This window comes from Cyprinodon tularosa, unplaced genomic scaffold (genome assembly GCF_016077235.1).
Source record: "Cyprinodon tularosa strain WSP-4 unplaced genomic scaffold, ASM1607723v1 ctg472, whole genome shotgun sequence".
Taxonomy (NCBI): Eukaryota; Metazoa; Chordata; class Actinopteri; order Cyprinodontiformes; family Cyprinodontidae; genus Cyprinodon; species Cyprinodon tularosa.
Window position 1 is genome coordinate 215,671 of NW_024039199.1, and position 60,948 is coordinate 276,618.

At 40.0% G+C, this 60,948-nt stretch overlaps 3 protein-coding genes and 3 long non-coding RNA genes across 6 annotated transcripts; 5 read left to right on the forward strand and 1 right to left on the reverse strand.

Moving 5' to 3' along the window:
* Positions 1 to 2,716: 2,716 nt before the first annotated feature.
* LOC119794251 lies at positions 2,717 to 23,624 on the forward strand. The gene is made up of 3 exons (XR_005282200.1): positions 2,717 to 2,836; positions 8,703 to 8,707; positions 23,612 to 23,624. It is a non-coding gene; the product is annotated as an uncharacterized LOC119794251 (long non-coding RNA).
* On the forward strand, positions 3,154 to 3,566 carry LOC119794250. The gene is made up of 2 exons (XR_005282199.1): positions 3,154 to 3,292; positions 3,401 to 3,566. It is a non-coding gene; the product is annotated as an uncharacterized LOC119794250 (long non-coding RNA).
* On the reverse strand, positions 12,609 to 16,453 carry LOC119794248. Its single transcript, XM_038301711.1, has 2 exons — positions 16,310 to 16,453; positions 12,609 to 15,157 (listed from the first exon to the last, which is right to left on the reverse strand). Exon 2 carries the CDS (start codon positions 15,131 to 15,133, stop codon positions 13,127 to 13,129), a length of 2,007 nt encoding a protein of 668 aa, XP_038157639.1. The 5' UTR covers positions 15,134 to 15,157; positions 16,310 to 16,453; the 3' UTR covers positions 12,609 to 13,126.
* A 5,620-nt stretch (positions 23,625 to 29,244) lies between the features above and the next one.
* LOC119794247 (NACHT, LRR and PYD domains-containing protein 3-like) lies at positions 29,245 to 40,656 on the forward strand. Its single transcript, XM_038301710.1, has 8 exons — positions 29,245 to 29,390; positions 30,604 to 30,839; positions 32,126 to 33,911; positions 35,933 to 36,109; positions 36,877 to 37,047; positions 39,441 to 39,611; positions 39,991 to 40,161; positions 40,333 to 40,656. Exons 1-8 carry the CDS (start codon positions 29,266 to 29,268, stop codon positions 40,343 to 40,345), a joined length of 2,850 nt encoding a protein of 949 aa, XP_038157638.1. The 5' UTR covers positions 29,245 to 29,265; the 3' UTR covers positions 40,346 to 40,656.
* Positions 40,657 to 47,998: 7,342 nt separating this feature from the next.
* Positions 47,999 to 48,338, forward strand: LOC119794255. Its single transcript, XR_005282202.1, has 2 exons — positions 47,999 to 48,088; positions 48,263 to 48,338. It is a non-coding gene; the product is annotated as an uncharacterized LOC119794255 (long non-coding RNA).
* A 79-nt stretch (positions 48,339 to 48,417) lies between these two features.
* Positions 48,418 to 52,960, forward strand: LOC119794246 (serine/arginine repetitive matrix protein 1-like). The gene is made up of 6 exons (XM_038301709.1): positions 48,418 to 48,426; positions 48,632 to 48,691; positions 49,112 to 49,213; positions 49,629 to 49,895; positions 52,276 to 52,599; positions 52,928 to 52,960. The coding sequence occupies exons 1-6, from the start codon at positions 48,418 to 48,420 to the stop codon at positions 52,958 to 52,960; spliced, it is 795 nt and encodes a 264-aa protein (XP_038157637.1).
* The last annotated feature ends 7,988 nt before the right edge of the window (positions 52,961 to 60,948 follow it).

The following is a 60,948-nucleotide window of genomic DNA, read 5'->3' on the forward strand; positions in this document are numbered from 1 at the left end:
CACAACGAAAACATTTCAGGTTCAATGTGAACTTGGGGATTTAGAGCTCAGGTTCCTGTAAATTAAAAGATGAGCAGATTCACCTCTTCTCACCTGTCCTGTAAAAAGGGGCAGAGCCTCAGGTGAGACAGTTAGGATAAGATCAGGACAAACCGGTCCAGTCAGGTTCAGACTCCAGTTTCCATGGAAATCAGAGCAAAGAGAAGAATCTGGGTGTGAACTCCTCATTCCTCTGGTTTCCTCTTAGAGCCTCTGAGTGGGTTTTCTCCCTCTGTGGACAATCATAGCATCCCTCACAGCTCGATGTTCTGCCCTGTTCTGGTTCAGACAAGGATTTTATAACTAGCTTAAAGCCTGCAAAGAGCCGTGAAGGTCTCTGCATACAGTTAAGTTACAGATGATGGAAGATAACAGTAAAATGCTGAATAAACCTTGAGTCTAAAGAAGTCTGGCCTCTATTTTAAACAGCCCCTAACAGAACTAAACAACCCCTCTCACACACACACTGTAGCCTTGCAGGCGTGAGACGGAATGAAAACTTTTAAAAAGTAAGAAAATAAAAATCACCATTCATGAACCAATATCAGAAGAGATGTGATGGGAAATAGACTTTCTGACTACAGGATCTTCTGAGCTTTAATTCTTTGGCTTGACAGGAAACAAACCATGTTTTATTTTCTACCAGTTTAACTCAGACTGACAGACTGAGAAGCAGAAAGCTAAAGCCTTTGTTTCCTTGGAGGGAACTTTGGACCCAGCCTTTGGTTCTGGTTCTGTAGATGTGAGCTCACAGTCAGAGTTCCTGGTTCCTCTCAGAGCCACAACAGTCAGAAAAAGCTTTACAGCCAAAGAGTGTTTAATGCTGAGAAGATTGCTGGTATCAGTAGGAATTCACCATTCACCGCCAGGTCAGATATGAGGGGGATCTAATAGTTATTAGGAAGGAAAGGAGTATACTTATAATCCTGTATTTTATTTCACCCATATAAACTTTGCTGTAAAATATTCAGCATTAAACAAAAAATGTTTACAATGAATTGACTTGGTTTGAATTTATTATACTCAGTGAAACAGAGACTGTTATAAAGTGTTTTTAATTGATAGTTAATAATTAAAAGCCTAAAAACACATGTATTTATGATATTTAAAATGAGAGCTTTCCAAACGTTTGATTATCCTGATTGTCTAAATATTTTTTCCTCTCATTGAACATGTTCTGCTTTTAAATGCTATAAATTGCACATCCAACTGTACGCAGGTTTTACTTGGATTAAAACTGTACTCTGTGTGTTGCTGTAATGGTTGGATAGAGATGGACTCCACTCATCCACACTGCTCTTTGCCAAACACTTTACAGCCATTTCTCCTCCTGCAGGAATCAGAAGTGATCTAGAATACAGACGTGAGTCTGAAGAGGCAGATCACTGACTGAGCAGCATCAGTGGGGATAAGCAGCCTGCTGGGAAAACTATAAAATATGTTGGGCTGTCTGCGAGTGCAGGAGGATGAAACAATAGAACAGGTTATATAAATTCACCAAGTTATGGATTAGATTTAGTTTATAAACTGCAGACAAATCCCATCTCCCTTTGTAGCTAACATGTAGATAATTATATTTATTGTTTAGAAGCTACAATTAAAGGATTGTTTTAGAAATTGTTCTCTTAAAATCCACCGGTTCACCTGCTGGTGGTTTGATATATTTCCATCTAACAAGTCGGAATGCATGGAAATAATGGTAAGAATTGACCAATAGAGACATGTAAGACATCATTAGAAAGATTAGATTCTCTACAATCCAACCATAGAGTTCATTTTATGGACACAGTGAGCACCAAAGCACAATCAATAAAGATATAGCAGCATATTAAATCTGAATTTATAAATACACCCTCTGAATCCTACATTTAAAGCGATCCTGAGGCGTATTATAAATCCAATCTTAGATTGTTTATATTCCATTTGTCCGTAAGCGTCCACAGATAAAAAGTAATTCAGCATATTTGCAATAAAAACATTCCGTAAAGAGAAAATCGACACATAAAGTCTGTTTTTTACAATCATAAATCATTACAAATCCTACGCCATAGCTTACACTGATATTTCAGGTCAATGTTTGGGATTAAATAGGACCACAAACATCCATGGACCTTTAATCAAAGGCAGATTTGGACCAAACTTTTCTTTAAATTTAGCTGAACTGATTTAGAAGGAAGAAGGAACCAGATCCTGTTTGTTGAGATCAGGAGACATTTGATGCTTTTCTATTAATAAAGTTTATGGAAGATGGGAAAGATTTTGGTAACAAATGGTTCCCTACTGCTGCTATTTACTTTATCATTATTTTACATATTTGTTTTTTGTTGTGTTTAAAAAAAATTTAAATTATTTTTTATTATACAACTTAAAATTTTAACTTGAAATATTCAGATTTATAGTAGAAAAATTGAGCAAAAACTAGAGGATCTGACTATAGATGAAAACGATTTTAATGCAGCTGAATATCTAATAAATCTACAATATATGAAATAGTTTTAATCAACACTCCAAAAAAATATCAGCTGATGAACAAAGTCCATCATTATGTCTCCTTGAAGATAAATATGTCCATTAAATGTGGAGTATGAATATTACTGAATGTCCTTGAACGCTTCATGTACAGTCCCAGTCAGAGATAAACTCACTCGACTTCCTGTAAATGAGGGTGGGAGGGGCTGAGTCTTTCCTGGTTCTCATGTTTACTTGAAGCAGGTAAAGAACAGGGAACAGAAGCTCAGGATCCATTTGGTCTCTGAAGAACAGGAGGATTAAAACAGCTTTCTGTCAGAAATTAAAGGTAAAATCACATTTGATTCTAACTTTCTTGTTTCTTAGTGAGTTTTTTCTCTCTGTGAGGAGAAAGAGACATGAACTGTGATTGGTTCTCTGTTCCCAGAGATGGTTCCTTGATCTCTGCTATGGTCTGCTGCTCTGCTTGCTGTCAGCAGCAATAAATCTCAGTGTTTCTGGTTATTGCTTCTGGTTCTGTAGAGGAACAAAGGTCCTCTGCTCTCCGTTCCCATGAAGGTTTCTGTGGTGCTTTCTGTCAGGGCCGCTGTGACAGATCAACTGGTGACGAGATCAGCTGGTGACAGCAGCTGGAAAACCGCAGATGTGTCTGTGGGCGGGGCTTTTCAGGAGCCCTCTCCTCAAACAGGAAGTAAGCTGCGTGTAGACTCCAAGAACTACAAATTATTTTGTTATCTGATCGATATGAAATACGTTGAGATTTTAAGAAGTCACCATCACAAAGGTATTTAATTGTAGTAAGAAAGCATATAGCATGTTTTAGGGATTTCTCCAAACCCGCACACAGAGATTTGAGGAACTTGTCCTGTTGTTGTTTATCTGTTTGTTTCAGAGCCTCAGCGATGAGAGAAAGAACCGAGTAGAAAAACCACAGAAAGCTGTATGAGAAGGAAAAACAGCCAGTGCAATAAAAGGTCAATGGGAACAACTAACTTCGTATTTTTTCCATTTTTCTGTCATCCTGTATGTCTTGTAAATTAAAATGAGCGAAAATAAAATTTTCCCTTTTTTTTTTTTTCTCAAAAGCGCTTTCTGTTTATATGGAGGGAAACTAATTACTTACAGTCCAACTCGTTTCCAGAGGAGTTATAAATGTCTTTAAAGTTTAAGATGTGTTGCAGGAACAAAGCAAAATAACATACCTGCTGCGGGGAAGAGTGAAATCTCTGAATTCAGTTTATATATTGTGTGAATATATGTGATATTTTGGGCATCGGGGCGAACAAATGCAGAACCTGCTGTACTAAAGCATTAAAAGAAGCAGCAGAGCCTCCATACTAACTGCTGCCAAACAATGAAGAAATAAAATAGGGAGATTTTACGGTAGATATCGGATCGAAAAAAAAAAAAGATCTAGTTATTATTTTCTCTTTTAATAGCTACGCTGCATAACTTACTGTCTAACTATCTCTTTATGGGATGGCCCCATTCAGTTCTAAGAGGAAAGAAGGAAAAAAAATTGTAATTATATCTGATATTCTGGAATTCAAACATGTTTTAGACGATCAGCAGACTCTGAAGCATTAACTGTCACCAGTTGATCTAGACCAGCTGTTCAACAGGCAGAGCAGACACAACCAACAGGTTCATTATCGCAGGTGGGGTCAGATGGAGTGTTTGTATCAATAGCTCGGCAGGTAAAGAGACGCCTTGCAAATAAAAGCAAGTATGGCCGCGGGTTCGTCTCCACAGATATCTTTATGCCCTTGTTTTATTTCAACATATTTTCCACAGATGGGCAATATAATATTATTTCCTAACTCTGAAATGACAAACATTTCCTCGCAATCAGCGTTTTGTGCTGAGTTGCTTTTTTGTCATTCTAATTGTACCAGTGAAGCAAACAATTTAAACTAATAGTAAAAGTAGACAAAACTATACTCTATTGCCAGTAACTTGAAAAGTGTGAATGATTTAAAGTTGTTCTGCATGCAAACCAAATAATGTGGCGTCCTCAAAACAATTGAAGGGAATAAGATAACAGCTGACTGTGTAAACATGGTCACACAACATGACGGGTTCATAATGATTAAAAATAATCAACAATAACAGTTAAACATCAATAACAGTAAAAAATCAACAATAACAGATAAAATTTTAAAGTAGGCTGCTACAACCCTAATTGAGGATAAGATTATAACATCCAAACAAAATCCCAGGAGATGGAGTGTTTTACAGCCCATATTCCTCCAGATCCCGCTGGATCACAAGTTAATCTGTGACACTGCAGATTCTGACGCTTCAGATCCTCACGATGCGTTTATTTGATCCCCAAACTTCAATTTCTCATAATATTTCACATTATCCACACACTACAGACGTGTGTTGGATAGATATTAGGCCAGGATAAATTATAACCTTTATACTGACCCGTTTGTTTACATTGGCGGCATTTTGATCGGGCAACCACGCAGCCAACTAATCTCTTCAAACAGCTGTGCTGTGGACCCCGTTTGTCACAAATTAATCTAGTTCTTCGTTTAAGAATATCTGCATTTTTCTACTAGACAAAACATCAAGGAGTCATGGCGACTCATACCCACACCGTAGCGGTAGCTGCTAAATCTGGGATTTAAATTTTGTTTAAATGTTTCTTTCCTCAAACCACAATTAGTGTTACCTGATACAGTTCATCATACAGGACAGAGTTTTGGGATCCACTAAAAAAAAACAACAACACCGTAGTAGAGACTTGTATTTGTGTCCAAATAGGAGAATAAAGGAAACATGAGAGCATGGAATCTAATAACAAGAAAATAACTTTTTGTCAATATTCAAAAAATAAAGTGGGAATAGTTGGAAGGATGAGAAGCCCAATTGTTCTGCTTGCAGTCAGTTTTTCTTAAATAGGTGCTGCTTACACATGTGCTTTCTGAATGACAGGCCTCTTTAATGGATTCATATTTACATTCAGGAATGTATAAAGTGGGCGGACTTTATCGTCCAAGCTACAGGTTTTCATTTAGAGCTTATCGTTCAGCAGGAGAAATGACACTCCAGTGTGAGACAGACTTTTATTTGTATTTTTTCTTTACACTTGTGAACGACTCTGTTCACTGTGTGGGATTCTTTCCACTATCTGCTTTTCTGTGGATACAAGTTCTTTACCACATCGTTCTAATCTGAAGAAATAAAACAAAACAGAAATTAATTCATTAAATATGTCGGTTGATTTTTTGGAATATTTTTTTCGCCAGGCATCAACACAGCTACCTAAGCTTCAGTAACATCTGCGGTGCGCATAGATTCTAACCAATTAATCTCGTCACCAGTTGATCTGTCACACCGCTCCTCCCTAAATGTTCAACATGCTATGTGCGCAGAGCCTCATCTTCCAATAGGGACACATTCAGCGAGCGGTAGCGCAAAATGCACAATGAATGCACGCTGGCCATTGGGGAGAGAAAAGAGAGCAGCTGGAATCTGATGATTGTCAGCAACTGACCAATCAGATGGCGGTGCGCGTGCAGTCAGGCTCTCTCTCTCTAGAGCTGCAGAAGATGAGATATCAACATGCCGCTCGGGCAACATCAGGAATCTGAACAGGAGAATAAAATAGTTAAAACAGGAGGAAACTGGAGTATCCCTTGAAGGCTGGTTAGTTGTTGAAATTTCAACTTTGTGACTCAAACATCTAAGTTTCCTCTGATCAGATAGAATCTCTATTTCCAGTCTCTGTCTAGACTGGAGATTTTCTTTTTTCCCTGATTAACATTTATTGAATGCCTTATTAATGCCCTATGCATTTACCTCGGATTGAAAGAGAGGGAAAAGAGCATTTTAGTTGGAAACTATAGCAAATAGATTATATATTGGCTATAGTTTTATATCAGTTAATGCTGTTAAGAAGGTTTAGACTTTTTAAATAGATAAATGTCACCATGTGTCGGAAATTAAATCCACAACCTTCATCTTTTGAGACTTCAGAGAAACACTTTTTGAAATGATTGGAACTGATGCATTAGTTGACAGAGGAAATAAAGAATCTATTTGATCCTGAATGATGTTTTCTAAGGACTTTATTTGGGCATAATAATAATAATAATAATGATAATAATGATGATGATGATTATGATAATAATGACAACAATAAAAATATAATATATAGCAATATGAGTAGTTTTTGTAAATATTAGTAGAAGTACTAGTAGTACTAACAGGCCAATAGTGGTAGTAGTAGATATAATAGTTGTTGTAGTAGCATTTGCATTCACTGCACATGAATAAGATTCATGTGCAGTGAATGCAATAATCAGTGCAGTCAGTTTATCCGGATTACCATCCTGCCTTCCAATATTATTTCTGTCGGAGCCGCTCAGACCCCCACATACAAGCGCTGTGAGTAGGAATCCCATTCAACAGCAGCCTATGGCCCGGTCGCCTCCTCACGGTTCGACGTGGCGGCTGGAAGGTGGTTTTCATGTACATAATCCAAACTGCAGGTACCTGGATAATAAAAGCGAACACGCTTTGTAGGCAGGTTTCAGCATTTTAAGTTAATTTACGTGTTAATAAACTGTTTCAGAGGAGTGATCACAGCACTCTGTATTATCAGCGATGTGTCTGTCTCCCAGCCAGCTCCCAGATCAGCTTCTCTGATTGGTTGATGCGGCGAGTCGAGCAGCAAAAGTTAAATTTTTCCATCTTGAGCAGCAGCGCGTTGCGCGCCTCACACGCACCCGCTGCTTCAGCTGCTCAGACGCGCTGCGCCTGCTGCTCAAAACCCGCTGCGGGACCTTTTGCTGCGCCTTGAGGCGCGTCAACCATTGACTTTGCATGTAAACAAAGTGATGCTGGGAGCCTGTTGCTTCCTGTGTGAATGTAGCATAAGTCAGGTGTATTTACTGTTACTGGTTATATTTGCACATTTTATGTTTTACAAACATAAAATGTCTGATTTTACAAATTTGAAAGTTATTTTTTTATATAAATATATACATTTTTTTTAACAGCAATTTGGTTTAAGTACGCAGTCATGGTCTATTTGCCTTAGTACATGCAGTGCCTTATATGACCATCAGGGGCAGCCTAGCACAAGTATGCCATACCAAAGAGAACTGGAACTTTCTCCTCAGCCAACATGTTAGAGCAGTGGAAAGAACATGTCTGTGGCTCATTTATTCAATTATCCCCCTTTTCAGGTATAAGTTTACATATAAACACACCTGTGCCCTTGGTAGTGGGTTTACTACCTGCTAGGCAGCTCATGAATATGTTTCATTACCATATACAGTGCTCAAAAAATTAAAGGAACACTTTGAAAACACATCAAATCTTAATGGGGAAAAAGTCATGCTGTTTATTTAAACTGATATGGACTGGGTGATCTGTTAGGAACAAAAGGATGCCACATCATTTGATGGAAATGAAGATTTTCAACCAACAGAGGGCTGAATTCAAAGACACCCCAGAAATTGCAGTGAAAAAATTATGCGGCAGGCTATTCTATTTTGCTGAATTTCCATTGCAGCAACTCAAAATGGTATTCAGTAATCTGTATGGCCCCCACATGCATGTATGCATGCCTGAAAAGGTCGGTGCATGCTCCTAATGAGACGACGGATGGCATCCTGGGGTATCTCCTCCCAGATCTGGACCAGGGCATCTCTGAGCTCCTGGAAAGTCTGAGTTGCAACCTTGCGGCGTCGGATGGATCGAAACATAATGTCCCAGAGGTGTTCTATTGGATTAAGGTCAGGCGAGTGTGGGGGCCAATCAATGGTATCAATTCCTTCATCCTCCAGGAACTGCCTGCATACTCTTGCCACATGAGGCCGGGCATTGTCGTGCACCAGGAGGAACCCAGGATCCACTGCACCAGCATAGGATCTGTGAATGGGTGCAAGGATTTCATCGCGATACCTAATGGCAGTCAGGGTGCTTGTCTAGCTTGTATAGGTCTGAGCGTCCCTCCATTACGGTGGCTGAGAAGTGCAAAACACATTTACAATTCAAAAACACATTAACAAATAAAAAACAAAATAACATTTGAAGAAACAAAATTATATTTTATGAAACAAATGTATTTTTGGAAAAAAAAGTTAAAATTTTTAAAAACAAATTTACATTTTAGCAAACAAATTTACATTTTAGGAAACAAATTCACATTTTAAATAAGTTAGATTTTAGGTGAGAGAAAGTTTCATTTTAGAGAAAAAAAATACATTATAGGGAAACAAATTTACATCTAAAAAAATTGACCGTTCGGAAACACTTGTACAAGTGCAAAGACAAAACTGCAAGCGGCAAAACACAGTTACATACGGAGCCCTAGAGGGGTCATCGCAAAAAGTTTTGCATGTTGAGAGAATGTGCGCTCGTTTTACTACATTGTGCGCTCGTTTAACTATATTGTGCCCTCGTTTTACTATATTGTGCCCTCGTTTTACTAAATCGTGTGCACAATTTACTATATAGTGCTCTCGTTTTACTATAGTGTGAGCTCATTTTACTAAATTGAGCTCTCATTTTAAGCATAGTAAAACGAGGGCACAATTTATAATATAGTGCTCTCGTTTTACTATAGTGTGAGCTCATTTTACTAAATTGAGCTCTCATTTTAAGCATAGTAAAACGAGGGCACAATTTATTAAACGAGTGCACTATTTACTCAAACGAGCGCACGATTTACTAAAACGAGCGCACAATTTATTAAAACGAGAGCACAATTTAGTGAACATGGTTATAGAACATTGTGTGCACGATCTACTTAAACGTGGCAGCAATATGTAAAACGTGCACTCAATATTGTCTTGGCACATGTAAACATGAGCACGTTATAGTATATTCGAGATCTCGATCTACTAAAACGCACCCACGAGTAATTAAAACGTGCGCTCGAATAAATTGTGTGCACAAAAAGGCTATAGTAATCAATCCAGAAGATAGTGGAAACTCCTGGTCGAATAGATTACATTTCCGTTTCGTAGCCTTTGAGATGGATCTGGTCAGGATATACCATGGTTTGGGCATGGCATATAAGGAAATATTGAGAACTCTAGCCACCCAGCATGGGATGGTTATGAGTTTAAGCACATTAAAAAGGATGCTGAGGGCGAACCGTCTCCGCCGTCGTGAGTATGACGATTTAGGTCATATTATAGAGTTCATTTTGAACGAACTCCAAGGCTCTGGGAGGTTACATGGGTACCGCTGGATGTACTATAAATGTATAGAACATGGTTTGCGCGTGAGAAAAGAAGATGTGCGCATCATTCTCAGCGCAGTTGACCCTGAAAGCGCTCAGTCCCGCCGCAGACGACGACTGAGACGCAGACAATACTTTTCCCGTGGGCCTAATTTCATATGGCACATCGATTCTTATGACAAGCTCAAGCCTTATGGCATATGCATAAATGGTTGCATTGATGGATATAGCAGAAAGATTATTTGGCTCAGGGCCGCCTTTACAAATAGTGATCCATGTGTGGTTGGGGGCTACTATGCAGAGGCGATAGAAAGGATGGGGGGCTATCCCAGACTTTTGCGCACTGACATGGGAACCGAGAATGTGGTCTTGAGAGACATGCAGGTGTACTTGAGACGGAATGATGAAGACAATAGAGCAGGACAATCAAGTTTTTTAACAGGAGAAAGCACTGCTAACCAAAGAATAGAAAGTTGGTGGGGAGTGATGAGAAGACAAGGAATTGATTACTGGATCCAGATGTTTAGCGAGCTGAAGGATGAAGGTCTTTTCACAGGGGACTATCTGGACAAGGCGTTAATCCAGCTGTGTTTCATGGGACCCATTAAGGTAAGTAGGCTAATGAATGCACAGTAATATATTAGATAACCTCTGATATAAATAAAGAGAGGGACGGAATAGCCTAGAGATAGAGAGCATCTTCATTGTTTGTAAAGGAAAGTTTTCACCGTCCGAAGTGATTTTGTTTTACTGCGCATCTTAAATACATATTAAAACTACTTTACTCCCACTGATCACAGCAAATATAGCTGCAAGATTTATATTCTTTAGATGAAAAACGGTTGATGCGGCGCGTCCAGCAGCAAAACTTCAATTTTTCCATCTCTCGCTGCAGCAGCGCGTTCACATCAGCTGTGAGATGGGCACGCATGGAGTCAGATTAACAGCGATTGTGATGAGTGAAAAAAAACCACCTGGTCTCCTCACATAGACCTCCCTCAGCCACTCTTTCATCATCTCCTCAATGAGGTGGTCTCAAAAGTCGCAGTTACAACACACATAGGGCGCACCGCACATTTTGAGGCGAAAATATTAGGGTGACTAAACGTCCGTATTTCCCGGGACATATCCGTATTTCACGTCCTGTCCCGGGTTTTTTTTTTTTTTAGAAAGTAAGGAAATGTCCTGATTTCACTGCGCACAACGCTCCGTGTGACGTAATCCCTGAGCCGCGTCAGTGCGGGCAGCCCTGTTCTTAATCAGAGGCTCTGTTCGAAATCCTGGGCTGCATCCTCCAAGGACGCGGTCTACCTAGACTGGATCATTCAAAGTCCTTGAAAATAAGGAGACTGGAAGAGTTTTGGCTGTAAATTCGAACAGGTCCACCCTTCAGCGGGTTTCACCGCCGTATGCTTTGTTGCTTAGCAACCGTGAAAGGTGACACACAAAGCAGGAAAAGAATGAATACCGAGCTTTTCAAAACTGTTTGTTTATTTATTTTTTAAAAAGTTAAAGTGAACAAAGACTACACTCACAAGAATCCAGAGTGGAATAAAGGTCCAACAGCCGGGAGCAGGAACAAATCAAATCAAATGTAATGATAGAAACCTTAGTCAGTTAAATAACCTGCTGCTGTCATTCTGCACATCTCTGATGTTGCTGCTATTTTCAAATATCCATTACTGTAAAAATGTCCATAGCTGCATATTGGTTATTTATTCTCCAGTTTTATATTGTTAAAACACTTTACAGAATTTTATTTTTTATATTTTAACCCTTCCCTATTATGTTATTCTTATACATTTTTCTAAGGTCCTCATTTGTGTGACCATTTTCAATAATCTTTCTGCTGCTGTAAATTTGCCCATTGTGGGACAATAAAGGGATTTTCTATTCTATTCTATTCTATAAAAGGGGTAGAGAGATATAACTAAATCTAAACAATGTACCTACAAAATGTATCTGCAAAATCTCTAATATTCAACAACAAAAAATACTTAGTTAAGCATATTGTGCAAAACAATAAAAAAATTAAACTCCTATCAGATTTATAGTTCCCACTCTGCAGATTTCTTAGAATCTGTCCTTAAATTACAGCCAAACTCATTTACACAGTAACAGATAAAAACCTTTAGATAAACCAAACATTACCGCCACATATCTGACTCTATAACCATTAAAACAACTAGTAACAAGTAACATTTCCTCTCATCACGGAGCAAATCCCGATGATGAGACATTTGTTCTTTCAATCAAACCCCCCGCTCCAAGGTGTCCTGGTTTTCCCAAATGAAAATATGGTCACCCTAGTTGATGTGCGCCTTATAGTTGTGAAAATACGGCACATTTCTTTCATCAAAACATTTTTCTTGGGATTCTAAATATCACTGACCTATGTATATTTCCTTTTTTCAGGACGAGTTAAACAGCATCATGAACATCTGGAACGCACATCGCATCCGCCCCTCTACAAACGCGAGTGTGCCGTCTGGCATACCTGATCTGATGTATGTGGCATCACATTTGTGGGGAGCTGATGATCTTCTCGTGCCTGTTAATGCAGACGATTTAGCTGTATGTAAGGAAAACTGCACATTCTTAAGTTCTGTTCCATGCAATCCTGAAATATTTGATTTTTGCGCAAATGTGATGTTGGAGAGGGGATTGGAGTTTTCTTCAAACTGTCCACAGGCACAGGAATTGTACATTACTTTGAGGGACTTTGTTCGTCCACTACTAATTGAGTAGGTGGCTGTAGAGAGAGACAAACACATCTCTTTCACCTGTGTTTACAGCAAATCTGAAGAAAATTAGCCTAGGATCTGAATCTATTTATTTTGAACACATAATGTATCCCCCAGCTTAAAAACAGTAATAAAAAGCACAGTACACATAAGATGACTTCTGCAAAAACAACATTTATTGTTTAAAACGCGCTGCTTTTCAGTTGAACAAGTAACAGTTCCTCATCATGACAAGGAATACAGGGCATACTAAATATATAAAGAACCCTGTTAAAAATGTTTGCTCTTAATTGAAAACAACATCTGCCCATATGTAAAACATTGCACATGGTTCAGAAAAAAAAATATTTTTAGGCATAATAAAACAAAATAAGATTTGTTGTTTCTTTACTAGACTAAAACCTGTAAATGTGTTATTCACAACTGCTTGTTTTAAACACTTGTGCAAGAACTTAAGAAAGTTGACACCTGTTTTATCCAGGAATGTTTACAAAATGTGTCATTGAAAAATAAAATGTTTTGCACATATTCAGTTTACTTATTATTATTTAACAAATAAATAACCTGAGTTATTTAGTATCAGAACAGCTTACCAACTGCCTTCCTTCAAAAAGCTAACCAAACTATTGAGAACTGCAAACTGACATTATGTAGCTGATGAGACAATCTACACTATATCCATTACCCACACAGAACTAGTCAGCACACTATTAAAATCATTCCTGAGGTCTGGGTAATTGTAGTAACCAACAGGCAATTTAAGAATGCACCCACATGTGTGAGCCTGAGGCCTGCGCTGAAAATCAGATGTTTCAGTAAACTCAACCTTAATGGAATGCCCAACCAAATTTGAGCCAGTGCAAAACCTCAGGAAGTTTTGTAAAGTTTGATGGTCAGCTTCCACAATGTAACGTTTCAGATGGCGAGCAACTGCATGCTGTGTTGCGGTCATCACATCTGGGAACTGGAGAAGCTCCTTCACGGCCTTCGAAGTTGGTTTTTTTTGCTCTAACAGTTTATGCAGCTCATCGATCGGGAGAGTGCGGGCTAAGGTATCAACTACGGGGCGCCAGCATTCAATGATGTACATTGGTGCTTGGACTATAGACTTATGACCCATTTGTGAGAGTAATGGGACAAGATTATCTTTATTTGGCACCTGGTGACACTCATGGACATCAAGGAGATCAAGCAGAGTCTCCATTTCGACTGAATCAATGTCATCCAAGGCCCTGAGAAGAATCTGTCTCTCCTGATCTGACACATACTGTAGAAATCCATCCTTGCAGCTGCTAACTGCAGACCCATACAGCACCTCCTCCAGGAATGGGGCTGCTAGCTGCACTGGGAAGTACCCAGCACGTTTCCATCCCAAAACAAGCACCCTAGCAACAGCCTTCCATTCTTCAATTTGAAAATCGTGCCTGATAAAAGGCACTTTGGCATCACGGCCCATTGTGTATCTCCCATAGAACTCTGTCCAGAATTCTGTGATGCAATCACGGAGCAATCCTATCCCTTCTCCCTCTTCAAGCTGACCATTAGGCAATCGCATCTTAATGTAGATCTCTGACTCTAAAACATGAGGATCTTTAAATGCCTTGATAAGATCAGCGAGACAGTGTCCTCTACGTATGATTAACGTGACACTGGGCACATGGTCACTGTCTGACTCAGGGAAAGAGTCTGCAACAGGAGGCTGCAACATCCAAGAGTCTTGGGGAGGAGATTCAGTAGTGGTCAGGTCAAAAACTGAGGAATACACAGAATTACATGGCAAGGATTCACTGGCTGTTGAAGAGATAGTGTGCAGTAGGCCTATTCCTGCAACTGTGGGTTCCACCCCTGTAACTAATGGTTGGCTTAGAGGCGGTTTAGGATCACTGACAGGCTGTGCCAATGGAGATGAATCAGCAGGGGTCATATTATCTACAACAAGAGACACTGTAACAGGGGAAGCTTCATTTCCTGCTAATGTGTACTGGCCAGTCCAAACCACTGTGTCGTCCATGTTATTGTCTGTGGGAATCTCGATGTTGACAACATAGTCGTCATCTGGTTCTGGTAAGTACTGCCTGACTTCAAAAGAACTTTCAGCAACATCTGCAACTGAAGTTGAGCTCTGCGGGGTTTTGGGATGGATGTCTTCTTCTATCTGTACATCCCTTAACTTGGTGCAGAGATACAGTCGTAGTATTCGAACACGACTGAGGTTGTACAGTTGCTCAATAGTGCTTGATATCTCCACTTCAATCTGTGACGACTGAATTTCAGAATGGTAACATGAGAGCTTTTTGTTCTTTGATGCCCCATCTGGAAAAAAAATATTTTCTGCCATGACCCTTACTTCCTCCACTGTTAGGTTTTTATCAATGGTCAAATGTCTGGTTCCTCCACCTTTAATGGCCTTCACCTGCTTGTACTGCTGTTGCTTAGAATCAAAATCCATCCATCCTAATTCAATCCGCCTCTCTCTTTTTTCTGCATTCTTATTCCCAATCCAAGTTGAATTTTTTGAAGGCTTCACACCTGGTGCTGATAGTCTTCGGCGCAGTCGAGTCAGTATATGGTCTCTTCTTGAATTACTGGCTGTGCTGGATCGCCTACAAAAGGCCACCACAGCTATTCGGTCCCCTGATTTAGGAATGTACTCTGCCAAGTCACCATCACTCATTAGTGGTATCACAGATGGATCAATCTGTGAGAAAGAACAGAACATGGAAGAAGAATGTTAGCATTGAATATTAACTAATAAATCATAGCTTCAGATGCTACTTCAACATTTTGGTTATCAGCACAGCTGACCGGACAAAACAACCAGTCCTGTTGTCAGGCTATAGCCTACAACTCCAAATCAGGAAAAAATTGGGACGTTGTGAAATGCGAATAAAAACAAAATGTAATATTCTGCAAATATAAGGTCATCTTTAGCTGCAAAATGGGCACAGACATGTTGAAAATGACAAATTTGACCATTTCATTGGAAAATATATGTTAATTGTGAATTTGATACCAGCAACGCGTTTCCAAAAAAGTTGGGATGGGGGCAATCAAATGCTGAAAAAGTTGTGTAATGATAAAGAAAACATAAGGAGGAATATTTCACAACTAATTAGGGTTAGGGTAAAGTCACACGTCGTTATCACTTGGTCCTATTTTCTCTCTGTTCGTATCAGTGCACGCCGTCATTCAGACAGCTAGGGCCTACTAACCTGACAACAGCCAGATGCATGTCTCCCTCCGCCCAGCTAGGAGCTAGGCGGAGGGAGACATGCATCTGGCTGTTGTTGAGCTCGCTGTCTGAATGACGGCGCGCACTGATACGAACAGAGAGAAAATAGGACCAAGTGATAACGACGTGTGACTTTTCCACTACAACGTTTTTGGGATGCAAAAATATCACTCTTTTGAACACATAATGTTTTGGGAAGAGAAACGTTTTATTTCGCTGGGTCTAGCAAACCTGCCGGACTACTTTCGGCTTGACCAAAACTGGACGAGAACTCTGCTCACAGGACGCTGCCAGGGGTAAGTCAGTGTGATTGCATGACACTGGTGATGGGGATGCCATAAAGATTCATGTCAAAAATACCGAACTATCCCTTTAATATGTTTAGACCGGCCAGTGATGATTCAAAAAAAAAAAAAAAAAATATTGTTGGACAGACGTTTAAAAATTGACTTCAAACATTTAATCTCATGAATTTGGGCTTTCACTGCCATCTGCTGTCATATGAGAGTAACTACAACTTGCCGACCATAAGCTTTTTCATATTTCTTGTCATTTTAAACATGAAACTACACACACACACACACACACACACACATATATATATAATGTCACATTTACTTGATGGAACGGAGTACTTTATCTGCCAATAAGTCGCCTCTGCCGGCAGCAGCCACCATCGGCCTCTCCGATGGCAAGCTCTGCCGGCAGCAGCCGCAGTGGCGGATCTAGACCAAATGCACCAGGGAGCCAGGAGGGGGCCAGCGTGTTTTCATGGGGGCACAGAAAAGCATGAAATAAAAAACAGGGCAAGGGATTTAAATATATTAAGAGAGCTGTATGAAGTGAAATTTCTTTTCAATTAGGTTCAATAAAAATTGTATTTCTTATGAGGTCAATATACATTCATAATTTAGGAATTTTACATATTTACTTAAGTTAAAATTACCATTTTCTATTAAATCTGATTTAGTACCTTTTTTTTATTTGTTTGGAAAAAAAACATTTAGCAGATGAAAAATGGGATCCTATCTCAATACGACTGAAGCTATCACCTAACTGTTTTTAAATAATTAGTAAAGGAAAAAAATGAAATAGATCCAAAGGACCCATTAGTAACCAAGTCTGTTCCAGCGCATATCATCATTAGAATTTCTTATAAGCATTATTTCTTCAGTACAGGGGCCAGGACATGATTTACAGGGGCACTGGCTCCCATTGGCCCCTGTCTAGAACCGCCCATGAGCAGCCACAATCAGCCTCTCCGATGGCAGCATCTGCCGGCAGCGGGCACCACCGTTGGCAGCATATTGGCAGCGACCACCATGATGACAGTCCGGCTGTCCTGCCAGTAGGCTTCCCTTGCGACTCCCAGGTTTACTGACACCGTTTTGGTGGCTGCAGCAGCCGGTTTTTGTTAAATAACTTAATAATACCTTATTTTTATATATATATACTTTGTTTCGTTTTAAAGTGGGGAAACGTAACGTTAGTTTCTCAGGTAGCTCATCTGATGCTTTCCTTACCTTGTTAGTAGGTTACAGACAGTGATAAGGTTGGCTACTTATTTTACTTTTAATTTCATTTGAATTAGCTTAAGCAGCGTTTATATTTTCTTTATAAATAAATTAACTTGCAAATTATGAGGGCAAGGCTTTTAAAGTTTAAATCTTCTGGCAAAGATAAAGTAAAGAAGATCCTGCAATTTATGGAAGTAAAGCAGAATAAAATCCAGCAAGATCAGTAATATGTCAATTAATTATATTTGCCACATTCCCATGTAAATATCTGTCTTTGGAGGATGTGTTTTTTAGCACCCCTAGTTCTCTCATTTTTATTCCAAATACAATTTATAATTTGAATCACAGGGCTATTTTTATCTCTATGGTTCAGTATTTTCTCAAGTAGCAACTTTAACTGCTATACTTTCCTGTCTTAAAAGACAGAACTCTATTAGTCTAAAAAAAAACCTCATTTGTCGAAATGGGGGGGGGGGCTGTTGTTTGGACCCCTTAGGGGCTTTTAAAAAAAAAATTTCTTTTTTTGCACTTTATGACACAAAGTAGCCTATATTTTGTGGATGTACAGCTACATTTCTCATGTAAGTTTGCGTAGTTTTAACACAAACATTTATTTTTGATATTGCACCAGTACAGTTAATGAGCAACCTGTACTTGTGTGCTTGTTTGTTCTGTCTAAAATGTTTATTTTGGAATAAAGAGTATAAAATATAAAAAATATTTTTTGTCCGATTCATCGATTAATCGAAAAAATAATCGGCAGATTCATCGATTTTTAAAATAATCGTTAGTTGCAGCCCTAGAATAGTCCATGTTGAGGGTGGGTGCGATCTATGATGGAGGCAGGTCTACAGTAGAAAACTAACCAAATTAATTGTGTTGATCCACCTCAAAAAAATCATGCAAAAAGTGTAAGTAAAAGAGATCTGGGAGACTTTGCACATGCAAATTTGCATGCAGCCTTTTGTGCTGTGGAGGAAAAAATAGGTGACTGCTTCACCTATTTAGTTCACAAGAAAAAAAATGCAGAAGAGGTTCACCACTCAGAAGGCATTGGAACTGATTCTGAGCTGTGCCAGCCCTTGTGATTCAGATGGAGAAGACATAGACCTTCAACCGGATTCGGACTCTGAGCTGTCTTCGGGTTAGATTTCTCAACCTACCTATTTTATTTTCCTGACATTTTTTTAGTTGGAACCAAACAAAAAGTTAATTTGAAGATGTTTATCTTGCAGATGAGAGGACTCTACCTCTACCAAAAAAGAGAGCTGGTTTGGGGAGTACACCGTCAGAGAGAAAGATGGCACAGTGTGGTGTGAAGAACAAGTGGGGACACATCTCCATTTCACTCCAATAGAAACGTACGCCACAGATGGAGAGCCAAGCGCTAAGACCAGACGAAGAATCCGGAGTCGCCTTCAGAGCTTCCTCTGTTTTATCACTCTTGACATGCTTCGTAGCATTCGAGAATGGACTACTCAACATGCACGTCACACAGAGCAGCTGGATTGGTTCATGGATCTCCCGGAACTAATGGCATTTATTTCAGTCATTATTTTGAGGGGGTTGATAAAGGTTCCATCACTATGTGACAGCTGGTCAGCAAACCTGGCAAACCCAAGGATCATTGCAACTAGGGCCCGAAACCGCTTCCAAGACATCATGCAACACCTACACTTTGATCACATGTTTACACGCAGTGAGCGAGTGGAGACCGATAAGTTTGCTGCAATCTCTGATGTTTGGGGATCGTTTGTCTCTAACTACATCGCATCCTACAACCCTGGTCGACACATCACTATTGATGAACATCTTTTTTCATCAAAGACTCGCTGCTGTTTCCTGCAATACATTGCAACAAAACTGGACAAATTTGGCATCAAGTTTTGGGTGGCTTGCGACTTGAAATCAAAGTACATCTGAAATGTCTTCCCATATCTTGGCAAGGACCCCATTCGTCCCAGTGGGGAGAGACTGTCCGAGACTGTAGTGATGAGGCTGATGGAACCCTTCATGGACAAGAAGTGTAACCAAGGACAATTTCTTTACATCACTGTCACTTGCACAACGACTGCTTAGCCACAGTAAACAAGAGACGCCGGGAAATTCCTCAATCCACTAGAAAGATGGATCGCACTGAATTCACCACTCAGGTGTTTTCAATCACTGGTGCCACACTTACAGTGTATGCGCCCAAACGGAAGAAGGCAGTTTACGTTCTCAGCAGCATGCACAGCGTGGTTGAGACTGAGGATACCACCAAAAAGAAGCCAAACACGGTCATACAATATAACATAAAAAAATTGCGGTGTGGATGTGATGGACCAAATAGTGCGGGAGTACAGCGTGCGTGCAGGAACACTGAGATGGCCAGTTGCTGTGTTCTACAACATGATTGACATGGCAGCACTGAATGCACATGTGCTTTATCAGGCACGCATTGGGGTGCAGGAGAGACTTGGTTGAGCTTGCAAAAGAGTTGGGTAACTCTCATGTGAGTGAGAAGAAGGCACACAAGGAGAAACTGCTTCGGCAACAACCTTCCACACCCAGCTCAGGCAAAAGGGCAAAGTGTCAGGTCAACCATCGATGCAGGAACAATTGTGCAACTGTGAGATGCGTTGACTGCTACAAATACACATGTGGCAAATGCACCAGGGTCATACCCTGGCAGTGCCAGGTATGTTCTGACAGTGCAGACAGACTGCTGAGTGAGTGCTGAAATGCCAGTCACACAAGGACATGCCACTTACACACACACACACACAGCCCCCCACTGTGCCTAGTGTAAATATGTGTGGAATTGTTTTATTTCTTGTATTTTTTGTATCATTTTTAATGACAAAAATAAAAAGCATTTAAACAAATAACAGTTGTTCTTTTGTATATTTCTCATGCTGGAATTTCAGTCCTCTTGACTTAGACACAAATACTTCTGGTCATAGCTCACAGCTGTACCTGGCTGTAAAATATATCTCCATTTAAAATATTAAAATTAATTCATTGTGCTTTTTTGATAAAATAAAACTAAGCTAAATATAATATATATATAATCTTTATATTATAAAATACAATATACTGAATAGAACTAACTAGACAGCTAGTTGAGAGTTAAGCTTTCCCCCTTCCTTTGGTGCACCAGTAATGGCCTTATTTACAGAACAATAGTGCATGTTCACACCTGCTTATAGGATGCTAATTAATATCCTTCAGGTCAGTCGACCCGTCTCTGGCCTCCAAAGGTAGAAATGTTAAATGACCATTCTCTGGTCATTCTAGTGTTAAATTCAGGTGTTCTCATTGCTTTGTGCATGAAGTGTATGGTTACCCATCCCACAATATAGTATCCCCAAAAGATATAGCTCCTATATTGCTATCTTTAAATCAGCTTGCAGTTAAAAAAATAATAAAATAATAATAAAAAATAAATAATAAACAAATGGTGATGTTTTAGATCCTGGGCCTGATATTGAATTTCCATAAGCACCATTAACTCATTAAGTCTTAAAATGTTTTAATTTATTCTAAAGTGCATTTTATTGTTGCTACTTTACTATTCCCAAATGTTGAATTTTCAACATTTAAACCTGACCAACCTATTTATCAAAAAACCAGTCCACTCTATAACATAGTAAAACATCTCTAAATCCTCTTTTTTATTCCTTTATTTAAGATTAGCTCACCCCCTGATGATATGGAGAAAATTAGTAGACCGTTTCAACTAGGGGTGTAAATAATAATCGTTTTGTATCGATGCATGGATCCAACAACCGACGATCCGATGCATCGACACATCCGCAAGAGAATTGATTCATGTTTTATGTTTTCCTCCCGTCTATTTTTATCCATTTGTTCCTGGGCGTAATTCTCCCTCCCGTGTTGCGGTGGCGCTAAACCTATTTTGCCCTCCTACCTCGCTTCCTGGTTATACTCCTGCAGCAGTGTGTTGCAGTAAGCTTGACACAGACATTTTTAAATTATGCTCAATATTGAAGCGTGGTCTGAGCTACACACTGTGGGTCTAGCTAAGGCAGAGGCGGTGAGGAAGTGGGGGTGAGTTTAGTCCGACGACGGAGGGACATTAGTGCCTAAAAGAGCGGAGATCCAGGTGGAAAAAGGGTCCCACCATTCTCGCACACCTCGCTCTTCTAGCGGGTCAAACTTCATGAGTTGTTTTCCGCAATTTCAGTCATAAAAAACAAAACAAGCTGGTCTCCTGTCTGCGGCACTGTTTACGGTCAGCTACAATTTGGGAGAGGTGCATCAGAGTTTCTCTCAAGGGGGCGGGGACGTCTGGAGCCAAGTATTGCATTGAACTCATTGCACTGATTTTCTGCAGTATTTTTGCAGTATTTTTTGATGCAACTTTTCTGCTTCTGTTATTTGCTGTTGTTTAAAAAAAAAATGCATAACAATATTACAGCTTTCATTGATATATTTCAAACTTGAAACTTTGTTTAGCCTGTAAGGTGTAAAAAAATAAAAAAAAATAAAAAAATAATTAACCGATTAATCGAATAGAATCATATCGTGGTGTATTCTTGAGTATCGAAAATAATCGAATCGTTGGGTCAGGAAATCGATACTGAATCGAATCGCCATGATGGATGTGATTTACACCCCTAGTTTCAACCTGTCGACAAAGTTATTCCTATAATTAAACTCTATGTTGTTGCCATCACTACTGTTTAAAAAAAATAAAAAATCCCCAAATACTGCCGTGTTGTTTAGAAAGGTATTAGATCTACCTGCTGATCCCTGTAAACCAAATATATTATTCATGGATCTGTATTAATCAACCAGTTTTAAATAAGTTGCTCATAATTTTTCATTGTGAATAACAAGTCTGGTGTGTCAGTTCACTTATCTTTTTTCATCAGTCTTGTCTGAGGATCCCATGACATCCATCACACCATATCTGCCAGTGGCCTGTTCTCATCTGAAGCAGTGGGCATCCAGTCACTTCCTTAATGTCTGCATCTCAGCAGCTGCACACCATCCGTCCTTCAGAAGTTTAGGTGTAAAATTAGTCTCTGTGCCCCCTTTAGTGTAATTCATCCTGTGACTCAAGAAAGAAAGTGTCCAATGTCTCACCAAACAAAAATCCATTGTACATTTTGAAACATTTCCATCCATAGTGTAGTCAGTGCTATTCAAACAAAATTAACTTCAAGCCACGTCTTTTTTTTTTTACTAAAGATTAAGATGTTGGTAAACAAACAGAAAATGACAAACACAGAGACACAAACAGCGACAAACATGTAAGATTAAAAAAAAAACTCCCGTGGTGTCGATTTCTCCAAAAAGTTGTAGCTTCATCATGTCATTCACTTAATGCCTCTGTCAGCATGACTGCTCTTAATGGGTGTGCAATTCCAGCCCAACAAAAGTCCTCGAGCTTCAAACCACCACATCAATCTGTACCTCATAGGTCATATCAGAACCCCAGAAGAATTAAAACAAACTCAGAGCTCTTCAGAATGGCCTTCAGCCAGGAACAAAACATGCAGCTCACAATCTCTAAACACTGTATCTGTCATGCTGCGTTCTAACACCTTCTCTCTGATGTCATAATCAATGATTCGGATCCAGTCCAGTTATGAACCAAGTCAGTCCAGTCAGTCAGAACCTACTTAAATCCTCCTATCCAAAAAATTCAACCATCTGAACCCCTGTCTCTCTCTAGTTGCTCTCAGCCAAGTTGTTCATTTTATTTGCGAGGACTTCTGCACCTGCTGGGAAAATAAGGGTTAATGCACATCGTAAACAAAACACAATGAAGGATAAGACTTTGCCAGCCTGTCCTGGAAGAAAATGGATTTAAGGATTGTTACAAACACAGCCTGAAAAAACAAAAACTTATTTAAGCAAAATAACCTCCTGATTCTCCTTAACTTGGCCTCCAAATTATCATGCCTGCTCACTGACAGCCTCACTGTCACTATCTACCAGGAGGGCAAAAGTAAATGACTCCTCAGATTTGTTACCAAGAAAAGCAATCCAAACAATTAATCAATAGTTCATAATTTCATTCACAAAAATTAGTAAAGTTAGTATAATTTGATAAGTCATGCCCAGATGAGTAGTGAAAAGATAAGTGTTAGCAGTGATGAGACTAACGGCGTTGAAAGTAACGGCGTTACTAACGCCGTTACCTTGTTTTAGTAACGAGTAATCTAACTAATTACTTTGACTGTAACTATAACGCAGTTACCATTGCAGACACCCGGTTACTGCGTGTTACTCAGGTCGCACAATGAACCTTTTTTCGTGATAGGACTCGTGCGCGCCTTGTCATAAGAGAGGGGAGGATGATAATGGCTGATGTATAGTGAGATTCCGTCTGTCAGTTGGGTAGGTGGGTGTTTCTGCTGGTGGGTGTTAACGTACAGCACACACAGAGAGATGGAGAGTGAGGAGGACTCCAGCAGCAAAACAGCCTTTTTTTCAGATGGAAATACCGGTGTTACGTCGAGCTGCGTTTCCCCACCACATACGGTTTCCCCTGCATCTCCGCACAGCGCAGACGGCACGATTCACCGCGCAAGCGACAGGAAACGCGCGTGCTCGCTAAAAGCGTGCAACAGTCGCCCTGTGCTCGCGCCACAGGAGAACTATGGAGAGCGTTTACGATCAAATGATCGCCTATATGGAGAAAGGGAGAAATATGGATGGATGGATGGATGGATGGATGGATGGATGGATGGATGGATGGATGGATGGATGGATGGATGGATGGATGGATGGATGGATGGATGGATGGATGGATGGATGGATGGATACTCTGCCTTTTCAACCTAATGTATTTTTTATTTTAAACATCATTTGATGGCCTTTGTGGCAGGGATGGAGATCCATATTTTATGTCACACCCAGAGTATACACTCACCGGCCACTTTATTAGGTACACCTGTCCAACTGCTCGTTAACACTTAATTTCTAAGCAGCCAGTCACATGGCGGCAACTCAGTGCATTTAGGCATGTAGACATGGTCATGACAATCTCCTGCAGTTCAAACCGAGCATCAGTATGGGGAAGAAAGGTGATTTAAGTGACTTTGAACGTGGCATGATTGTTGGTGCCAGAAGGGCTGGTCTGAGGATTTCAGAAACTGCTGATCTACTGGGATTTTCACGCACAACCATCTCTAGGGTTTACAGAGAATGGTCCGAAAAAGAAAAAACATCCAGTGAGCGGCAGTTCTGTGGGCGGAAATGCCTTGTTGATGCCAGAGGTCAGAGGAGAATGGCCAGACTGGTTGGAGCTGATAGAAGGGCAATGGTGACTCAAATAACCACCCGTTACAACCAAGGTGGGCAGAAAAGCATCTCTGAACGCACAGTACGTCCAACTTTGAGGCAGATGGGCTACAGCAGCAGAAGACCACACCGGGTGCCACTCCTTTCAGCTAAGAACAGGAAACTGAGGCTACAATTTGCACAAGCTCATCGAAATTGGACAATAGAAGATTGGAAAAACATTGCCTGGTCTGATGAGTCTTGATTTCTGCTGCGACATTCGGATGGTAGGGTCAGAATTTGGCGACTACAACATGAAAGCATGGATCCATCCTGCCTTGTATTAATGGTTCAGTCTGGTGGTGGTGGTGTCATGGTGTGGGGAATATTTTCTTGGCACTCTTTGGGCCCCTTGGTACCAATTGAGCATCGTTTCAATGCCACAGTAAACAAGAGACGCCGGGAAATTCCTCAATCCACTAGAAAGATGGATCGCACTGAATTCACCACTCAGGTGTTTTCAATCACTGGTGCCACACTTACAGTGTATGCGCCCAAACGGAAGAAGGCAGTTTACGTTCTCAGCAGCATGCACAGCGTGGTTGAGACTGAGGATGTCCATCCCTTTATGACCACAATGTACCCAACTTCTGATGGCTACTTTCAGCAGGATAATGCGCCATGTCATAAAGGTGTAATCATCTCAGACTGGTTTCTTGAACATGACAATGAGTTCACTGTACTCAAATGGCCTCCACAGTCACCAGATCTCAATCCAATAGAGCATCTTTGGGATGTGGTGGAACGGGAGATTCGCATCATAGATGTGCAGCCGACAAATCTGCGGCAACTGTGTGATACCATCATGTCAATATGGACCAAACTCCCTGAGGAATGCTTCCAGCACCTTGTTGAATCTATGCAACCAAGAATTGAGGCAGTTCTGAAGGCAAAAGGGGGTCCAACCCGTTACTAGCATGGGGTACCTAATAAAGTGGCCGGTGAGTGTAGGCATCCTTTGTCATTTAGGCTTTGGAAATTCCTCAGAAAAGTATTATTTTCGAATCCAATAAGTTTGATAATAATCCACATCTCCTTGGTGATGCTTTTGAATATTTTTCTCTGATTATTTTGCAACTTGCAGAGCTCGCTCCTCCTGCATATTTTTGGAGCAGTGAGATCCCCATAGGGTCCAATGTAATTCTCCCAGTGCGATAGGAGACTCGCTTTTAGGAAACTACGGTTGTAGCTCACTGTATGGCTTGCTGTGGTGTCTGTTTTGTAGAATAAATAATTCGCCGACGAGTTATTAATCCGGAAAAGCCGAATTTGTGCATATATTGCCAGCAGAGGAAAGATTGCCTGAGTTATATTTCCCTCCAAATAAATAATGCTTATTATTTTATAAATGGTCATTATTGTATAAATGGTATTGCTTTTTACAGTGTTCCACCTCATGCAGCTGTTTTCATTGTACAGATCAGTTATTGTGTGATCGCTGTGCTGGCGGCTGCGCTGAAATCATTGCGCTGTTAGTGACACTGATGACGTAGAACTAGTTATATTTAATTACATATATGATCCCCCCCCCTGCTCTCAGGTAAAACAGTATCAAAGAGAGAGACGAGCCAAAACTGAAACTGAAGGGCATGGAATGTTTCTCAAGCCACAGCGCTAATGGGGCATTTACATCCGAAAAGGGATTCATGAGTTGATAATTACTGCGGGGGACTGAGGCTGACCAAAATTCTCCTAGCTCCGGGATTTTTAGTGTTAAATCTTCGAGGGTGTGTGTGTCAGAGCACAGTCAGTAGGCTCATAGTGCGAGGAGAGAGGAAGAGGGAGGGCGCTTTTTTCTTTTTGAGAGAAAAAGAAAAAGGAAAAGAAGATGTGTTTTGAAGCTTTTAAACGTCTCCTTACAAAATTTAAACTCGTCTTATATCCGCAGTTTATGTAACAACTTCTTCTGTAGCAATTAACAACTTATCAACCAAATATGTTTAAACATTGGGCACAATTAACACTTTTTTAGTTAGAAAATGGGACACAGTAGCAATTAGAAGTGAAAGCAGATGTCTTTTGCAGATATAAAGTGATAATTTTTCTCTCCCTGCTTTGTTACTAACTCTGTCTCCTGATGCTCTTTTTTCATCTCAGCTGCAACACTTGCCTTTTTCTAACAGCCTATGTGGGACCTTAAATTATCAGAAAACTTCCATGGGAACAACAGAACCAGCCCTTGTCCCGACTTTTCTGACTCCCTTTTCTGACTACGGACCTCCTGTCCAAACTTGCACAGTTAACAACCAAAATTTTAAGGTACAAAATATTTTAGATCATACAGCTCATAATATCAGTAACACATCATACATTTTCCAAGAAAACACAGTTAAAGATTATCTAATATAGTTGGGCTGCGTGTACCCAATTAATTTATTTTTACCTTTAATCAATGTCTGTTCTTGCTGTTTCTATTTTACATATTTCATTGGTCTTGCTGTTTTTTGTACAGCTCACGGTTTAACAAAGATATCTTAAGCTCACAGGATTATTTTTTTTTTTGCCTGGTCTTGGCTCAATCTATATGTAGAATTCGAGGGTTCTCACATCCTCGCTGAAGATGACCCCTCGTCAGGGACTCGCTGGACCCAGCACGCTCAAGAAACTTATGTTTGAGGTTTTCTCACTTCCTTGGGCCTCTAACCCAGTTGAAGACAATCCCTCGTCAGGAACTCGCCGTGAGCCGCTACACTCAAGAAACTTCACTTTCTATTTTCTTTTACCTGGACTTGTTTACTTAAACCCTGGTCTCATTATCTTTAACTCACAAGACTTCTCTGCCTGGCCTCGTTATCTTTAAACTCACGGGGCTACTTACAACCATCCAAACATTGTTTTATATCACTCCCTCTATTTTCTTTTATAGACTTAGGCTTACTAGGACACAGGACACTTAATTTAGTTGTTCTAAACCCAAAATGCCGATTTGATTAAACAGGTTCTGCTTACGTTTTTGTTGGCTAGCCTGTGTCCTTCGTCCGTTCGTCCGAGTCCGATGTCCAATCGATCCTGACGCCCGGAATCCCAGACAAGCCCCCAAATTGTTGAAAAACACCATCATGGTTTTCCCCCGGGTCGGTTAATTCGAGTGCAGGTAACTTAACTGAGATGGAGTGTTAGAGAGAGGAGCATCAGCAGCACGCATCTACGAACAGCAACTCTGACCCCCCCTGCAAAACCGGCTCTTTTTATTATCTTCATATGGGAACATCTTACAGTTTCACACAGACAGTCCCACAGAATGAGCATACTCCCTACTTCCTATCTCCAAATATGGAGTTGCTTCCTGCCTTTCTGCTCCACTGTTAATCAGCTTTTTTCTACGTGTGTGTGCGAGCAAGGTCATTCTAACCTCTAATCTAGAGATTTCATCCTCCCCTCTGCGAGCTTTGGCCTAACACCTGGGAATAATATATTTCCTGCCCATCCTTAGATTATACATGACATATACTTCTTCAATATGAACAATAAGTTTTGCTGCAGCTTTAACTTAGCTCTATACTTCTTTTAGCTTAAAGATGTATATAAATATCTTCACGCTCCAAACTGATGGTTGGCTCTCAGCAGTATGGCTCTTTCTGCGCTCACTACTTAATGAACTAAATGTGGCTGATCATCCTGTGCCAAGCATAAAAAATATTGTTGTCTATCTATTAAGATATAGCTCACAAGAGGTGATGCTAAACCTTCTTGAATTTCTACCAAAATGAATCCCTAATTATATCCTAAGAACATATTTCATTGCATACTGTTTATTTTCAGATAAACACCCAGATGAAAAGGTGCATATTGCATTGAATATGTCTCTCTCATAGTTCTTGTTTCTATCTATTTGAATATTTCATTTTAGTTAACATATTTTTGAAATCTTTGTCCAGATTACCATGGCATTACAAGGCAATTGTGTAGGTACTGTGTTTATTTTTTTTATATCTGATCTTTATGAATTTAAATGTACTTTGAACCCTGAGCAGAATTAAGAAAAATAAAGCCAAAATTGACAAAGTAGAAAGAAGAATGTTTTTGTTCTTTGCTTATTTTGTAGGAATGAAGTTTCATTGATCTGTGTGTAATGCATATTTTATAGTAGATCAGAAAGTGCTTGCTTTGGGATGGAAACCTTGCATATCTAAAACTATTCCTTTATTGTACATTTTGTTAGCTTGTTTGTCTGCTATATTAACCAATATGATGTGTTGAACTAGATCTGCTATTTTCACAGATTTTGTGAGACACTTTTTTATAAAGTAGGCATTAATTTCTAAAAACGTTTATTTGAATTGTAGAAATCAGTTTTCTGCCTTATAGAAATGATGAACTTCACGGCAGCATTCTATACCCAGCAACTGTTGTATCTAGGCTAGAGCTGTCAGTCTAGTAGAGAATCTGGTTGCCACTCAAAATTCTAAAGGTTAACTATTTTATAAATTGGATGATAAAACTCACAAAAACTAGACTAAAACCTTTTTGATTTTTAGTGACTAAAACCGACTAACACTATCAGATACGTATAGTAATGACTAAAATGTGACTAAAACTGATAATAGTTTTCATCCTGAAGACTAAAACTAAGACTAAATCTAAGGGGATGTCAGAAACAACACTGCAGAGAACAAATACAGAATAAAAATAAGATCTGGAAAGCAGCAAAAGCACAAACAGAAAAGTGAATTACTTAAACTGAGAGTGCACCACATGTTAACTAAGAGTCTTTATTTCCTTCTTAGATGGGATTCAGGCTGGAACACACAGAGGAACATGTGGAGGAACACAGAGGAGAACAGAGCAGGGTCTCTATCACCCAGCTTTATTTCTATGAAGAGTGACCGGTCCAAAGATCCTCTTCTATGGTTCAGTAATGATCCTGGAGCAGCAGATCTAAGGTGAGTCCTCTGCTACTTGATGCTATAATCATGTTTAAACATTATAAACCTGCTTCCCTCGGCTCTCGTCTGGTTAACCTGACAAGGATGAAGAAAAGAAGAGCTTAAACAAAGGTATCCTCTCTGATGAATCCGACTGATTGAGTCATGATCTGCTGGACTTATAGCAGAGTTTTTTTTAATTATTATTGATATCAATGTTTTTATTAACCAGAGAAACCGTTTGAAGAACACAAGAAAAGTTGCTCTATATATTAAGTTGTGTTGATTGATTGTTAGATTTTGCCTCCAAAACACCTTGGTAGCTTTTTAAACTGCTGATTGTGTCCAAATAGCATCAAATATGTGGAACTCTATTTGATGCCATGTTCTACAATTGGCTTTGGATGAGTTTTTTTCACAAATAATGTTAGCATATTTAATATTTTTATGCCTTATGCTCCATCTTGTGCTCCATATTTAGTTTTCCTGGGGTAATTTCCCAGAATGATAAATATTGGTCATATCTGAAGCCATTGCTGCTGTTTATACTGGTTCTAAGGACAGAAAGTTTCAGACCTGGAAAAGCAGAATCTAATATGAGGTAAAGAGGAGACATCAAGGATGGAGGAGGAAGGAAAATGAATAATAAGTAATCTGTGAGCTGCATGTATGAAATCTTCATCTGCAGAAACGTCGCTTTTACAGTTTTCCAGAGGTGGATCATCCAGGTCCAGAAAGTAAAAACCCTGCCTTGTTTTCCTTCATCCTGTTCACTTAACCAGGTGATCAGCCCCTCTGCTGATTAGTCTGAATGATGGAGATGGAAATGCAAATGGTTGGAACTGATCTCTGTACAGACTTTTTACTTTCTGCACCTGGATTATCCACCTCTGCAGTTATCCAACCATGAGGGAAGGAGCAGGATAAAGACATGACTCACACACAGAGCTTCTTGGAACAAATGCTGGTTCCTAATGACAACAATCCCTGATTATACTACTTATTTATTAGACATGAGTTTGTGCAAGTTAACGTCCATCCCTAATAGATTATAACAACAATATAATACAATACAACACAATACAATACAATACAATCCTGTAAACCAGACATCATCCACCCAGCTTCTGGTCCTCTGTAGTTGACCTTCATGAACATCTTCAGCTTCAGTAGGACACCCCCCACCCTGTTGGTAGTGAACTATTTCAGTGATGAAGAAATGTCTCCACAGACGGAGGAAGAGGAGCAGCGTTTGTGAGGAGGAGCAGCTGAACTGCTGCACTTTATGCCAGAACCTCCTGATGGATCCAGTCTCTACCAGCTGTGGACACCGGTTCTGCAGACAGTGCATCAGGTCCTACAGGGTCCAGTCTGCTCCATCAGGACCCTCCTCCTGCCCCCAGTGTGGGAAAAGAGCCAGAACCGGAGCTGGACCTCTGACAGCCAATCAGAGCAGCTGTGCAGCAGGTAAGACTGAACATCTCCAATCAGAGCTTCCTTCTATCGTCTCTGTTGAACCAATTCCACGTCTTTAGTTGGATTTGGAGACTGAAGCTTTTCAAAGTCTTTCTGGGATCAATTATTCCAACTAAATCTCTGTAATTCCAGATGCTGTAAATAAATCGTCTGTGTTCAACCCAACAACCTATTGGGTTTGCTGAACTGGTTCTGTTTTCAGTCCTTTAGGCTAAATGCCTTAAAACTAAACATCTCCTTAAAACTGGAAGTTATTTTGATGCATGAAAACAAAAAGGTGCAGAAAGCAACCTGCTGATCTGATTCTTTTCCAAGAAGAAGGAAGGAAAGTCGGAGAGATAGAAACCAGTATTTCCTCTGACAATAGATCACTGATTACAGGATAGATATTTCTATTTACACCATGGAATCATTCTAACAATCGCCTAAAGGACCAAATCAGTCCCATGTTATTTTCAGTCTGCAGTTATTCTTTAAAAGCATCCAATCCAGTATCTGAGAGAGAAATGACTTTTAAATGTGAACACTAGCTGCTCCAATGAGCTCGGTGTAGGACAGGTGAGGAACAGGATCCAGATGAGATGCAGGACACCTCCTCATAGAAGAAAGGTCAGTTTAATACACACAGTCTGAACCAGGAACACCATGAGACGACAAGGTTAAGACATGTATAAGACTGCCACAGGGAACAAACAGGAACTTAAAGGCATGCAGGGGTAATTACAGAACTATGGACAGCTGGATAAATGAAGGAGGGAGAAACCAATCAGAGGAAGAACAGGGAAAACAAAGAAACACAGAACATGGACCATGACAGTTGTTCTGCTAGATTAGAGCATTTTCTCTATTTCCCTTCATTAATACTGGAAAATGCTGAGGAAACCTTTTTCTTTCTCTCTGCCTCTTCTGGAGCTGCTGTGTTTGTTGCAGAAGGTCCAATAGAACCAGTCCAATGAGGACAATGGTGACATGATGCTAAAGAGTTGATGTTGCTGAAAGCTGCTGCTGGTTTCTGTCAGCATTTCTTCATCTTCTCTGCTTTGGGAATCAGATCCTAACAGTAAACAGATACTGAACACAAAACAGAGGCAGAAAGATGCTGTCTGACAATTGAACAAGGTTCTGCTTCTGAGGACAGATCAGATCGTTTAGCATCAGATCAAGTGAAGGAAGAGACTTTCTAATGATAACACCTCCTAATGTTCCAGATGGTTTGGTTCCAGCTTCATCTTTAAATCAGCTTTTTTCCTTCAGTCGTCTTTTCTTCTGTGTTTCAGCAGATGTTGGTCTGCAGGAGGTTCTAGAGGAACATAAGATCAATCTGAGGAGGAGATACAATCGTGTGGCTGAAGGAAGTGATGAAACGGGAAGTAAAACCCTCCTCAACAGCATCTACACTGATCTCTACATCACAGAGGGACAGAGTGAAGATGTTAATGCCCAACATGAGGTGCAGCAGCTGGAGAGAGCTTCCAAGATCCAGAACCTCCATGATTCTCCAATCAGGTGCCATGACATCTTTAAAGCCGTCCCTGACCAACATGGAGCCATCAGGGTGGTTCTGACCAACGGCGTCGCTGGTGTTGGAAAAACCTTCTCAGTGCAGAAGTTCACTCTGGACTGGGCAGAGGGCTTGGAGAACCAAGATGTCAGTGTGGTGGTTCTGCTTTCCTTCAGGGAGCTGAACCTGATCAGAGATCAGCAGCACAGTCTTCTCACGCTGCTTCATGTTTTCCATCCAAACCTCCAGAAGCTCCCAGCAGAGAAGCTGTCTGTCTGGAAGCTTCTCTTCATCTTTGACGGCCTGGATGAAAGCAGACTTTCTCTGGACTTCAGCAACAGTCCGCTTGTTTCTGACGTCACACAGAAGTCATCAGTCAACGTTCTGCTGATGAACCTCATCAAGGGGAACCTGCTTCCCTCGGCTCTCGTCTGGATTACTTCCAGACCTGCGGCGGCCAATCGGATCCCTCCTTCCAGTGTTTCCAGGGTAACAGAAGTACGAGGCTTCACCGATGCCCAGAAGGAGGAGTACTTCAGGCGGAGGTTCAGTGATGAAGAGGAGAAGGCCAGCAGGATCATCTCCCACATCAAGACCTCCAGGAGCCTCTTCATCATGTGTGGGATCCCAGTGTTCTGCTGGATCACTGCTACGGTTCTGGAGAACCTGTTGACCACAGAGCAGATTGGAGAGCTGCCCAAGACCATGACTGACATGTACTCACACTTCCTGCTGGTCCAGACCAGGAGGAAGAAGAACAAGTACCATGAAGGACATGAGACGAGTCCACAGGAGCTGATGGAGGCTGACAGGGAAGTTCTCCTGAAGCTGGGGAGGCTGGCCTTGGAACATCTGGAGAAAGGAAACATCATGTTCTACCAAGAAGACCTGGAGCAGTGTGGTCTGGATGTCACAGAGGCCTCGGTGTACTCAGGAATTTGTACAGAGATCTTCAAAAGAGAGAGCGTGATCTTCCAGAAACTAGTCTACTGCTTTGTTCATCTGAGCTTCCAGGAGTTTCTGGCTGCAGTCTACATGCTCCACTGCTTCACCAGCAGGAACACAGAGGTGGTGGAGAACTTCCTGGGAGAAAAATACAGAGAAACATCTCTGGAGGACTTCATGAAGAAAGCCATGGAGAAATCCCTCAGGAGTCCAAATGGCCACCTGGACCTGTTTGCTCGCTTCCTTCATGGCCTCTCTGTGGAGTCCAACCAGAGCCTCTTAGGAGGCCTGCTGGGTCAGATGGAGAACAATTCAGAAACCATCCAGAGAGTCATCAACAATCTGAAGCAGATGAACACTGATGATAGAATCTCTCCTGATAGAAGCATCAACATCTTCCACTGTCGTCAGGAGATGAAGGACCTCTCAGTTTATCAGGAGATCCAACAGCTCCTGAAATCAGGGAAGAAGCTCTCAGAGACCCAGTGCTCAGCTCTGGCCTACATGCTGCAAATGTCCGATGAGGTTCTGGATGAGTTAGACTTGAAGAAGTACAACACATCATCTGGAGGACGACAGAGACTGGTTCCAGCTGTGAGGAACTGCAGAAAGGCTCGGTGAGTCCAGATGTCTTCATGGTGTGATGCTGATTCAGCTCTATTGTCCTCCTGGTTCTTCTTCATGGTTCTAGTTGCTTCTGGATGTTTTTGCTCTTTAACTTCTTCCTTCATCCCTTGGACTATTTCAACCATTTAAAGATCTAAACGTTCAGCTTCTTCAGGACAGCTCTGCTGGAGCTTTTGGTGTTTAGAGATTTGGATCATTTTCAAAATATTCCACTTTGGATCAGTTTCCATCTTCCATTGAAATGAATAGAAAACCTTCAGAATGTAGAAAATCTGTGTTTTCTCTAAAGATCCAATCAGCCAGAGACCCATCAGAACCTTTAAACTCCTCTTCTCTCATTGGACTGTTAGCCCAGAATTCACCTTTTTAGTCTCTTTGACTGTTTTTATAAAATTACTGTTTATCTTTGATGGAAACTTGGACCATTCAGATCAATCCCTGCATTGCTGCTGTTGCCATGGAGATGAGTTGTTTGGATCCAGAAGCAACTTTTCTTCCTGCCACAGATTTCCCTTTGAGTTTGTAAATTAGAGCCAAAATGTGTTGATGTGTGTCTGGTTTCAGAAAATGTCATTTCTGTAGGAGTCCTAGTTTCTGTCAGATCCTCCCAAAGCTGTGAGAACTCTGCTTCCAGAGTTTGGAACCATTTTCCTCATCAACACTTCATCTGCTGCCTTTGTTGAAGCTAATAGATGCCCTCCATAAAGACCTGTAGAGACAGGAGCTTTAACACTTTAGACATTCCAGCCTCTTCTAATTACTGGGAGAACTTTCACTGCTTTCTGCCTTTGGAAATTCTCAGTCACATACTCACCTACATTGGGTTGTGATAAATATGGAGATGTTTTTTGGTCCATGGGGGAATTATTTATTGTTTTTTGCCTGATCAAGGAACATTATTATAAAATTTGAGTTTCTCTGACATTCACATAATTATTCTTAAGGACAGTAAAAAAAATGCTATTTTAATAATTGAAATGAGAACCAGAGACTAAATAATCAGGCAGCTACACTGCAATGCATTTAGTCTGCAGTGTTGCAGATCAAATTACAAAGAGTGAACAACTTACTGCCACCATCTAAAGGATTAATTGGCTGCTGCCATGAAGAAAAATTGGCCACAGCTGCTAAATTTGAAATTAATGCAAAAAAAAAGAAAACTTATTCAAAATAATGATTTCATAAACTATTTGTTTTATTTACTAACAGCAGAGATACATCCATGGACGTTCTGAAAGGTAAGCTTGTGGGGATATATGTCATAGTATATGGCAGCAGCGTAACCATCATCTCAGAAGTGAGGAGGAAACATTATTCAGAGTGATTTATCCGTCTCTGGCATCAATTTCTCCTTTTCTTAGTGGCTAAAGCTCCACATAATCCAACAGCAACAGTTTAACACCAGGGGAGAAACTAGGCTGGTTCTTTAAACTATAAACTAAAACATTTAGAGTTTTAGCTGCCAAACCTTATTTTAGTGACATAATGAGCCTTGAACATCTTGAACTAGTAGCAAGAAGAGCCAAACAGTGAACATCAGTAATCCTCCATTCCTGTGATCAAATAATTACTCAGCAAACTACATTAAATGGGAGCGACAGGCTAACAGGGTAATAAGCCACATCATTTCATTGAATGGTTTGTCCAGAAAAGGTTTCTGTGGATCAGCTCCCATGTGAGTGCCATCTGGTGGAGGAATAAAGTATTGCAGAAACACATTGGATTTCAACATTATATATTGGTTTCACCTGTTCCAGACACTGTTTTGTTCTCAGATTTTCACTTTAAATAAATCAAAATTCATATTGATATGGGCTTTTCCAGCCCTACCTGCTGGGATTATTTCCAGCTACATTCATCCTCCCAGTTTAGATGTTCTTCATCCTCCTCATCATCACATCCTTCCATCTTCCAACGCTACAGGAGAAGCTTGTTAGAAACCATCACAGGTTTGACATCAGTAACCTTGGCTGATTTCATTAGAACTGACTTTATTCTCCTCTATTCACAGACTTGGTGGCTGTTTTCTCAATGAGGCTGAATGTGAAGTTGTGGCCTCAGCTCTGAAGTCCAACCTTCATCTGACTGAAGTGGAAATAGAGACAATCATTGGATCCTTTGGAGACTCTGATATGAAGCATCTGAGTGAGATACTGGAGAGTTCAATCTGCAAAGTGAAGAAACTGGAGTGAGTTTTCTCTGTTTATTCAATCTACATCATTCACTGATACTTTAATGCTGATTTTAATTCATCATATTATTCTAATATATTTTCTTTAAAAACAGCTGCTGTCCAAATGTCAGAGTACAATTTCTCAGACATTTTACCTTGTAAATGAATTAATTTCCTGCTCCAGATGTTCTAAATATTAAACTTTATTTTCCAGATGTTCAAAGTTTCAAATGTTTTGGACTAATGGAGGAAAATCAGCCAAATGATGTTAAGTAATGGTGGAGATGTTTCAGTTTGATTTGGGAAAGATTCAGATGATAAGACAAGATAAGATGGCTTTATTTCTCATTTCTGATTCACATCTTTCCATCCAGAATGACATTTGGTTCCTCTAGAGTAGAACCAGAACCACAAACATGTTAGAATAACTAGAATCAAATAAAATGATCTAAAAACTAATGTTTAGGAAGAAAAGACAAAGACATGAAATCTTTGTCCTGGAGCTGCTGTTCTGTTGGAGCGGGTCAAAGAGAACCCATCCTCTTCAATCTCTAAGCTTTCAGAGTCGCTTGGATACACAAATACTTAGTTACTGAACTTAAGCAGCTTTTTATTTCTGACTTATTTACTTTTTGTTTACTTTAATATGAGGAAAATAACCAATGGTCCTTGGACTAATGTTTATCACGTGCCGGGGTCACATATTCTGCTGGAATGTTTTAATGGAAAGTTTTAATCTGCATCCTGTTGAATTCAGCTAAAATTTTGTATTCTTTATTCAGATTTGATGGCAGCAGATTGTCAGAGATCAGCTCGGCTTCTCTGGGCTCAGCTCTGAAGTCTAATCCATCCCATCTGACAGAACTGGACCTGATCGGAACCAACCTGGACCCTGGAATAAAGGAGCTCAGTGGGTTTCTCCGGTCTCCCCTCTGCAAACTACAGAAATTGAGGTCAGATGTAGAATATTTGTTTATTCTAATAACATTACATCCAGTACATTACAGTACAGTAACATCACTTTGATCAGGGGCCCTCCTCTAAGTCACTGGTTCTCAACATTTTTGAGTTGTGACAACCACCCACCCCACCCCGCCACCACCAGATGCATGATTCTACTTAGGGAGAGTTGTAACCTCACCAGTTCCACTAATCAGGGATAACATACGAGTCACGTGAACTTTTCAGTGTTTACACGCTTCAACCCCAATCCCATGTTGTGATTGTCAAGGCTGGAAACAGACACATGCAGATACTTGGGAGAAAAAATAGATTTTGAGGTGAGAAAGTCAATTTTATGACCATGACTATATTTTGTTTAGTTCTTATACTGTTGCAGATAAAAGCATATTATTTACATGAGATGAAAGAGTAATTTTTCAGGCAAAATGTGATGCATTTGCTTGTGCTAAGTTTAAAACACTATGCTAGTACAGCTAGCTAAACATGGCTGACAGGGTTGGGGTGGGTTGTAACACATCTTTGAAAAGTCTTACAATCATCCTGTTACATACAACTAAGACCATTTATATTTTAATAATTTTACAGAATGCCTACGCAGTGGATATGAAAGACTGATAGAGGTTTGCCTGCAGATGTTTTAAAAAAAGTTATCTGATGAGGTCACAAAGAAGAGCCAGTCAGTCAGATCAGTTGTGAAGGCGCATGGGATCTGCCATGTAACACTTAGCAGATACTGCAAATCACTGCAGAAGCTGAGAGAACAGGGGTCCAGGGATCTTCCCAGTGTAGGTTACTGGAGCAGCAACACATTGGTTTGTGTTAGACCTACATGTTCAGTGTCCATAGACAGATTGTGTGGAGCTGCCAGTGTTCATCCTGCAACACTTAGAAGCAAAGAGCAGCTCAACTGTAGCTTTTCCTGCCGTCCCTCTCCTGGCCTCAACAGCTGAACAGTTAGATGCTGATCCTACAGCATCAATAACAAATATCCACGTTGGTCTGGAGGGAGCTGCCATTCAATGGGCATGAACCCCAGAGCTGAATACTAAATGGGTGATGTGTCTAAATCAGCAGCACTGGTGCCCTCTATAGGAGGGAATGGGGAAGGTCAACTATCCCTCTATCTCCCGTCTTTAAAGAAAATATACACAATATACTTGTAAGATGAAAAAATGATAAAGGGAAAAATAATCAGATTTAGTTTAAGCAATAAACATTTTCACAAACATTTTTAAAGTCAGAGAATCTCAGAAACTGATTAAATAGATTTTAATGAATCTGTCAAATGATCAGATCCTAAAAACACATTTGATTATTTTTTTTCATGATGAGAGATTTCCAAAACATGAAATAAACTGATTGAGCTGTAACTTCCATTTTTCCTGCTCTGAGTCAGTATTAAGGTTTAATCTCTATCTTTGGTCTGGATTGATCCGTTTCTTTCTGTTCCTGTGATCAAAGACGCACCAGGCTCCATCTGCTGCTCTGAAATCAGCCCTGTTCTCCTGCTGCAGGGTTATTTGCTTGTTGTTGTTTTTATTTCTGTGTAATGATGGAGGCAGGCCGACATCCCTGGACTGAGCAGCTTTTCTGCCCGTTAAAGGAAAAACAAACTGCCAGTCTGTCCCTGCATGGAGCTCCTAGTTTACAGTCACGGGCCTGTGTTCCTGAACAAAGTCCAGTCCTCTGGAGGCCAATAAACAGACTTTCACCACTTAGACATCAGCTAGAAAAGAAAAGTTGCTGCTCTGTGCAAATTAGCTGCTAAAAGAGCCACTTCCTGTCAACTTTGAGCTGAAATCATGGCGCTCTGCCTCACATCACCTCCCTGATCAGAGAAAGTGAGAGTTTATTTAGAGTCACTTAGAAGAACAGCATGAAGTGAGAAATATGAGGAGGGAAAGAAGATCACCTGGTCAAATCTGCTTTTCGTCTGTTCAGCTTGGAGCTCGAAATAAAAATAGTTGTTGGGAGTTTTTTATTTAAAGGGCCTCTATCCTGTAAAATCCACTTGTTAAAGTATTTAACTAAGTGAAGGCCCTGTCCTGCAAACCTTACTGTCATTTTCCACCTTTGGAGCCATTTGAATAGAGAGTTTTGTTCCTGTAGTTTCTAGCGACTCCTCTGGGCTTTATCTCCATCTCTGCATGGTAGCAGCTGCGTGCCAGTGTTATACTATATTCAGTGACCCTGGCCAAAGAGAGAATGTGTTCAGTGATGCTGTATGATTGGGCTAGTACAGTGTCAGTGAGGAAAATAAGCAATGGTCCTTGGACTAGTGTTTATCACGTGCCGGGGTCACATATTCTGCTGGAATGTTTTAATGGAAAGTTTTAATCTGCATCCTGTTGAATTCAGCTAAAATATTTTATTCTTTATTCAGATTCTGGCACTGCAGTTTGTCAGAGATCAGCTGGGCTTCTCTGGTCTCAGTTCTGAAGTCTAATCCATCCCATCTGACAGAACTGCACCTGAGAGGAACCAACCTGGACGCTGGAATGAAGGAGCTCAGTGAGTTTCTCCAGTCTCCCCTCTGCAACCTACAGACATTGATGTAAGATGTAGAATATTTGTTTATTCTAAAGTAGTGCTACCACAGGTCATACATTCCTGCTGCCACCAGACTCTACAATGCAACATTACAATGGCAATAACTTGTGTAATATCTAATGTGCAATTACTATTTAATACCCTGTACCATAACCTGTTTCTTTATATTTTATAACCACTGTTTATACTGTATAAACCTCCATGCACCTTTACTTTCCTTCTGTCTGGTGTGTGATTTCTCCTCTCTGCTGAAGTTAGCTGGTCTTTAATGGAGCAGCAGCATGTTGGCATTAATTTTAATGATTGCTCTTTAACTGCTTCTGTAGGACTGTTCTAACCTGCATCCTGTTGGATCAGCTCACATCTTTCTATTCTTTATCCAGATTGATTGGGTGCAGTTTGTCAAAGATCAGCTGTGCTGCTCTGGTCTCGGCTCTGAAGTCAAACCCCTCACATCTGGAACACCTGGACCTGAGTGGCAACAACCTGAAGGAGTCAGATGTTCAGCAGCTGCAGGATCTTGTAGAGAGTCCAGAATACAAACTGAAGACTCTGTAAGTAGATGGTTGGAGTGAGTCCAACTGCTCCACAGCTGCTCTGAACAGGACTGAAGTCCCTGCTGCTCTTTATCCTGGATGTGCTGCATTACTGACTGACAGCTGGTGGAGAGAGAGGGGCTGGAAACACTCACTGATCTCCTCTTTTCATCCTTCTTCTCTCTGCAGGAAGTGGAGGTGATGATCTTAGTGGAGTAGAGAAGCTGATCTGTTTCCTGATGATCCTCAGAGGTTGAAGCTGCGGCGGTTTGAGTTTAAAGAGACTCTGACTGGATCCTGATGATGTCTGAGTTTAGAGATTTTTCTCCTCTTTCTTTGATTCTGTCTGTCATTTAGTGTGTGATATTGTTTTTCTCTTTGGAACAATGGAGATGAAATTCAAACTAAGCTCTATTTAGTCCTTCTTGGAGGTTTGATCTGAATCTGATCAAACTGTAAAGTTGATATTTTTTCTCTCTGATTCATTTTCAGCCTGTAACCCAGAAATCTAAAATAAATCTCAATTCTAAAGTTTTCAGGCTGCTTGTTTGCTTCATTGTGATGCAGTTTTTGGATGTTTTTGATTCTATTCCAGATGTTTCATGCAGATGTTTGGGCAGCTCTGCTCCTCTGATCTGTTGCTGCAAACAGCTCAGTGAGGAAATGATGGTTTATCCAATCAGAGGATGAAGCTTTTCTTCAGGAGTTTCAATCAGATCTTTCTGATTTCCTTCTGGAGTGTCTTCTGCTCCAGCATCTCAGTCTGACCAGGATTATTGTGTTGAAGGCAGAGCTGTAATAATCCTCAAAGAGCATCCAGACATAGCTCTGCTGCTGCTCCAGGTGGTTCAGTGCAGAGTGGAGAGCTACGGTGATGGCGTCCTCTGTGGATCTGTTCACCTGCTATGTGAACTGGTCGAGTCCAGGTCTGGGGGGAGATGGTCCTTGATGTGCTGAAGAACCAGTCTCTCAAAGCACCTCATGATTAGCAGGGTGAGGGCCACCAGGCGGTAATCATTCAGGCTGCTGATGGGAGATTTCTTCACAACCTGTTTAAAAAATGCTAGCAGAGACTCATCCTTTTCTAATGAAGCTCTGTAGCCATTTGACTCTGACGGCGCCGTTCATTGGACCAAAATCCATCACATTCAGATGTCCTTCTTCCAAAAATTCACTACATCAGATCTTCTAGTGTAATGGCATATGTTTCTCCAAAATCAAATTAAAATTGTCTTGATTTCTCCTCTTAATCACTTATATATATAACGAGTATGCTGGGTAAATAAGCCCAGAGACACCTTCCATTTTAGTGAGTCAAATATGTCCAAAAATAGATCAATCTCTCTGGAGCCAACTGTTGAAAATGATTGAAGTTTTCTGAATGTTTCTTTCTATGTGTGATACTTCTCTTAATTCATTATCCTTGGAAATATTGATGCCTAAAAATTTAACCTCTTTCTGGATTGAAATATAACAAACAGCGTTAAGTAAACTATCATGAATAGTCATCATTTCACATGTCCTTATATTCAGAATGTCGGCCAGAAGCTTTAGAAAACTTTGGATCTAAAAACATGCCTGTGTCATCTACAGTGATGGGACTAACGGCGTTGAAAGTAACGGCGTTACTAACGCCGTTACCTTGTTTTAGTAACGAGTAATCTAACTAAGTACTTTGACTGTAACTATAACGCAGTTACCATTGCAGACACCCCGTTACTGCGCATTACTCACGTCGCACAATTAACCTTCTTTTCATGATAGGACTCGTGCGCAGCTGCATGAAGCTGACACCCCACCCACGTCAAAAAACTCTGCAAATAGACTGAATGGTTAGTGCAACGTTAGTGCAGATTTGTGCAGAAAAAAATATTGTTTGTGCTACTTTTGTTTAACAGATATTAAAGATTATTTTTTAGGTCATCCAGGCGCGCCTTGTCATGAGAGAGGGGAGGATGAGAATGGCTGATGTATAGTGAGATTCCGTCTGTCAGTTGGGTAGGTGGGTGTTTCCGCTGGTGGGTGTCAACGTACAGCACACACAGAGAGATGGAGAGTGAGGATGACTCTAGCAGCAAAACAGCGTTTTCCACATGGAAATACCGGTGTTACGTGGAGCTGCGTTTCCCCACCACATAACGGTTCCCTCTGCATCTCCACACAGGCGGCAAGAGTCACCGCGCAAGCGACAGGAAACGTGCATGCTCGCTAAAGGCGCGCAATGGATGGATGGATGGATGGATGGATGGATGGATGGATGGATGGATGGATGGATGGATGGATGGATGGATGGATGGATGGATGGATGGATGGATGGATGGATGGATACTACTTTTCAACCTACTGTATTTTTTATTTTAAACATTATTTGATGGCCTTTGTGGCAGGGATGGAGATCCATATTTTATGTCACACACAGAGTATACATCTAGATAGATAGATGATAGATAGATGTTACAGTATCTATAACAACCCAAACACACAGGATTTCAGAATTAGACATCCCCAGTTATTAATTTCATATACTCACCAGATCTTAATGCCCTGTTAAAAAACTTCACATCGCGTTCCCCCCTGATGTCATTTACGCTGAGTTGCAATAAATGCTAAACTCTCTGCAGGTTCTTGTCTTTGTCGTCCGCTCTATTCAGCTGGCTTTGAAACACACGGCGAGAAGGTGGGGACCGGGTGGTGAGGGTTACGGGGGCGAGAAACGCAAAAGTAACGCAATAGTTACCTTTACTAAGAACTAGTTACTTTTATTGTGGAGTAACTCAGTTAGTAACTCAGTTACTTTTTGGGAGAAGTAACTAGTAACTATAACTAATTACTTTTTCAATGTAACGTGCCCAACACTGGTCATCTGCTAGCTGAGGAATTACCAGGGGAGTTCCCATCATTTTTAAAACCATAGCTAAAAGTTCTGCCACAATAATAAACTACAGAGGAGAAGCAGGACAGCCTTGGCATATTCCTCTTTGAATGCTAAAACTTTTAGCTGTTCCAGAAGGCAGAGATGTTGAACTATGGATGTCTGTGTAAAGCAACGTTTTGGTTTTTTATAAATCTTTCCCCAAAGCCAAAACACTCCAATGCTTCTATAATCAATGGGAGCTTAACCACATTGAATGCTTTCTAAAAGTCCAAAAACAGAACGGCCCCATCATCCTCCCCCAGAGCCCCATCATCCCCCCAGAGGCTCATTATTCAGCAGATCTAAAAGCAGTGTCACATTATTAGGAATAGATCTGTCTTTAAGAAGAAAAGATGGTGTATCGCTTATTATCTGAAATAAACCATCTATTAATCTGCCTGCAATCACATGTGTAAATATTTTCTAAGTGACTGGATGAAGATTTTCAATGCATCTCTGATAATTTGCTGGTTTTGGAATGAAAGTAATGAGTCCCTATTTCATTGTAAATGTTAATGAATTGGTAAATAATGTTATTCATCGGTTCATAAAGGAAATTCTTTAGTTCTTCCACAAAATATTTGTGAAATACTGTAGTTAAACCGTCTCAATGCTTTCCCAGTAGCTGGTTTTTGTGACATCAGACTTTCTTTAAAGGAGAAATCTATTCTTTGGAAAATGTTTTTTAATCTCTGCTAGAAAAATATTTGAGTTCACAGAACTGTACTCTGATGAATATTAATTGGAGTAAAAATCTGTATATTTCCTCTGAGATCTCTTTATCTGTATATTTTTCCTTTCTTGCCTTTTTTTTCTAGATTGGAAAAATTTATTTTTTTCACCTTCTATCCATTTAGCTCTAGATCTAATGTAAGCCACATTTGTCCTTTATGATATATAACATCTAAATGATTTTTATGATATTACAAAGTCACATTTGTCAGATTCAGTCATTTCAGTTTAGCTGCATAAATGAATCATTTTGCACCAATTTACTCTCAAAGTCTTTTTGCTGTTTGCATTTGAATTTACTAAATGCTACTGAAAATTCTCCAAACCTGAATTTAAAGTGTTCCTATCTCTTCCTGAGGTTACCAATAGTCTGGTCATTTTTCATTTCATGTATCAATTCTTTAATTACTCAAACATATTTTTCATCTTTTAATAAGTCAGCATTACATTTCCTGTAATCTTTTTTAAATTTGTTTCAATAACTGAATGAATGTGAGTGATATATCACAGTGATCTGTTAGAGGAGCAACAGAAATAGGAAGATGTGAAAGATATCTGAGCGCTTCTGGTGTAGTTAACCATAAATGGATCTGATGTGGTTCTGCCATTACTTTTGATCCATGTGACCGCATCAGGGTTTCTGTCTCCATCCTTCTACCAGGTTATTAGGATTAATAAATTCCCCCCTACCACAACAAAGTTTGAATAGCTCATTTCCCTATATTCAGAAATAATATCATCTAACTTTGACATTAACAAGTTATTTTGACTAGTTTTTTATCCTCATAAATCTTGCCCAAAATGACAGAATACCCTTGAACATTAAAGAGAAGAAGCATCCAGTGAGCCAGTTCAACAGCTTTAGTAGCAACGAGCTCTGCAGGACATTTATTAACACAGATGGCTAAACTTGAAGAACATTTGGTTCAATAAGATCTTTTCTCCCCTCTGGTTTGACCACAAGGGGGCATCTGTGTGACAGGAGAAGGTCTCCCGCAAAAAGGTGCATTGAGCTCCTTGGCCTTTACAAGATTAAAAATAATGCTTTTCTTTTCACTCTATCCATGAGTCCTCTAGCATTTAAATAAAATACACATTTGAACAATAACAAAGCTTTTTGAACAATAACAGCTCGACATAAAGAACAAAAAAGTCTTTCAAGCTGTAAAGTTGTATTTTTCCTTCCAGCAGGAAAGGAATGGAGTGAAGTGGATGAACCTGCAGTGCAACAAATCCTCTGTTCAACAGACTCAGACTCCAAAGCAGCTTCTTCTCCTTTCAATCTTTCACTTCAGCAGCATTCAGTTCTAGAGCTTTGGCCACACTGTTGATCATTACTGGATTCTGGGTTAATGTGGTGTTCACATCTGCCATCTTTTCATCTTGGCTGTCAAATCTTCAATGCAATGCTTGAATGACTTCCAATAGATCTTCCATTGTTGCCTTTGGTTTGGAGGGTCTGAGGAGCACAGGGAGGAGAAAAGGAGAGGTCTGAGGGAGGAGACAGCTGAGGAGATCTGCTTTTATCAGACCACTTATTGATTTAGGATATAATATTCATTCAGGCAGTAGTTAGCTGCTGTCGCTCTGTCAGCTAGCTTCTAATAGCTAGCTGCTAAATACTTTGGAGCTCTCTAAAACTCTGCTTGAATGAATGAATGAATGAATGATCAGGAATTTATTTCAGACATTTTTTCTGACAGACAATAAATGAATCAACCAAATACACACAAATAGAGACTAGTTAACATAAACCAAACCAAACACCAATTTCCAAACTAACTAAATTCACCTGAACATAAATAGAAACAAAACCCTCCACCCAATTAACCTGTCGGTATTTACAGCCAGAGAGATGACATCCATTGCTTGTATTTAGAGTAAACATGACAATGATGCATTGATGCTGAAACTGATTAATATTAAACCTTTTGGGAATTCCAAGAACTTGATCAATAGTACTGCATGAACTTCAAACTTCTTATCTTGTTGATTGATCAATAATGTTTTAGAATCTGGCAGAGAGTGAACAGATTGTCTGACTGACCCAGAGATATGCAATGTCAAAAGAGTTACATCCATCCAGTGTTGCATTAATTTTTCACCAAGATCTTGCATTGATGATGGTATAGTCTGACCGCTGTGCAAAGCCCTCTCTAGCACATCCCAAGGATTCTCAATGGGGTTGAGGTCTGGACTCTGTGGTGGCCAATCCATGTGTGAAAATGATGTGTCATGCTCCCTGAACCAGTCTTTCACAATTTGAGCCCGATGAATCCTGGCATTGTCATCTTGGAATATGTCTGTGCCATCAGGGAAGAAAAAATCCATTGATGGAATAACCTGGTCATTCAGTATATTCAGGTAGTCAGTCGATCTCATTCTTTGAGCACATACTGTTGTCCAATAGGAGGTTTGTACCTATCTGCTTAGTTAAATCTAGGTGGCGACTTTCTTTTTGGCCGGGCAGTGTATATATATATGCATGTATATATATATGTATATATATGTATATATATATATATATATATATATATATATATATATATATATATATATATATATATATATATATATATATATATATATATATATATGTATATATATATGTATATATATATATATATATATATATATATATATATATATATATAAATACACACTCTGAAATGAGCATCAGACTGAGGTTTGTGCTGTTCATGGAAGATTGCCTCGACTAAATGATTACATTTTTTTCACAGAGCATTATGTCCACAAGGAGGAGAAGGAAAAAGCCCATAGATGACGCAAAGACATATATTCTGTCTTGCACTGACAAGGATGGGTTTATTTTGAGATTCATTGACAGTTGTAAAGGTAAGTGACAGAAGATTCCTTGACACAACTTGTGCATTTCAGAAGCAATTGGTAATATGGGGCCTTTAAAAATAAATGTCATAATTCATGTAGAATTTATTTTAAAAGCTGGACTTTCTCCTTCAATTCTTTTCTTTTTTTAAAACTTTAAAGTTATTTTACATACATCAAGCCTGTGTAGCATCAACTGCCATGACCACTGTGCTGTTGTTGAAATCTGTTGAAATGTAGGAGGCCACATGCTCCATCAGAGAAGATGCAGATCTGTCCAGCTTTGAATTTTTTCGCCACAGTAACTATTTGGGTCAATTTACAATTCCCAAATGAACTTGATGAAAATTTGTTTGTTTATTTGGTTTTGTGGAAGAAAGTCATACTCCAAGAATAAAAGAAAATAAATACAACACCATCCGGCCTAATGGAGTGCTTAAGAATATTAATCACACCAGTTACTGCACTTTGTTGTGGTTCAGTATGAATATGATTTGGCATAAAATGGTGTTGAAAAAGGTTTCTTTTTACAGCTAACAAAACTAGAACTCAGCATCATGCAGGAAAAGGCAGGACTTATGTGTCACAAGGACCCAGTTCTGTCAATAATCAGCCTATTTCATTTGTTGATGAGCTGTATTTATCTTAATTGTACAATCAGCAGGACAGATGACTTGCGGTATAAAGGACAGAGTCCACAATATTACCCCTTTCCAGTGCAAGTCTGAAAGGGGCTTAGCACTGAATTCCAACTCAGCCTTTGCCTATGTCTGCATTTGTGATATGTCAATTGCACTCTTTAAGTTGAATTACAGAAATAAAAGAACTTTTTCAGGATTTATTTAATTGTTTTGGTAGTACCTGTGTATATATAAATATTGCTATTTTAGTTCCATGCCTTGCTGCTGCTACTCTGTAATTTCCCAGTTTGGGATCAATACAGTACATCTGTCTGTCAAAAGTCTGAGTTGTATGATGTCCGTATGCTTCATTAGTGTGTTGCCTGCACTAAATGGTACACAGCACTCTCAGGTAAAGGGAACAGAATAGAGCAGACGCGACCTCAATGATACATTGATCTGGATGGGTCAGCATCAAAAACATTTGATGGCCACATAAAGGCTGATCAAAAAAGCAGTTTACCTGTACACTGAGCAACACAACTTGGAGAGTGCTGAGCATTGTCTGCAGGTAATACAATGAGACATAAGAACCTCAACCTCACTTTAAAAGAATGCTGCATTTCTTTTTGAGTTCCCAGAATTAAATGTTGACTTATTTTATATTACTATAGGAAGAGGAGTTTTTGCCACACACCCCATTGAACCAGGGGACTTTGTCTTGGGAGTATAGGGGTAAACTCCTGACACAGGAAGAATGCCAGTCAAGACAATACTCGAGGATTGAAAGCACATTTGTCTTTGACTTTGAGTATCGGAACAATTGCCTGTGGTAAGCATGAATAGATAGATGTTTTGTTAGATTGGAGAAATTCTGATTTGACCCAGAAACATGGGTTTAATATTTGAATAATGTTTTAAAAGACACATACTATTAGGAATTTCTTTTGAAAATGCATCTTTCAATAAAACTTTAAACTACAACAATTTTTCTTATGCTTTTCAGCCTGGATGCATCTGAAGAAGATGGATCTCTCGGACGACTAGTCAATGACAACCACAAAAATCCAAATTGTGTCATGAAAAAAATCATAGTTGACAACAAGCCACACTTGTGCCTTTTTTCTCTTAAGAAAATAGGAATAGGAGATTAAATTGATTATGACTATGGTAAAGCAAAATGGCCTTGGCATACTGAGGTGAGTTGGTTAGATTAGGTGTAGATTTCTTGATTTTTTTATTTTTTACAAAAAACAAATGTTGTATTTCTTTGATATTATCGATGTTTCTAATATTACTCTGGACTATGACAATGTAAATGTGTTGAATCTTTGATCTGTGATGTGATTTAAGATGAGTTCTTTCTGTGATCCAGGTGAAAAAAACCCAAGCTTCTGCAGCAGCAGAAGAAAAGTTATTGAGTGGTAAAGACCAGGTAATGTCACACACACCGTCATGTTTCCAGTCATGTCCTTATGGGGTCCTTCAATCTTCCAAACGCATTCTTTCTGTAGTCCCTCCTTTACACACTCCCATGTCTCTAGTGTGAGCCATGTGGGGCCCTCCCGTCCAGTTCTTACTGTAACTGTTTTTAAGGCACCATGGTAACACCTGACACGACCTCAGCTGTGATTTTAACATTCATCATTGTGCACTCTCTGAGCTGTTGCATCTTTAAACACAATCTTTGCATTGATCCGATCATAATAGCTGCTGATGAGTCCTGAAGACCATGCCGTGCTCTCGATTGAAGCACTGTGTTGTTTCAGAAATATTTGACCACTAGATGATCTTATTTGCCCATGAATGTCTCTTCATTCAGTTCTAAATCCATTCTTGTCCATCTATATTTCAGGTGAAAGGCCTTCAGACTCCTGCAGCAGCAGTTGAGAATGAGACCAGCCCTGTTCCTCAGACGTTAAATGATGGACCAATCCCAGATGAGCCCTGCACACAGGTAAAAGTACATTTAAACACATTCATCTATGCTGACTTGTATGCTATGGTGTTCTATTATTAAAGTGGCTCAATGCTCGCATGACTTGAAAGTAATCAGGTGAAGTTATTGGTTAGGGCTATTGTGACAGTTAATGTCATACACAATCTGAAGATTCTAGGGAGAAATCAGGAAAATCTTTTTTTATTGACTAAAGAAAAAAACATTTTGATCCAAATGGTTTCCTTCAGGCAATTGTATTATAGCATTATAATACTATGAGATGTGTTTTACCGCGATGTAACATTTCTAATTTTACACTGTCTAAACGGGATGATGATCACATTTCTGGAGACAGCTTATTTGTCAGTTCATGTTTTGTTGCTTTGGCCAATCTTTTTAATGCCATACTTACAAATTTTTTTTTTATTTTCAGATATTTACTGTCCAAGGATTTTCGCTGGTTGATTATCCAGATAGTGATGAACCTGATGAGGATGATGTGATGAACAAACCTCCTTCTCCACACCTGGATGTTGTGCTTCGCCAGAATGATATTGGGTCGGATGTTTCAGATCATTTGTACGATTCAGATGAAACTGTTGTGATAGAAACTTGTGATGAGGCTTCTCCAAGCAACCATTCCAACAAGCAATCAAATGATGAACTTGTTCCACCACTGAGACGCACAAAAAGCATTCTGGTAAGGCCCAAAAACATATTTTGATACTTTTTTTTTTTTTATATACTTATTTTCATATATGTATATATAAAAAAGTGTGTGTGTATGTGTGTGTGACCATTCTCAGTCACATGACTCTGTTCAGTTACGCAGCCATGCTGGATGGCAGAAAGCTAGTCTAGAGTGACAGTTTACTTGTTGTGAGGCGCTTCATTAATGATGGTTCTACAGGTGCTGGTCATAAAATTAGAATATCATGAAAAAGTAGATTGATTTCAGTAATTCCATTTAAAAAGTGAAACTTGTATATTATATTCATACATAACATACAAACTCATATATTTCAGATGTTTATTTTGTTTAATTTTGATGATTACAAATGACAACAAATGAAAATCTCAAATTCATCATATCAGAAAATTAGAATATTACTGAAGACCAATAAAAACAAAGGATTTATAGAAATGTTGGCCAACTGAAAAGTATGAACATGAAAAGTATGAGCATGTACAGCACTCAGTATTTAGTTGGGCCTCCTTTGGCCTGTATTACTGCAGCAATGCGGCGTGGCATGGAGTCGATCAGTCTGTGGCACTGCTCAGGTGTTATGATAGCCCAGGTTGATCTAATAGTGGCTTTTAGCTCTTCTGAATTGTTGGGTCTGGTGTATTGCATCTTCTTCTTCACAATACCCCATAGATTTTCTATGGGGTTAAGGTCAGGAGAGTTTGCTGGCCAATTAAGAACAGGGATACCATGGTCCTTCAACCAGGTACTGGTAGCTTTGGCACTGTGTGCAGGTGCCAAGTCCTGTTGGAAAATGAAATCTGCATCTCCAAAAAGTTGGTCAGCTGCAGGAAGCATGAAGTGCTCTAAAACTTCCTGGTATGTGGTTGCGTTGACCCTGGACCTCAGAAAACACAATGGACCAACACCAGCAGATGACATGGCACCCCAAACCATCACTGACTGTGGAAACTTTACACTGGACTTCAAGCAACATGGATGAAGTGCCTCTCTTCTTTTCCTCCAGACTCTGGGACCTTGATTTCCAAAGGAAATGCAAAATTTACTTTCATCAGAGAACATGACTTTGGACCACTCACCAGCAGTCCAGTCCTGTTTCTCTTTAGACGCTTCTGACGCTGTCTGTGGTTCAAGAGTGGCTTGACACAAGGAATGCGACAGCAGAAACCCATGTCTTTCATACGTCTGTGTGTGGTGGTTCTTGAAGCACTCACTCCAGCTGCAGTCCACTCTTTGTGAATCTCCCCCACATTTTTGAAGGGGTTTTGTTTCACAATCCTCTCCAGGGTGCGGTTATCTCTCTTGCTTGTACACTTTTTTCGACCACATCTTTTCCTTCCCTTCGCCTCTCTATTAATGTGCTTGGACACTGAGCTCTGTGAACAGCCAGCCTCTTTAGCGATGACCTTTTGTGTCTTGCCCTCCTTGTGCAAGGTGTCGATGGTCGTCTTTTGGACAACTGTCAAGTCAGCAGTCTTCCCCATGATTGTGTAGCCTATAGAACTAGACTGAAAGACCATTTAAAGGCTTTTGCAGGTGGTTTGAGTTAATTAGCTGATTAGAGTGTGGCACCAGGGGCCATCAATTTTGAACCTTTTCACAATATTCTAATTTTCTGATATGATGAATTTGAGATTTTCATTTGTTGTCATTTGTAATCATCAAAATTAAACAAAATAAACATCTGAAATATATGAGTTTGTATGTAATGTATGAATATAATATACAAGTTTCACTTTTTAAATGGAATTACTGAAATCAATCTACTTTTTCATGATATTCTAATTTTATGACCAGCACCTGTAGATGTCTTTACCCTTTTTAAGCCAGTCCAGCTTTTATGTGGGCAGCTCAGGCAGTTATATTTTATAAGTTTGCACTTGTGAGTGCTTAAGACCCTTACGTTTTTTCCAAGTCCTGGTTTACAAACCTCAGATTAGCTTAGCATAATGTTTACAACCTCGTCAACAGACAGTCGCATTTCACAGGAGCAGAAATAAAAGCTAAAAGTGGTTAGAAGCTTAAATATCTGGTGCAGGATGGTATCAGACCTTCAGCTGTGGAAAGTGTCCCAAACACAGTATTTCCTCTTCATGTCAAAGATGAAAACAGCAGAACCAGATAACATTTACACCATGTAAACATTAGGAAAACGTCTCCACATTATATATATTATACTAACGCCAGGGTGACAGCTGTTGTGTTGATAACCTACAGCTTTCGTCTGTACTTTCGTCCACATCCTATGGACGAAAGTACAGAAAGTGATAGCAGTATGGAATTAACTGTTGAAAATGAAAAGAAGAACAAAGTTGCATCATTCAGACAGAGCAAGTCTAAGCCTAGTGAGAGTGGAAGCTAGACCTCCAGACAGAGCAAGTCTAAGCCTAGTGAGAAAGGAAGCAAGTCCTCCAGAGAGAGTGGAAGTGAGTCCTCCAGACAGAGCAAGTCTAAGCCTAGTGAGAAAGGAAGCAAGTCCTCCAGAGAGAGTGGAAGTGAGTCCTCCAGACAGAGCAAGTCTAAGCCTAGTGAGAGTGGAAGCAAGACCTCCAGACAGACCAAGTCTAAGCCTAGTGAGAGTGGAAGCAAGACCTCCAGACAGACCAAGTCTAAGCCTAGTGAGAGTGGAAGCAAGACCTCCACACAGACCAAGTCTAAGCTTAGTGAGAGTGGAAGCAAGACCTCCACACAGACCAAGGTAAGCCTAGTGAGAGTGGAAGCAAGACCTCCAGACAGACCAAGTCTAAGCCTATTGAGAGTGGAAGTGAATCCTCCAGAGAGAGTGGAAGTGAATCCTCTACTAAGAGCCAATTTGATGTTGGCCAGAGCAGATGTTTGGAAAGAAATTGTGATCCTATACAAAGATTGCCAAATAGTAGGGTTTATGGGAATGAAAAGGAAATGACATATTCTAAAAATGTTTCATTGCCCCTGGAAGAAGTGCAATCTATCATTGTCAGTCCAACTTTAAAGAAGGATGATGGATCCAGAAGTTATAAAAAGAAACACTTCTGCTTTTATTGCAGGAAGATTGTCCAGAAAATGTCAAGACACCTTAGGCACAAACACATAGATGAAATGGATGTTGCGAAAGCATTCAGTTTTCCAACAAACTCAAAGGAAAGAAAACGACTATTGGACTATATAGAAATAAGGGAAACTTCGAGCATAACAGTAATGTTTTGGAAACACGAAAAGGAAAACTCATCCCATGGAGACAACAAGAAAAAAAATCAGACGGGCACAAGTTTGCACATTGCGTTTACTGCTATGAGTTGTTCTCAAGGAGAGCAATGTGGCGGCATTTCAAGGTCTGCAGCTTTATACCAGAAAGTAGTAAACCAGGTAGAACTAGAGTTCAAGCCCTGTGTGCTTTTGCTAAAACTGCTCCAAAAGAATATACAGATGCGTATTGGAAATTCTTGAGTGTAATGAATCAGGACCAGATTGCAGTCGCTATCAAAGGAGACAGCTGCATCCTCAATTACGGGTTCAGATTGTTCAAAAAGAATGAGAAAATAGTCAGTCAACACTCATACATACGCCAGAAACTAAGAGAACTTGGCAGGCTTTTATTGGAAGCTAAGAAAGCCACACATGTGAAGACCATTCAAGAACTCATAAAACCTGAACAGTACACCCAGGTTGTCAAAGCTGCAAAGTTCTTATCTGGATTCAGTGAGCAAACTGGCAAGCACCAACGTCCCTCTCTTGCACGCAAGGTAAGACACAGCCTACATTCATTGGCCATGTTTATAAAGTCTGAAGGACTGAAAAAGAAAGATAAAGAAACCATCCAAAATGCTGAAGAGTTTGCGCAGTTATACCAAGAGAGCTGGAGGTTTGATATTGCAGGCCAGGCATTGACCCAGCTTAACCAGGCCAAATGGAATGCACCGCAACTCTTGCCTCTCACACAAGATATCCAAAAGCTACATTGCTATCTAGATGAAAAGCAGCAGCAACATCTCAAAGATCTACAAGAACATCCTTCATCCACAAATTGGAAAGAACTTGCAAAAGTAACGCTCACCCAAGTTATGCTTTTTAATCGACGGAGAGCAGGGGAAGTGTCTCAAATGCGCTTGTCTGCATACTTATCAAAGGACACAGAAGAAGAACAGGGAGACGTGAACTTGGCCCTCACAGCGCTTGAGCAGAAGCTCTGCAGGCATTTTATGCACATAGCAATTGTTGGAAAAAGAGGAAGAAAGGTACCCGTTCTTCTAACCCCATTAATGAGAGAGTCTATTGATGCCCTTACTGAGACCAGAGAAGAATGTGGGGTACTGAAGGACAATGGATATCTGTTTGCTTTGCCACAATCTGACCATTACCTCAGGGCTTGCGACTGCATGAGGCAATTTGTCAGTAAATGTGCTGACATAAAAACATCAATAAAACTGAGGAAACATATCGCTACCTTGTCTACGGTTCTCAACCTCAAAACCACTGAGCTTGATCAGCTGGCAGACTTTCTTGGTCATAACATTGCTGTTCACAGGAAACATTACAGGCTCCCAGAAAGCACCCTCCAATTAGCCAAAGTTAGCAAAGTCCTCCTGGCAATAGAAAGAGGACGCCTTGGAGATTACAAAGGGAAGAGCCTCGATGAAATACAAGTCGACGTGAATGGTAATTAACAGATTTTTGAAGGCACAATATATACAACATTTAAGCAGTGTTCAAAACTGTGCACTTGCCTGAGTGCTCTGGGATACAGTACACAGTGGCACCGCGGCAGACCAAACCAGACGAAAGTGCGCATTCAGCTCGGCAAAGAACTCATGCTCTTCCTCAACACTGAAGTCCTCAGACATTTTTCTTTCGTTGTTTCTTTCTTTGCACAGGTAAACAGCACATTTCTTCTTCTACGCTTGCATTATCGGCAGAGCAGACGCTGAATGCGCACTTTCATCTGGTTTGGTCTGCCGCGGTTTCCGTAGACTTGTGAACGCGCTTTTAGGAAATCCTATACACTACTGTTTATGCTCTAAAAACATTCTAAATGACTTTGTTTCGAGTAAATTATGGACGCTACCCACTCAGGACACTTGGAATACATTGGACGAGCAGTATGGAGGAATATTGACACGTTTTTTGTGGACTTTTATGGACCTTTCTGCCTCGGGTGCCATAGACCTCCATTATTTGAATGTCAGCAGACAGAAAGAAGCCTCCCAGATCTCCAGATGCATTTGAGATATCAGAAAAGTACTCCAGAGTGTTGTTCGGCATGGGGGTGAGTAGAAAATGAAGGCTAATCATGTTTTGGGTGTACTTTTCCTTTAAGTTACCTCTCTTTCTGAATGGTTTGAGTTACCTCCTTTGAAATGGGAAAACACTGGTTTTCCCTCATTTAAGGGCTAACAGACTTGGGCAGTGTTCAGACTGCAGGCAAATCTGATTCAAATCAGATTCTACACAAATCCTTTTTGGGGGACTGCTTGTTCACTCATATTTAGCAGATGTCCAAATCGGAAGTGGCTCTGTTCACACTGTGCTACTTTTATTTTGAACCTAAATGACGATTGGATTTGTCCCTGGATGTGAACAGTGCTCCTGTTCATTTACATAAAAGTGTTTACAGAAATCCTAAATTTAAAAAGCTGTCTTGTGGAATGAGTCTTTGACAGCCTGCATTTTGCCATAGATCCTTTTTCTGCATACCCTTGATCACTGCTGTCCAAATCACAAAAGTTATCTGATTTAATATTCTTACCATGCTAGCTTCAGTGACTACTTAATATTGAGGTCAACATGCTTGTCTCGCAGGGTTGAACAAACCAATCACTCTACTGACACCCCCCCCCCCCCCCCCCACCCCCACCTCTTCCTCCAACACCGTAACTCTGATACAGAGGCTGCACAATCAGCACAGGCAAACACAACCCCAGTTTTAACACTGAACACTGGGTCAGTAATGCCTGACATTACAACAAATGGCATAGATAGATGAGACTTTATTAATCCCAGAGAAATACACCAGCCACATCAGCACAGAGGCGCACACAGAAAAAGGTACAGAAATTTGGAAATGTAAATAAATGGTAAAAGCAGAGTGAAGATATGTACAAAAAGAAATGTTAGAGAAATATTTACAGTCAGAAATTAAGTGAAAAATTTAATAGAGATTAAATAATATTAAAATGGGCTCATAATGAAGTATAATGCAGGACCTGTTACTAGGGATGGGCGATACCCATTTTTTATATTTCGATACGATACCGATGCTTTGTTGTACTTTTTCTTCGATACCGATACTTTTCCTCCTTAACGGAAACCCATACAATGAAGCACTACATTGGAAATTTTATTGCAACTGGCAATAAAAATACAACTCATAAATACGTTTTTGTTTTTATTCAAAAGTTACGACAAAGAGAAACAATGAATATATGAAATCAAAATAAGTTAATTTTCTTTTTTAATAAAAACAGTGGAGTACAAAAAAAAATGTAATTAATGCCATACTAAAAAAATTCACAGTCCCAAAGCATTCAAACAGTAAACTGCTGATAGTTAACAGTAACTATGTACAACTCCACTACTTCCTGAACTTTAGCCAGCTCCTTTGTCTCTTGTCTTTCATTACTGGACAAACTGATTAATCCAGGTGTGTCTGACCATTGTGTTTGTGATTACTGAGGTCAGACACAGCTGGATTAATCAGTTTGTCCAGTAATGAAAGACAGGAGGCGAAGGAGCTGAAGTTCAGGAAGTAGTGGAGTTGTACATAAAGCCCATTACTAATACAGCAGCAGTATCATTAGCAGCATATCAACAACAAAAAAGCAAAGATAATTATCACAACAGTATCTTCACTAACAAGGTGCAAGTATTATCCAGGATGTCATGTAGCATCTGATCTGATACCAAACAGTAACTAACTGCTAACATGAACAGCAGCAGTATTATTTTCAAAATCATCATCAGCAAAAATAAAGAAAATTATCACAACAGTATCTTCTCTAACAAAGGTGGAGTTAGGATGGCATGTAGCATACAAACAGTAACTACTAACCGTAGCAGCATCCATCAGTATCATATTCAAGATCAAAGAGACACATTCGTATTGCTATTAAAATGTTCTTTTTAATCCTTGGCTTTTACTTTACTTTTGTGTTTTATTGTTTCTATGTAAAGCTTCCTTGGGTGCCATGAAAGTTCATAGTTTCCTACTGCATGTGTTGTATGCACTTAAAAATATTGTGTAGTCTATGTTCTGAATGTGTTCTTATTGTGTTATTTCATTTTATTTTTTTTTAAAACTTGTTCTGTAAATAGTTCCTTTACTATGATCAATCCATATCAATTTCAGACTAAAAACCATGTACCAATTTAAGCCCCATCCAGCTCTGCTTGAACCAAGCCCACTTCACGTTTAGACCCCACCCACTTCGAGTATAGATGCAGATGATTTAGATGGTTGAACAGACACAGATAGTGGTGAACTTGCTCATCCCTAGTCATTACCTTATTTATACATTAGACTCCCAAAAAACAAAACGTATTGCTTGGAAACAGAGCATGTACATGTACGTATACACGTGCCCGTGCACATGTGCGTGTGGTAAGGATGGTACCACCTCAATTTGAGCAAGGAAAAACCCTGGCACCTCTAGCGTTCAAGTCGCTATTGCACCACGCGCACGCGGCACGTTGCCTTGCGTCAACGCGAGCGACCTACGTGCTGTAGGTACGCTGGGAACGCGTGGGCGCCATGTTGCGGACGCGTCGCCAACAGCAAGCATATTCCAGCCCTTAGATGTTATGGCTGGCTAGTCAGAGTCTCTGTGGAAAGTCCTGGTGTTGTCCATACAGAAGTTCACATAGTCTTTGATGCAGTTTAAGACTATCGATGCCATCTCCACGGGAGCTGCATGCCCCAGTTGTCTGGAGACAGTCCTCAGTCTCTCATTTACCTCTTCAGTTCACACCTTCACTTTCCACATCTGTGGTGGAACTTCCTCAGCCTTGGTGTATGTTGGGGGAGCAGAAGAACGATCTTATCAATTATGAGGCTACAAATCTTACCGAATATCCAAAAATCACCCACTCACATTTGTTATATCTATTTCTATTCTGTTTCATACACTACATGTATATATGCTTTTTTTTCTTTTTCTCCTTTCAGTGAGAATGTGCTTAGGTTTCTTATCTGTTTGTATATAAAAAATGAAAGTAGGAAAAGTGGAGGAAGCGCTGTTATAGCTTGGTGCTGCTCACACAGTGCCATCTTAAAAAGAAAAAAAAAACTAACTTAAATATGAACTTTTAGATTAGCATCAACCCACTTGCTGCTTATTGTATAGGTTGCTGCAATCTCTTGGCGGGGAACTATAATGATGATCAGTGATAGTATTTTTATTGTTTCCTGTTTTTAAATGTAAAGAACTTTGAGTTTGCTTGTAATCAATTGTGCTATATGAATTAAATTGGCATTGACTAGCTGTGCCCCTGGTGTACCCGGGCAGCGGTTAACATGACAACTAATATTTCACCCTCTAGTCACTTGAAGAGAATTTAGGACGATAGACGGGGGGAAATAAACCAAAATTTCCCTTTTGATACACACATTCCATAAACAAATTATTTTACAAAATTACACAATCACTGTACTGACAGCTATTAGAGCTTTTGTGTATTGCATTCTTAAATGAAGCTATTTCTCTGTCTAGATGTCAGTATGCCAGGAGAGGAGGGATCAGAAGATGAGGTCAGCATGTCATCCCTGGAACAATGTACCTCCACATCACAAGTCCAAAACTGGAGTGTCTCTGCAAAAAAGAGAGGTAAGCTTTGGGGGCTTGCATTGTCTTTGGGGCTAAAACCACTCATTTATTTTTAAGGGATTTTACCTTGCTTCCTTGTCTCAACTTTTGTTTCTCGTGAGAATACGTACGAGAATCAGACCTGTCTGAAGCCTGATGAATATAAGAAGCAGACGTCTGATGTGAAGTTCCTCATACAGCAACAACTGTGTTAGCTTTTGTAGCTACATTAGCAGCTTGTCACCGTTCATCTACCATCGTTTACTGGCCTCTTACACAAAAGATAATAAGTTACACAAGCAGCAACACTTACCAACTGCACATCCTCACTGAATAAATATAATCCACTGCTCCCTGGTCCATTACTCCACTGTTACAGCACTGAAAACTGATGAATTCCTGCTCAAACAGCACAGCACGGTGGATTTATTTCTTTTTTCCTCGTAGTCTACGTCATCCTCCTCCTCTCTGACAAAGCTGGTCATTAATCGGCATTAATCCGCGACAGGTAATCAGCTGATTTCAGGCGGTGCTAAAGAAGCTAGCTTAGCAGCTAGCAGCGACATTGGCTGTGTCCGAATGTCCTCCCTACTCCCTACATAGGGCCCTATATAGGGATCACACCATTTTGTAGGGCTGTCCGAATGTCCAGAAAGAAAAAAGTAGTGCACTCAAAGTTACCCAAAAAAAGCAACAGAAAAGCGACTAAACACAATATAAGTAAATAAAATATCGTCACTTAAAATATGAGATTTGATTTTGAATGAAATATTTTTCATGCGTCCTGGGTACCGCAATGGTTGCCATGGTGACAGCTGGTAATCACGTGATTTGCGGCGAGTAGTCAGCTTAGTGTCCCAATCGCAGGCAGCATAAGGGCACTAGATAGTCTATGTAATGCAGCCCTGTTCATGGGATCTGTTCCTTTTTTTTTTTTTATTCTCCATCAGTTTTCCATAAAGACAACTATTTTCCAACTTTGTCCACCAGATGGCAATACAGGAACACACTGGATGAGCTTTTCCTACCCTGGATCACAAAGCCCCACTTTTCAATTTCCAGACTAAAAAAAAAACTACTAGAAGGAACTCATGGCCCAAACTATTGGTTGAAATACAAACATTTCAAAAAAGATCTATTAACCCTGTAGCAACAACTAAAGTGTTTTGGTTTTGTCTGTTTCTAAGGGATCATCACCATTTTTATTGTTGTTTCATTTCTGTAACATATCCCAAAAAACCCAAATGTATTTACTTGCAACCCAAACTTTGGGAAGGGATGCTCCAGAACTGGAATATTATGTATTATGTATTATGTATTTAACAAAGTACTTCAGTAACTGTTCATTTGGAGATGTCTTGTGTTTAGCCAAGTGTCTGATGTCAAATCTGTTGTCATCTGTCAGCACAAGATCTGAAAAGCAGCAAATCTGATTCAAAAAAGGCTCAGAAATCAAAGTCCAGATCTCAGCCTGTTGGGGAACTCTACAAACATTCAGGTAGTTGAGGTAATGGTTTTAAGCTTTTGTAATGGTGTTAAAAATTGGGCCAAAAGTTACTTTCTTGGAACCAAATTAATTCTAAAGTTGTTGCTTCTCAAGGTTTTTCCAAAATCCAAGAGATGTTTGTTTTTAGATGAACAATTGCACTAAACTGGGAGAACTGGTTTCCAGGATCAAACTCTGAAGTCTGCAGATTCTGATTTAGCTGCTGAATAAAAGCTGAAACAGAAAAATTAAACTTTGTTCTAAGCTGTTCTCTGAGATACCAGGAGCTTCCTGCTGTTTCCTGCTTTCCTTGGATTCTGTACGGCTGCAGCATCTGGTCCCCTATGAGCCCAGTGCTCCCAGTTAGCCTCAGCATGCAGGCTCCTACAGTCCAGACTGGGCCGGTACTGTCAGCCCAGTGGACACCAGAGGGAAGGAGTCAGAACAGAACCAGAATATTTCAGGTGATTAGCCCCGCCCACTGCTTTGATTTAGTCCTACAGTCTGTAACCCAGTAAACATCTAGAACCATCAGAACCACAGAACATCTCCTGGACCCATGATCCACACTAGAAAGAACGTCAGCAGTTTAGGATCAAAGATGTCATTTTATGGACATCTCTGATAAATAAAGAGCTAAATGTCCAAGATTTGTCCCAAATAGCTCAGATGGTAAAGCTGAGTTCCTGGAATAACATGAAAACTTTCCTTCATTCAAACCATCCACATATTTCAAAATCCCTACCTCCATGTTTTAAACCTTTCTGCTGGTTTGAAAGCGGTCTTC

Coding starts and splice junctions, on each gene's coding strand:
- LOC119794248 (XM_038301711.1), bottom strand. CDS start 15,133: ATGAGTGATGGTGACTTGGCAGAGTACATTCCTAAATCAGGGGACCGA.
- LOC119794247 (XM_038301710.1), top strand. CDS start 29,266: ATGTGGAGGAACACAGAGGAGAACAGAGCAGGGTCTCTATCACCCAGC. Junction 30,840..32,125: donor TCAGAGCAGCTGTGCAGCAG/GTAAGACTGAAC, acceptor TCTGTGTTTCAG/CAGATGTTGGTCTGCAGGAG. Junction 36,110..36,876: donor TGCAAAGTGAAGAAACTGGA/GTGAGTTTTCTC, acceptor TTCTTTATTCAG/ATTTGATGGCAGCAGATTGT.
- LOC119794246 (XM_038301709.1), top strand. Junction 48,692..49,111: donor TATTGAGTGGTAAAGACCAG/GTAATGTCACAC, acceptor TCTATATTTCAG/GTGAAAGGCCTTCAGACTCC. Junction 52,600..52,927: donor AGACCTCCACACAGACCAAG/GTAAGCCTAGTG, acceptor CTTTTATTGCAG/GAAGATTGTCCAGAAAATGT.